Raw genomic sequence first — 72089 nt, 5'->3', positions numbered from 1 at the left:
GACTGTGACCATGAGGGATAAGGGACTGAATAGGGAGGCTGCCAGAGATCAAGTAACATGGAGAGCAACTATTAGATGACCAAGGTTGTATAGACAAAATGATATTAGTGTTATAGATAAGGGTAAGATGGTAGGGAGGTTGCCAGAGATCAAGCAGCTTGGAGAGTTGCCATTAGGTGAGCAGGGCTGTATAAATGAAACTGTATGAGAGTTGTTGATAAGGGTAAAGTGATAGATGAGGGGATAGGTGACTCATAGTTTGATGTGTAGGTGAAAGGAAAATCATGTGAAAATGTTAAGGAAAAGGAGAGTAGACTGGGTGAAGGGGAAAGACTGGCTTGTGCTGTAAAGGCCATTGTGTGAAATAGATGTGGGGATTTGTGGATAAGATATTGTACGGTATATTGAGAGTTTTCCATGCATGATGCTTCTTTTCCACTCTGCTGGATGATTTCTTGCATGTTGTGGGATGGACCAGTCAGCGTTATCAATTTTCCTGCATCAGTTATTCATTATGTGCTCCAACTACCACACCTACACCCACACCAGAAGACTGAGCCATCCCCTGCAACACAAAAGTCAGCATTATCAATTTTCCTGCATCATTTATCCATTTTCTGCTCCTATAACTAGCACACCTGCACCCACACCAACAGACTGAGCCATTCCCAGCAACACAAAAGTTGACATTATCAATTTTCCTGCGTCTATTCATTTTCTGCTGCTACAACTAGCACACCTGCACCCACATCAACAGACTGAGCCATCCCCACAAAAGTAAATCACAACTGGAGTCCTATTTACAGTCAGTTTTCTTGCATCATTTATTCATTTTTCGCTCCTACTATGTCACCTCCACCCACACCAGCAGACTGAGCCATCTTCACAACACAAAAGTGAATCTGAAGTGGAGTGCTATTTACAAACCACTCTGTAAATTTGATAGTGTAAATGTAAATGTTCCTTACCCTCTGGAATAACCCAACCACACAAGACTTGCCATTTGTCAGTAGTCCTTTGAACACATATTGGTATTTGGTAAAACTTGTATGTTATAGTGAAAAAAATTATCCCTTGTTTGGAAATTGAATATTGTTAACCCCTAGGCTGCGGCAGCCCTAAACTTTTCCTGTGTCCGTGGTGTGGGAAAACCAGTTAAGAAAAATTGTATTTTCATCATGTGTTTTGACCCACTTATACCTAACCAGACATGATAACATTTTAGTCAGACAAAGTTTACACTCCACACTGATGGTTCGCCACCCACTCATCAAGCATTAGCATGCAGTAGGCATGAAAAATGACCCAAAACTTCACAATATTTCACGCGGCTCTTCCGAAATGTACAACACATCTACTGATCTGCATTTCCAGGATGCTATATGCAGCCGAGGGGTTGAACTGGTAAAAAACCTTATGCTAGATTTTAGAATATTATTATTATTATTATTATTATTATTATTAATATTATTTATTATTATTATCATTATTATTATTATTAATATTATCATTATTATTATTATTATTATTATAACAATAATTGTTAACATTGTTATTATTATTATTACGCTATATATTAAACTTGAACTGTGAATGTTTATTGTTATATATTTTAGCTGTTTAGTATTTTCATATAGGTATCTGTGCTATATCCATAATCTGTCTGATATGAATTAATAACTCTCTCTCTCTCTCTCTCTTTCTCTCTCTCTCTCTTTCTCTTTCTCTCTCTCTCTCTCTCTCGATCCAGGAGGGAGAGATGGAGGAGCCTACTGGACCCCCTCCCCCTCTTCCTCCTCCCCCTCCCTCCTCCTCCTCCACCCCACAGCCGGCAGAAACTGAAGAGAAGGTGAAAATTGACGGATGCTTCGATAGATAAATGTGCGCTCGATAGATACACTGTACATATGTTTTTTTTATGTACCCAAATAGATGTAACCCGCCTCTGTATGATAGATAAACTGGCTTGTTTGGAATAGGTGTTTTTTTTGTGCTTAGTTGGGCTGAGATAGATAGATAAAATAGACACACTGGCTTGACGATGTTGGCTGAAAGGATAGATAAATATAGATAGATAGATAGGCTGAGTGTGCTTAGATAGATTTGCTTGACTATGGTGTTGTGATAGATAGATAAATAAATAGATGGATAGATAGATAGGCTGAGTGTGCTTAGATAGATTGCTTGACTATGGTGTTGTGATAGATAGATGGATAGATAGATAGGCTAGGTGTGCATAGATAGATTTGCTTGTCTTTGGTGATGTGATAGATAGATGGATAGATAGACAGCTTGCTTGGATATGGTGGTGCAATAGATAAATGGCTGTCAGCTCTTTTGCTATGATTGGGACCAGTGTAGCAAATGTGTTAACAAGCTCACCTCAAAAGCTATACACCTTTAAAGCTTTATATCATAAAAACTTTATACCTCAAAAAGCTCTACACCTCAAAACCTCTACACCTCAAAGGCACTTCCACACCTTAAAAGCTCCACACCTCAAAAGCTCTACACCTCAATAACTCTACACCTCAAAAGCTCTAAATTCCAAAAAGTGTATTTTTCAAAAGCTCTACACCCAAAAAGCTGTACACCTCAAAAGCTCCACACCTCAAAAGCTCTACATCTCAAAAAGCTCTTCTACACCTCAAAAGATCTACACCTCAAAAGCTCTACACCCCAAAAACTCTACACATCAAAAGCTCTAGTACATCCCTGAAGTTCTGCACCTCAAAAGCTTCACGCCTCAAAAGCTCTACACCTCACCACAACCCCTTCAGTGCCAGAGCTCCACCTTGCATCACGATTATAGCAAAACTCACAAGCAAAGTGACTGGGATGACTTGATGGATAAATGAGTGTGTTATAGTATAGTGGTGTTACAATTACAGTAGTGGTATTATATAGTAGTGTTATAATCAGTGGTGTTATAGTAGTGTGATAAATATAGAGATGTGCCTTGTGCTTGGGTGTTTTGGCTTGTGATTGATATTTTGTAATAGATAAATTGCCCAACCCTGAACTCAATGGTGCTTGCGTTGAAGTGATGGATGATAGACTGGTGTGGGGTAGTTGGCTGGAGTTTGTCCTGTTAATAGACTGCCCTGATAGACAAATTATTAGTTGTAGTAGTTAAAAAAGTGATAAAAAGTAGGAATCCAAAGCAGATTAAGATGACTTTTCTGCTGTAGATGTGTAGATGGAAATTGCCTTCTTTTTTTCGTTGTTTTTAAATTCTTTGAACTGGAAGAGATTAGCATTTTTTTTCTTTTTTTACCCTCTGACAAGGATGGCATTTTGTTCAGTTGTTTTTGCTGCTTCTGTATATATTTATTCAGTATATAGGAGGTTTTGCTGTGAGGAGGTTATTGAAGGCTGTATCTAACCACATATGCAACAGATCAACTCTGGAACTGTCATCCTCAGTCTGTTTCCTCCTGCCTATGACCTGCAGTCTTTTAATTGCAGTGGACCTTGAATGGACCTTGAATTTGGCTCTGTTTTTTTTTTTTTTTGCTTTTGTTTTTTCTTGGAGGGAACAATCTTGTGGGCTTCTGGCCTTTGGTTCCTTCTTCCCTGGATTAAAAAAAAAAAAAAAAAAAAAGATAAGTCACTCCTAAACTGAGTAGAATTGTTTTGGTTTTTAAAGATAATAATAATAATCATCATCATCATCATCATCATCATCATCAAAGAGGTAATTAGAGTTGTTGTTGCTATGACTTCAAGCTTATCTGAATGTGAATTGTAGACTGAGGTTGCCCTTGTGCAGTCCACCATCCTCTTTGCAAGGGATTGGGAGGGAGGAGTTGAGGGATATTTATATAACTTAGCCTCAAGAGTCACCCAATTGTTATCATGAAAAGGCATCTCTCTCCCTAATCTTATCATGGTGAAGGAGGTAAAGAGTACTGAAGGAAATGAAAGAATATGTATAAAAAAGCAGGAGTTTCTATGGGGGAAATGATAATTAAGGGAAAACGTACCAAAGGAAATGAAAGAATATGTATAAAAAAGCAGGAGTTTCTATGGGGGAAATGATAATTAAGGGAAAAAGTACCATGAGGAAAATTTGAATTGTATGAAAAGGTTTTGATGGTTAATGGAAGATAAAGAATAAATAGGATTGTTGTATTGAGAACTGTTGATTCCATTGTAAATTATGTACAGTAAAAGAACATATGAGTGTGTGAAAAAAGTGTTTACGGTTTAAGGAAGATAAGACTGCAGTGGAGTAGACAGGGGTGGCTCTTACTATGTCTGAAATAGGTCTGGAGATCATGAATTTCACCTCAAGACCCCCCAAAGAGTTCCATGTAGGCCACATTATAATTAGGCTGGGTCAACATTTCTCTTAATGCCTCAGCCATGCCCCTAATAGGCTACAGGTGTTTGTGGTCTGTAATGTGAGAAACTATTTGCAGTTTAGTGGTTTCATTGGGTTTCCAGTCAATAGAACATTTGTTTTTTCTAGTGGAATGTGGTGAATTAAAACTACATTAGCATTTCCTACTGCCAGTTTGACAGGTCAGAAAATTACGTCACTGATCTTATTGCCAAAAGCCACAGGAAAACTGACTGTGACCAGTTTCTTTCATTCCCTCACATATTGATAGGTAGGAGGTGGCTGGTACTACCATGAGAGTGTTATGGGGCCTAAATCCCAGCAGCAGACCTTGCACAGCACTCCCAGAGGGGGAACTCAACCATATATTCATATCTCTTCAATACATGTACAGTAAATTTTCCTGGGGTAGAGTGAATTCACTAGCCTTGTCTGACAGCTGTCCTAGAAGGAAACTCTTACTGTATTCAAACCCGAGGCTCCTGGTAAAGTTTAGTGATGGCTTGGACACATGACCATTAAAGAACTTAGCCAAGCTCCTAGTTGGTGGCATTGCACTGGTGCCACAACTGTATTGCACTCAATATTGCACATAGCAATATTAAGAGTGGAAAAGACACATTTGTGCTTGCATTGTCATGGTCTTCAGGACCTAAAGATTGTTGTTGTTGTGACCAGACTCATCCAGACATGAACCAGGTAGACTGCAGGCTAAAGCTACTCAACTCCTGCAGTCCACCATTCTCCTTTCAGGGGTTAGGATGTTGAAGGATGTTTGTGTAACTGGGTAGCACCGACACCTGGTTATATTAGTGTCTCCACGTATGTGTAAAAAATGATCATAGACGCTTGTATGTTTGGGTGCTTCCCTCGTCAGTCTGTTATTTTAGAGTTGCAGATTAATTTACTTTGAGACATGGCTGTGATAGATAGACAGAGAGATATATTTTAGAGGTACAGATATATTCTATGGCATCAGGAGTAACAGAGGGAAATTTAGGGGTACAGAGATATGGTATGGCTTGAGAAGTAACTATTATAGGTAAATTAGGTAAACTTTGTCCCACTAGGTAGCTGCAGAATCTTGGTTAGTCAGCGTTGCATGGCCTCACTGTGTCTGGTGAAAGATATAAAGCGCATTTTACAAACCCGCTTCAGGAAATGAGTTCGGCCTTTTTATTTTGCCTTTTATGTTTTTAGTTTTGTATTTTACATCTTTGAAAACCATTTACAGAAGTTTTTTTTTTTAGTATAAATTAAAAGTGGTTATAGATTTTTTATAAGTGATGTGCATGTTAAAATCCCAGAAACACCCAGCATTATTAAAACTGATCAATGGCATGTGTTCCTTTGGCGTATATATAAATGCAGTGCCGTATAAAATGTGAATGTTGAAATAAAGCTGAAAGTTCATTGTAATGTTAAAATGGGGTAAAAATGCCTGATATTTAAACATTGAATTATTTCCAGATGATTTAACTCCGTAGGTCTGGTGATGTATGTTTTATTCTTGTTCCCGTACTCTTTTTACTCTGACTTGGCCTAAACCTGCCACTGCCTCATCTTGCATGCTGAGTTGTGACAATAGATTAACACTAAAATATAAAGCTAGTCATGAATAAATGCTATGGAAAGGATGTAGAACAGTGGCATTGTCTTTTGCTGCCACTGAGCTTTGTGAACTAAATGGCAAAAGGACAAGAATCTGTGTCAGATTAGAGTATAAGCAGTATACCATGTGATTTTATTCAGTTTGAAATTCCCTAATAATGAAGATCTTTACAAAAATTTTATCAGGCCCCTCCAGTTTGTCTAGTGGCTCCTTAACTGAACAAGATTGTTTGAAAATGACATGAATAAAATGCTAAATACATCATTGGACTGAAGGGGTTAATGTCAGTGTTCAGTGGTGGCCTGTTTAAATTAGTCCGTTATCCTTTGAATTTAAAAGGTTGTGGTGAGTGCGTTGCCCTGTGCCGAGTGTTTTTGTCCCCATAGTACTGTTTATGGATTGGGTCAGAAATTATTATCAGAATTATGCCAGTATTTTGCTTAGTAATTTTCACATCAGTACTAAATTAGTGTTAATAGAAACTCATATCAGGATTCTGTATTTGAAATTAGACTATTATTATTAGTTATACTGTCAGATGGAGAAAGTTTGAATACTGAGACTGCTAGAGTGGTATCCTTTTTTTCTTAGATTAATTGATTGGCAGTGATTATGTATATCAACAGGAATACAGTGGTAATGATTATTAAACTTATTAGTTAAACATTTTATTTATCACTGTTACTTTTGTTATCATTATTATTTATTATTATTGTATTACTGTATTATTATTATTATTATTATTTTTATTATTATTGCCATATTATTATTATTATTATTATTATCATTATTATTATTATTATTATTATTATTATTATTATTATTCTATGTTTCACATGGAGTGGGTCCCAGCTCAGATCATATTTTTATTTGTGTTCTTCTCTGCTCCTCAGGGCAAACGTGGCGGACACAAGGCAAGAACGACGACAACGGGACGCACGGCAGGAAAAGCAGATGACGGTGAGCAGTTGACAGATTAACATGCAGTTGTTGGTTTGGCCATGTGGAGGGGCTGGAGGGCGAGAGACTAGTCTGACTTGGAGAGTGTATGTGAATGATGTGGAGGAGGGGAGAGGGGAGGGGGGGAAGACCGAGGATGAGATGGAGGGACAGAGTGGAGAGGTATATGAGAGGGGTGGTTTGACCTGGGGGAGGGCAGTGAAATGGTGTGGGACAGGGCGACATAGAGGCACTTTGTTTGAGGTCACCCCTTACAGGATTAAGGCATGGCTGTAGTTAGATGTATGTTAGTCAGATTGTGTTGTTGGTGTGATCCCAAGAGTATCAGGACATGAACCCAGTGGACTGCAGCCTGAAATTGCCCTTCTGCAGTACACCAGCCTTCTTTCAGAGTATAGGGAGGGAACTGAGGGATGTTGTGTAGCCAAGAGTGGATCTGCCTGGTTATATCGGTGCCACCACATGAAGCTGACCCTCTCCGTACACCTAGACCTTCTGCTAAATATATAAACTTGACTTGGTCTCCCTGTTATCTTGTTTTTTACTTTTTTCTTGGCGGGAACAGTCGTCTGGGCTTCTGGCCTTTAGTTCCTTCTCCCTTGCATTTAAAAAAAATATATGTTTTAGTTGCAGAAAGGACAAGGAAAGATGAGTGTAGGCTTCCCACGATACATTTCCCTCCAGTAAAAGAGAAAAAAAAGTTATCACAGGACATATTAGTTTTCTGTAGGAGCAGCAAGGAAAAGAATAAACAGAATCTTCCTCTGTTTCTGGTTCATCCAAAGAAAATGAATAATGTGTTGTTGAGTGTTTTATTTATATTTTCTAACAGTTTTTTTTTATATTTACTTTTCTTTGGTGGTGGGTGGTGGTGACCTTCATCCACTCACTTGGTGCAGTGTTGCCTACTTCTTCCTTCACTTTCATCATTCTTTTTCTGTGTCTGTCTTCCTCTCTTCCTATTTCTCCCATCATTTCTGTCACTTTTTATTACTCATTTTTCCTTTTTAGGTGGCTTTACATTGAGTGATAAGTCAAATGGTTTCGTGTAAGCCAGGAAACCATTTACAACACTGGGTGGTAAATGTATAACCAATCCATTTATGTTTCTTATGTGTCACAAGGTGGGATGGTGGAGGGTTAGTGCCCCTCCCTGTATAACAGCTAACTCAGAGATAAACAGCCACCTTTTATGGGATTATGGTGTCTGGCTATAGATAGATAGACTTTTCTTTGGGCTGGAGTATGCATTCTGGAGTTTAAATAGAGAGTGAGTGAGTGTGGCCAGTTTTAATGAGTGTGCTGTTGAGTGGCTGTCTCTCTGTTGTGTTTTTTTCTTGCTTTCTGGAGCCTGCCTCACTTGTCCTTGGTTGGGAAAATGAGGTTGAAATGATGGTGAGGTAATTGAAGAGGTTGGAATGATGATGTTATAGAAGAAAACAGGAATGGAATGGAAGAGGTGCTAGGGAGCGTCCTTAACTAATGATGATCCAGTGTTTTGTCTTTGTGACCAAAGTCTTTGCACCTGACAGGTCTTGGTGTGGCGCAAATTGTCATCACAGCCGCGACACCGATGACCGAGGACGCACGAACAGAATCCGAGGACCAGGATGAGGATGACCATCGACCCGAGCTTGACAGAACTGAGTGTGAGGGCGAGGCGTTGGTTCTTGATGATGATGATGATAGGCAGCCTCCTCCTCCACCAGCTCCCGAGGGTCCGATGGAAATGAGGATGGGGATTTCGGGGGCCGAGGGAGGCGGTGCGAGGAGTGGGAGACGGGTCGGGAGCATCGAGGACGAGCGCTCTCCCTCGCCGAAGTCTCCAAGTCCAAGCGACGGTCCGCCTGATTTGGATCTGGAAAAACTAAAGGCTCTGGAGAGGATTAAGGAATCAATTGCTTAACAAGAAGTTGGGCCTTAATGCTGGTCAATTTTGTGAGGTGATTTGCCCCGTTTGCCATAATACCTTTGCTGTAGTTTTGAACCTGCGAGCCCCTCCTGACAGTGTTTATAAAGATACAGAAAGGCTATAATGGGTATAGGAAGTACAGAATGTTTGCAACAGCTGTTTAAAAAGCTACAGAAAGTTTGTAACATTATAAAGCTACAGTAAGTTGTGACACTTATAAGGAAACCACAGAAAGTTTGTGAGTTAAAAAAAAAGTTTCAGAAAGTTTGTAAATTCAAAAAAGCTACAGAAAGTTTGTAAATTCAAAAAAGCTACAGAAAGCTTGTAACAATTAAAAAATTATATTCAGAAAGTATGTGACTTTTGAAAGCTACAGAAAAAAAAGTTTGTTGGAAATATGAATTAATAAGCCAGTATCCCACAGAAACAGTTTTAAGAAATTGTACTAGAAGGTTTATTGCAAGTTTTGAGCTGTTACAACCAAGGGAATCTCAGTTTTAAAACTTTCACCCGAATGTTAACTGAAAATGCACCGGAATGTCAGGACAGAGGGCGATAAAGAAGCTGTGTAAGAAATGTTGTGAAAAATATATACAGTACTTGCTTCAGCCCAAAAAAGTCCCCAGATATTTTTTGTTCAGCTATACCTTGTTTTTTTTTTAATATGGGGAAGTTTCAGCCAATGAACTTAACTGAAACTGTTTGAACAAGTTGTATCAGAAAGTTTGCAGATAAATTGAAGTATTTTGGACCCAGGATGCCCTTCGTGACAGTTAAGAACCTGCAGAAAGTTTGCTAAAAATGTGACTTGGAAGCAAATAGTCCATAGGAGGGGTGTTTAAGAAGCTTCTCCAGAAAGTGTGTTGTAAATAAGAAGTATCGTTAATCCCTTAAATCTTTGAACAGTTTTTAAGAAGCTGCATCACAAGAATCATCGAAAACTTGGAATATACCGTATCTTCAAAAATTTGGAGTTAGTGCTTATCCTAGAAAGACCTTGACAAGTTTTTGAGAATTATATATGAAATTTGAAAATTCTTTGTAGTTCCAGGTTAACTCATTAGTAATTTTTAAGAAGCTGTATCAGAAAGTTTGTTGAGAGTTTATAAAGCTAATCTAGGAAGCCTCAATACATCTTTTAAGAGTATTCTGTGACTCTTCAGAACGCTGGCACTAGTAATATTTCTGGGATTCCCTTTGCTTGGTTTTTTATCTGGATGGTTCAGTATTCCTGCCAAATAATAGGAGAAAATACACTAAGACAGGAGCCTCTCTTCCCACACTTGTTACAACAGACCATCTCTTGTGAAACACACTCTTACTGACCCTTAAACTCTGGCTGGCATTGTTAGACTCATAGTAGTTGGTCTGTGTTCATCTGATGGAACTGTGCCACTCCCACAACTTGAATACTAAGCTGTGGTGGCGCGAGATTCAGTGAGCGCCATGAGGTAGGAATGAGCCAGTGCGCTAGTCATGTCAGCCCTCCAGTCTGACAACACCTGGCCAGTAGTTCAGCTGAAATGGGTTAGGGATCTTTGTCAGGTCTGAACAAATGCATTATAGTTTTCAACCAGATATTTGAATCCTCAGCCTCTGAGTTTCATGCGGACAATTGGATTTCCCAGTTTTTTACCAAGTTCCTTTTTTATTTATTGTGGACTGAATTATGGTACTTCCAGCTATATATTTCATGCAGTTCAGAAAGTCTGGATTTATTGTTGGTTTGGAGAAAATACACGACTGATTGGTGAACATAGTTATATTTCCTAGAATATTTTTACCAGTCAGTTAGTCCAGACTTCTGAAGATTTACTTTAAATATAATAGAAGTAGTCTGCAGCACCAGTGAAACCATTAGGCCCAGGAGTACCTTTTCAGTTTATTCTTGCCATATCCTGGTGATTTTGTTCAGCAAAGGATAGACTTTTCAAACTAGGAGGGTTGACATTGCATTAATAAATCCCTTCATCATGAGAGGCCCTTTCCTAAGCTTAATAAAGTTGTCTGGTTGTAGCTGCAGTAAACCAAATATGGACATCACTTGGTTTCAGGAAGTTAAGTTTTGAAGGCTGTGTTTGCTATAACCTTGGCAGTATAATTTGTACCTGTTGGCTGAGTAAAATTGTCAGATGTTGTTGTTGCTATTGTGGTGGCAGACTCATCTTATTGTGAGCCCAGTGGAGAGCAGGGTGAAGGTATCCTTTTCCTGCAGTCCAACATCCTTCTTTTCAAGGATAAGGAAGAGTTAAGGGATGCTTATAACCGGTCACCACAGCTGCCTGGTTATGTGACTACCACATGAAGAGATCTCTCTCCAGCACCATTAGGAGATGGCAAGACTGAAGTGAATAAGACATGTGTAGGGTCAGTGGGTTAAGTTATATTGCTCAGGCTTCCTCAGCTGAGTGGAATTTAGTTGTCGTGTGGTTAAAAACTATCTTTAACCTTCAGACTGCTGGAAATGGTCCTGGAGAGGGACACCTTCATGTGGTGACACAGGTTTAACCAAGCAGCTCAACTGCCTGGTTATACATACTTTCATCTTAAATGTCAGGACCAGCTTGCCCAGCCTTGGACTCCTATGCTTCTCATGGGGCAGCATAGGATTAGATGATGGATGGATGGACATCCCTCAACTCCTCCTTTGTCCCTCAAAAAAGATGGTGAACTGCAGGAAAAGAGGAAGGTGAAGCCTGCAGCCACCAGGGTCACATTTTAGAGGATCCTGGTGCCACAACAAAACTACAACTGCTAGAAATTCCCTCAGGTAAATAAAATGAATGTGTCCTGAGTAGAACACCTATATTAAGAGCATTCAAGGCAAAAAAGGGTTAACATCATTATCACTAATTTGTAGTGCTTTGGCCCTCACTTGAATCACTGGAATCTGGGCAGTATCATTTCCTACTTTATTACTGTATTGCCATTGCCTGATGGTGTTATTTACAAAAGGCCACTTAAAGGGCAGGGATTTATTTAGGTTGTGTCTAATTACTCCAGCTCAAAAAATGTATCCCAAGCTGAATAAAACCATCTGGTAGCAGCAGTGATAAACTATACTCTTTTGACTCTTAATTTGGCCATCTCTCCATCTTCAGTGCTGAATTGTAACAAGATCAAGATGGTGCTAGTTACAAAGAAATTAAGTCGTGTGGGAGGGATAGAGAGCCATAGCATTGTCTCTTGCCACTGAGATAAGGGATGTAGAGCCAAAGCATTGTCTCTTTTGCCAATGAGATACTGTTCATGAGATAAGGTACAAAAAGACAAATACCTCCACTGAGTTGAGATGGAAGAATCATAAAAATGATGTCACCCAAGAACCACAAAAGCGATGTCGTCTGCAGTCACTGTGGAGCCAGCCAGGTCTCTTACAGGTACAGGTTTGTAGAGGCATAGCTGGTGCTGGATGGTGATACTTTTTACTGGATATGAGCAAATTATTATGTGCAATGAACTTTGAAATGCCTGAAAGACTGTGAAGCTGCGTTATGAAAAAATAGGAGAGGGGAAATGATGTGTTGTTAGAGAAATGTGTATTAATAAAGAAGAGGAAAATTACTTGAGTACAGTAAAAAGATTGCCAAAGCAGAAAATGATGGTTGCTACAAATATTGAGAGTTGAACTAGGAAAAAATTCTAACGTGAAATTTTTGAATACCAAGAGGTTTATTAAGTGCTATACAGTATTTGAAAAGAAAAGAAAAAGAACTATGTTGCTTCAGAAATAATGTACAATATATAAACAATTTAAGAAAACAAATTGCATAAAAGAACATTTTCAAAAAGTTGTGATGCAGTAAATGAATGAGAGATTACTGTAAATAATTTGGGTTAAAGGAGCAGGTTCCAATAATATTCCTACTGGTTGAGGAAGTGTCCAGAAGTTCACCATCTAGTGTTCAGTCTTCTGTGTGAGATACTGGTAATTTTCCTTCATAATTTAAGTATTTTAAAGGTATTTGAGTATAGTTTAAGATATGAAAATGTTATGGTGTGTTAATGTTATGGAATTCATCTTGGTTAAGCCTTCTCGCTATTCTGTCTTTGCCTTTCAGATTATCCTGCATGTATTTGATGATTTTTAGGCCAGAATCCCATCTTCCGTCAAACACTTACTCACAGGGAAGCACATTTTCTGTATTCATCTTTATACTCATCAGTTTTGACTGGTTATTTTATCAGTGTAAGGTTTTTCATGTTTCACTTGTTTTAGTATATTTTATCTGTGTTCTGGTTTGTGCTTATATTTGTCAGAATCTTTATATATTTTTCAGTGTCTCTATATTCAGATGCCACCAACTCATATACATATTGTCTTAATTTTCAGGGTACTGTATTTTAGGCCTACTTTCACTTTATGTAGTTTCTTTGTAATTTTAAACTTTTTTTTTTATTCCTGCATACAAGCAACATATATTTTAACAGTTTTTTCGGCTTCCATTTTCTTTTCTGTGGATGTGCTCTTCACTTTCATATATATATTTTCCCGATATCAGCCAACTTTCCACTGTTTCTGAATACAATAACCTCCCTTTCTTAGATCTATGCAGACATACACTTGGCTGGCTATCTCAGAATTTTGGAAAATCATGTACATAGCCTCAGTTTCCTTTGTATATTCAGTAACTCTTTTGATCTGTATATATCCAAAATTGCCAAACGGCGATGTACATAATGTTACTTTAAGGCCGACTAGTATAAACCTTTTAAAAAAACTTGTCTTGGCTGAAAATGCTGGACTCAGATCCCAAATTACCATCAGATCAGATCTCAGAAAATTTAATGGACTCTGAAATAATAGGGTCACATTTACTTTTTTTTCATTAGATTTCAGGTCTAGTGACAAACCCTCATCCCTTTTCTGTCCAACCCTCCAATGCAAGAGTTAGCTGTTACTTCTAGTCCTTCATGTATGCAACAGGTCAACTCTGGAACTGTCTTCCTCTGTGTGTATTTCCTACTGCATGTGACCTCCAGTCTTTAAAGTGTGGTGTTTCCAGGCATCTCGAAATGAACAGATCTTGAATTTGGCTCTCTGTTATCAAGTTTTTTATTTTCTTGGAGGGAACAAGCTTGCAGGCTTCTTGGCTTTGGTTCCTTCTTTCTTGGATTAAAAAATAAATAAAATAGGGCCACACTTACTTTTTTGGGTTAGATTTTGGCTAACAGATGTGTAAGAAAAGAGTTCAATCTGTAATTATTAGTACAGATGTCACATAATAGGACCTGATGTATTTTATTGGGTCCTGATCTGCAGTATAGTTTTCAGGCTACAGTATCAACAAAATTGTGTGGCAGTAGAACAGTAATTTAGAAATATAAGTTTTTTGAGAGAGGTATGTAAAGTTGAGAAAAGATAGTAGTATAATTGAGAAGGTAAAGGAGTGATGTGATGTTAATATCTATCCTTCTGTCTATAACCAGATGCCATAATCCTGTAAGGGGTGGCCATTTGTCATTGAGTTAGTTGTTTTATGGGGAGGGGCACTAACCTTCTGCCAATCTACTTGTTGACTTGTAGGGAACACATATGGGTTGATTATGGCTACCACCCATCTTTGTAAATGGTTTCCTGGCTTACAGGAAACCATTAGGCATGTCACTCAATGTAAAGCCACCTAAAAGGAAAGAATAGTAGTAAAAAGTGACAGGAAAGATGGGAGAAGTAGGAAGAGACACAGAAAAAGAATGATAAAGATGAAGGAAGAAGTAGGCAGTACCACATCAAGTGAATGGATGATGGTCGCCACCATCCACCGAAAGATGTTACTATGGATGTGCTAAAAAGCAGTAGAAGTGCCTGGGTCTGGCCAAGAGGAGACTGACCAGGAGAATATATATGAATGAACCGGAGAGAAAAATCAGGGATGAGATGGAGGGATGGGATGGAGAGATATATAAGAGAGGAGAGTTTGAGTGAGAGAGAGGGCAGCCTGATGGCAGAGGACAGGGTGACATGGAGGTGATTTGTCTGTAGCCACCCTTATTGGAATTACAGTATCTGGCTATAGGTAGACAGATACTTATACTGAAAGAGTTATTGAAAGCAGTTTAACCTCTGCAATGTGAAAGAGCTCTCTGTTAATCTATCTGTTGCCAGATGCCTTAATCCCATAAGGGGTGGCCACAAATAAATTGCCTCCATATTGTCCTTTCCCCCTTCATTTCGTTGCCCTTCCCCCAGGTCACCACCCCTCTCACACTGAAGAAAAAAAAATGTTTGAGAGAAGCAAGAATTTAATGAACCGGATTGAATGTGTTTAAAACTGTCAGTGGTGATTGAAGGCTTGTTGGTCTTTGTCCCAGTGGTAAGATGGGATTTTGGTTTTTGATGGTGGTTGTGATGGTTGTTATTACTATCATTATTATTATTATTATTGCTTCTTCCATATCTTAGCATATTCTCATCAACAATATTATTAGATACTCATTTTGATCATACAGGTAATTTGTGAGTTGAGCTGAGCATAGAAGCCAAGACAGGTTTTCCTCGCATATTTGATCTCCCATTTCTTGTTGCTAGATTTCCCAATGCTAAGCTGTTCTCACCTGCTAGCCCTTCAGCCCGAGGATGTGAGGTTGATTTGCTTTTGCTGTGCCCAGGCCATTTATTTATTTATTATTTTTTTAATGCAAAGAAGAAGGAACCAATGGACAGACTTGTGGAGCAGAAAGGGTTACACACAGCCTTCATTAACATTTTTTTTCTCTCTCTTTCTCTGTCTCTGTCTTTCTCTCTCTCTCTCTCTCTCTCTCTCTCTCTCTCTCTCTCTCTCTCAAACTGGAAGGATTAGATTCCAGTATTATACAATGAAAATACAGTAATAGGGCTACAGTAACAGTTTGGCCATGTGGAGAGGATGGAGAATGAGAGACTAACAAGAAGAGTGTATGTGAGTGAGGTGGAGGGGGGAGACTGAGGATGAGATGGAGGAATGGCGTAGAGAGGTACATGAGAAGGGGGGGTGTAAGTTGGGGGGAAGACAACGAACTGGCGGGGGACAGGGAGACATGGAGGCAATTTGTTTGTGGCCACCCCTTATGGGATTATGGTGTCTGGCAATAGATAGAAGGATTAATGGGGATGTCAAGCAGTGAAGGGCTAATAATGGCTGTTTATAATCTCTCCAGCATGCTTGAATCTTGATAATGTTGTTTTTAGTGTGCTCTTGCTGCCGCCGATGGTTTTACAGTATATAGCTTGGGGACAGAGCAGCATGGAGGTGATTTGTTTGTGGCCACCCTATATGGGATTAAGGCATCTGGCCATAGACAGATAGAAAGGGTGGAGGTTACTGAAGGCATAGACCAAGGATGAGATGAAGAGATGGCATAGAGAGGTATATGAGAGAGCGGGGTGTAAGTTGGGAGGAGGGCAGCGAAATGGCAGGGAACAGGGAGACATGGAGCTGATCTGTTTGTAGCCACTCCTTATGGGATTAAGGCATCTAGCTATAGATAGATAGGGAAGGGCCTCTGAAACTGTCTGGGGGTATCAAGGCTGCATCAGAACCCACCACTGAAAAATGTCTATCCTAGACTGAATAAAACTGTGTATGAGACGGCAAGAATAATGATAAAAAAAATATATAAATAAATAAATAATATGGTGCAGGAAGAATAATGAAAAAATAAATATGGGGTGACAAGAACAATGATCCAGAAAATAAATAAATAAAAATAAATCCCCAAGTTCAGTGGGTGAATGCAAATGTCTGGATGGCACGAATGAATATAGGAAAGTCTGTAAATAGGGCTCAGTCTGCTGGTGTGGGTGTGGCAGTGGGTGTAGGAAATGAATTAATGATGCAGGCTTGTTGATAAGATAGTATTGTACTGAAGGGGTTAAATGGTAAATGATTATAATTGAAAAAAAGGAAAGATGTATAAAAGTGCTGAAGTTTTTGTTACCTGTATTGCAGAGTTTAACACCCAAGACTGCCTGATAGAAATTGTGCTGGTATGTGAGTGAAGTTATTATTATTATTATCATTATTATTATTATTACTGTTTTATCATTATTATTATTATTATTACTGTTATTGGAGACAAACTTCTGCTTTTGCCAGGATAACATAAAATGTGTACTACAGGTGTATTGTATATGGGAAAACTTCATATAGGGTCATGTTCGAGATGGCATACGAGGCTGGGTAATACCTCTTCCTCGGCAGTTTTTCTACATTTCTCATAATATTCTCAGGCTCCAGCAACCCATTCTCAGCTGAAGATAACCATCAGTCTGTATTTCCCACTACCCATGACCTCCAGTCTCCAAAACGCAGTGTGTCAAGGCATCTCGAAATGAGCGGATCTTGAATTTGTCTCTCTGTTATTTTGATTTTAGTTTTTCTTGGATGGAACAGTCTTGCAGGTGCCTGGCCTTTGGTTCCTTCTTCCTTGCATAAAAAAAAAAAAAAAAGACAAGCTGGAATGAAATACTGTACTGTACTGTATGTCTCCCAATTTCTCCCAGTCATGGGGGAATGTAATGTTGTCAGTATTAACATTCATACACTACACAGACAGATGCTAAATATAATCATCTGACATGAGGTGGAATAAAAATACTAGAGGTGTTGGCAGTAGTGATGTGGTTAGTGCTGCTCATTACAAAGCTGCTTATCTGACAGCATAAGGGTTCAAATCTTGGTGTGGGCAGCTTCTTCTTCCTCTTCTTCTGCTTCTTCCTCTTCTTCTTCTTGCTATTCTCCTTCATTTTTTTTATGCAAGGAAGAAGGAACCAAAGGCCAGAAAGCCAACATGACTCTTCCTTCCAATTTAAAACAAAAACAAGATAACAGAGAGCCAAATCGAGCAGACACCACTGAACTCTTTGTGGGATGGTCGGTAATATGAGTAGCATAACAAGGGTTATAACCTCAGGGATAAGGGGACTGAATAGGGAGGCAGCCAGAGATCGAGCAGTGTGGAGAGCTGCTATTAGATGACCAATACCAATGCATGCAAGCACACTGGAGTCTTTATAAATGATATGATACGATGACACAATCTCCATATTGTTTTATTCAGGGTTAGTTACAGCCTTCATTAACCCCTTCACTGCCTCTGCCTCCTCTAAGCTGAATAATATCAAATAATATCATTCCAGTGACAGTAAGAGTAGATGTAACCTTGATAGCTGCAAGACATCTCCCATAAGCTAAATAGCATCTGTTAGCAGTAAGGATAATGGAAAACAAAGCCTTGGATAAGGGATTAAGAATAAATACAGTACAGCTAAGAAAGAAGTGTTAGGAAGTCTGCTAAGAACACAGACCCCACGGCTGAATCATGATGGAGGGTTGGCTAGATGGGTTAGGTCAATTCTAGGCTAAGGTTATAGACATATTCTTGTTGGTGAAGGACACTCCCTAGCACTTTTACCATGGTGATTTATTTTTGGATATGCCAGGTTAATATAATTTTGCATGTTACTTATGAAGTGTATGGTGATTTTAGAAGGATATGACACAGAGGAAGTTAGTAAGGTGTAATAAGCAAAATAAATTGCTTACAAAGAGGTGTTAGGGGTATGGTGATTTTAGAAATATGTAACACAGAGGAAGTTAGCAAGGTGCAATAAGCAAAATAAATTACTTAGGAAGATGCATTAAGGGTATGGTGGTTTTAGAAAGATTTATGTAACACAGAGAAAGTTAGCAAGGTGTAATGAGCAAAATAAATCACTTAGGAAAAGGTGCTAGGGAGGTTTCTTAACTGACGAGAATATGAGCCATAGACACGTGACTCCTCTTTGACTGTAGTTCTTGATCCCTCTTATTCCACGAGGGCCTCCCTAAAGAAATGGTGGTAGGTAATGCCAGTGTATGTACGTAAATTCTTGACTAGATAAATAGTTGCTGAAAATACTTTATAAGATGTAAGAATCTCTCATGATGTGGTATTTGTGCCATATTTAAATTTAGCTAAAGAAAGATTCCATGGTGTCCTGCAGTCATCCAGCCTTTGTATTATTATTATTATTGTTGGAATATCATGATAAGTTTGTTTCAGTTTAGGAAAGGCCTCTCATATTGATGGGGGTGTATGTCTGTATTACCCCTTTCAGTCCAGTGATGTATAGTATTTATTTACATGTATTGTGTTCTTGCTTCCACCTTATGATCTTGTTCAGTTTTGGACAGATTTATAGTTGTGAAAGGGAAGGCATATCTAACTCTGCCTTTGGAAAAATAACCTCTTAGCTGAGTAAAATCACAAGGACACCAAAAATAAAGAAAAAACATCATTGGACTGAAGGGGTAAAGGCTATAGCTAGTGCCTCCAGTTGAAAGGTCTATTTTAAGCTGAAATAAAGTTATCAAGAGATGGCAGGAATGTACTGCAATGAAAACTGTCACCTGGATGTCAAGGGTTAAGTTTTGGTATAGATAATAAAGTTTTGGCTCATGGAAGATTTGAAGCAAGTTTTGGCTAACAGAAGATTTGAAGCAACAGGTTTGGGTTCTCTCTTCGTGGCGGAAGACTGTGGCCGCCACGATGTGCCTTTGTTTTTGTTTCCGAGAGAACCCGAACAGGATTGTGAAGGAAAATGGAATGGCTGTAGCTGTATTTAACCCCATCTTTCCAATGATATCTCTTCATTTTCTGTTCCTGTGAGTTTCAGAGGCTTTTATGCAGCACAGAAGAGAACAACCTGGAGGAGTTAGACATTGCATAAATTAACACCGCCATTGAATACCATTCTTGTATAAAAATTGCCTGAAATGAGCAAGAATGAAATGAAAAAGATATCACTGGATCCTGTGGGTTAATCTTTTGCCATCCTTGGACACCACCCCTGGGAGGCCCTCGTACCAACATTGTAAAGGTATTCTCTTGCTAGATTATGTAAAGACTCCATTACTCGTACTCGTAGTCTTGTCTAAGCCATTTTATGATCGTTTGAAGTGAAGTAAATAATGGATGTGTCTCATTGTAGAATCAAAACTATTTGGTATTGTGGAGGTATTATACGATGCTTTGATTAATCTTTGAATTATGTAAAGGTGTCTGATTTATAATATGCATGGAAGGAAAAATAGGCGAATCTACTATATATTACGCATGGGAGGAAATAATAGTGAGGAAAAGAGACTGTACACACGCATCGCAGTACGCACAAATTTTTGGAACAGCGCAGCAGGATTTTCAGCCATCTTGACTATCAACGCTCTCTGAAGTTTGCATCTCTTGTTTTTCCTCTGAGGGTTGTATTCTTAATGGCTTTCAGGACCTCCTAACTCCTCTTCCTTAGCAATTTATTCTACACATTATACCTCAGTATCCACCTGTGCTATTGATGCAGGGGAGGGCAGTGAAATGATGGGGGACAGAGCAACATGGAGATGATTTGTTTGTGGCCACCTCATATGGGATTAAGGCATCTGGCAATAGACACATAGATAAATAGTTATTGATGCAGATTTCCTTGATATTAAAATGGAATAAACAGCATACAAGAGAATGTTAAGGTTAATGTGCAAAATAAATCTGTGAGGGAGAGGTGTTATGGCCCCTGTTGTGCCCTATGGAATATGGCCATAAGTAATGTTGGCAAAACTCAAGCGCTTCTCGGTGCAATGAGCTCAAATGTCCGTATTTGTGACAATAAAAATCAGTCTCGTTATTACATGCGAGGCCACTCAGACGGGCAGAATGACTTATACATTTTACTCCATATTTTAATGAATGCTCGGCCTCGCTGTGTGTGTGTATGTATACTGTATATGTGCATTATGAATATTTCTGTGAGTAATTGTGAAATGGTGTTGTGTCCTGTGGTTTCTAAGACAAATATTTGACATGTTGCTTGTCTGTTTTGAAAGTATTACTGGTGTTACTGAAGTGCATAAAACTGTAAACAATAACAGGAGTTCAAGAATATATGAGGCATTCAGTGGAATAACTGGTTTGGCAACACTGTGCCCAGAACTGAGTCAAGTGTATTCCCCAAAGACTGTATTTGATGGGGAAAAATAGTATGGAAAAGCAGATGGCATTTAGTGATACATTCCATGGCACCAAAGTTGGGGGGCTGAACAGAGCTCTGGCTTGATGTTGTTTGGGGCACTTTTTTTTTTTAATTCCATTAATTGCCTCATATAATCATTTGAATGAATTATACATTAGATACTGAAGTGAACTGAATGTGTTATTGGATCTTTAGATACTAATAATGATTTAAAATTCATGGATGTCAAGGATTGAAGTTATGTACTGTAAATTGAATTAGAAGGATGATGAACTTGCTGCATAAATTAAGTCTAACCCAAGCATTAATGAAATCTGAAATAGTAAACAGTGACCAAAACTAGCTGGGTAGTAATTAAACAATGATGGAATGTAAACAGTAACAGTAATTTGAACAGGCAAAACAAACTTACAATTACCTTTTTTTTTTTTTTAATCATGCCAAGAGAGTTTAAAACAGTCTAATGAAACAAAGTATATTATTATGTACAATTATGTATTTCATGTGAGTGGTAGTCATATGTCTCTTTCATTATAAATTAGACCTATTGTTGGCTAAGAAGACTTCATAGCCAATTTTCCTGTCTAGATATGTCAGTGCATTACACCTCACTGTCCTCCTGTGTGTTATTTGTACAGTATCTGTCAATATTAAAACAAATACAGGACAGTGTGAAGGTGTAATAAGGAAAAAAATGAGTAAGGAAGATGTGTTATGAAGTTGCCTACTGTATGCCAATGGAAATACTGTATAATTTTTTATTGTCATCCTCAACTGTACTTGTTTTATTGTTATTTTTATCTTTTTTAGGTTTTGTGAGGGGTGGGTGATGTCATACTGGTTGATATATTAACATGTGGGTGAGCAGAAACATGACTGGACTGAACATGCACAGGTAAAACAATCACACTTAAGCACCCACGTTTTGAAATGCACACATGCCTTGCAGACATCAGATACATGCAGACAGACATGCAGTTTACAAATCATAGTTGTTTAAAGGCAGCAAACACAGTTATAGAATATATATACAGTAATTATATATAGCTATATTTAAATTATATATATATAAAAGTTAACAGGTAGGCCTGTATATGGCAATTTATTGGTACATACATTCCAAAAATGTTAAGTTTATAAAAGACAGTGGGCTTTTACTGAGGTGGATTTTGGAGGCTTTAGTTTCTCTTCCCTAGTGATTTATTGAGCATATTCCTTGTATGCCTTGTTTCCCCTCAGTGCAGATGTGGATTTCAAAGATAACATAGCCTAACAGAGAATATTACTGTGCCACATCACACTTTAATATTCTCTGTATGTTATTTAATGTTCTTAATTATTACTGACAAATAAAACAATAAGGAAGAGATGTTAGAGAACCTCCCAATCCATACAGCCCCCCTATGTATTAAAGCAGTTAGAATACATTATAGTTGTGTTTGGGAAGAGACAGTGCATTGTCCCCTGGTGAACTGGGCAATACATAGCAATATATTTGGTGCTTCAGGGATATATCATACTGCATACATGAATTATATTAAGATGGATTGATGTACAGGAAAAAGCTTGTATTCTGTCTGGCATAGAATATTCCCCGGTGGCATTTCCTCAGTGTGATTTATTTTGGAGATCACACCTTCATATCCTCTAGTATTTTATTGATGCAAACTGTATTGATATGATATAGGTAAAATAAAACAATGGTGAGATGTAATGCACAGAGTAAAGGGTGTTTGGTGAGATTTTTAAGTTCATGAAATTATTCTGGGACAAATTTTGAGAGAGAGAGAGAAAGAACCATCAAGCCAGTCTTCAGCAATTATGGAGAAATCATTACTGATGACTTTGTGGGAGAATATAGCCTCCCTCATAATTAACCCACAAGGTCATCAGTATTTTTAGCTCTAAACAGGTGAACATTGATCCCACGTTGGCATGGTATTTTTTAAAACTCAAAATTAGCCCAAAAATAAATTCATAAAGTTTCTCAAAAGCCTCACAGGACACTATATATATCGCCGGGGAGATGTGCTGTGAAGTTTCTATGTCATTTAGAATACTGCTTTAAGATGAAGTGACTTTGGCCATTGTGGTGCTTCTGTCACCCACTGAGCCAGATTCAGGCAAAATTCAAACTCACAGCTGAATATTTTGAACTTGCAGTGTGCTGTGCGAAGAACGGATGAATATAAAGTGGATTATTTTGCTTGGTGTTAATGTTTTACAGATTGTGTCAGGTTGTTTTTCTTCTCGTTCTTTTAATTATTGTAGTTTTGCATTCTTTGGTATTTCTTGGTCTTGTATTTGGTAAAGTTTCATGTGCCTTAGATGTGGTGGAAGGCGGGAAAAACAGATTTGACCGCTGATGCCTCTGTTTGTCTCATTAGTTTTGTGTGCATTGTTCACTGTTTAAATGTTCTCCTTCATTTTAAATTTATTCCTGACTTGACATTCAATTATTGTATGGTATTGTTTTTCATTTCATTTCAGGCTGGAAGATTTTGTTTTTTTTTCAGAAGTACACCAATTCATTTTTTTGGTTAAAGTGTTTAAGTACTGTCTATAAAGGAACATTTTGGGTATAAATGTCCTTTATTATATGCAGTGGCTTTCAAAACTTAAACAATAATTACTGATCCTTTTATATTCATGTTTTATTTGTTTGCCATGGACTTTGAGTTTATTTCTTTCAGACCATAGATTTTCATCAAGGTAAGTTTTTAATTTTTTTATATACTGTAGTTCTTTTAAACAGTTATACAGGTATTTTATTTGGTTTCTGTCACTTTTATTTCAAGGCTGCAGTATTTTCGTGGTCCCGTATGTATTTATTTATTTATTTCGCTTTTCTGTACATTTATGGTTGCCATTTTCTTCCGTGTATCCCTGAGTGTTTTTTTGACGTGCATGGTGCCATATTGAACATCCCACGACAATATTGCGTGAAGTGTGCGTGTGTGTGAGAGTGTGTGAGTGTTTGTGTGGAGTGACATGACACGCTGGTTACGTCACACTGTGTTGTTGTACAGTGACTGTGTTATAATAAATAGACTTTAGCCCAGATCATCTGTGTTTCTCTTAGACCAGATTTATCAGAGGTCGTCGTTTGGTTGGCTCTGATGTCGAAACACATCTCTCGAGTTCCTTTACTGCATTTTGCATGATGCCTTTAATATTCTCTTGTATGTTACTAATGGAGCAGTTTGGTGAATAAAAAGGTATAGATAACATACAAGATAATGTGAACGAATAATGTGCATTAATATATCGCTTAGCAAAGTTACAGAGCTTCCTCTGTGTGTCCTCGACTTTTTAATGGTCACTGTTCCTCTGAACTGTCTGCTTGCATCCCTCCACCACTATGGCATGCGCATAGCACCCATCTAGCAGCAGACTCATCCCTTTTCTGTCCTTCTCTCTGATGCAAGAGTTAACTGTCACTCCCAGCCCTTTATGTATGGAACAGGTCAACTCTGGAACCTCTTCCTCTGTCTATATTTCCTACGGGCTATGACCTCTAGTCGTTTTAGGGCAGTGTGTACAGGTATCTGGAAATGAACCTTGAATTTGGCTCTCTGTAATCTTGTTTTTATTTTTTCTTGGAACAATCTTGCCGGCATCTAGCCTTTGGTTCCTTGTTCCTTGCATAAAAAATGGTCTTGGAGAGGGTTATCTTCATGTGTTGGAACTAATAAAAGCAAGCAGCACCATGCTTGGCTATACAAGTGTCCTTTACCTCCCTATCTGCTGAAAAGAGTACAGGGGATGGCAGAACGGCAACATTAACCTACAATCCCGGGTACACGTTCAGGAGCTTATTGATGTACTTTTAAGAGGCTCCCCAACACCTCTTCAGTAACCCTTGTTCTGTGGAGACAACTTCAGAGCTATATTTTTGCACCACAAGATGGCTTGATTTTGATTATGAGAAAACTGTAGAATCTGGATACAGCCTTCATTTACACCCTTACTACCAGATATACTCCCCAAGCTAGGTAGTCATCTGCTGCCTACAAAAAAAAAAAAAAAAAAAAAAAAAAAAAAAAAAAAAAATCTCATTTGGCTGAAGGGTTGAGGCCTCCTAGTACCTCGCTTAAATTGTGGGATTTACAGCCTCCCTGGCAATGACTTCCAGGTGCTTAATACCGGTGTCTCTCTCTCGATCTAGTTTATAGCATCGTTTTGGTCTTACGATAGTGAAACGTGGAGTACCATGTCCGCAGTATTTTTCGGCTTTGTCGTTTTATTACGACCAGGCATTTTCCTCAACTAAAAAGAATGCCCTGGTATTGTAGCTTTTAATTAGGGCTGTTATAACTCCTGCAGTATAAAAAAACGGGAAAAAATCGCTACTGAAAAGATTTACATTTTATGCACGTTAGATTTATTTCGAGGTGGTTCAGATATAATAGTGATCTACTCGACTGAGATAGTTGGAAGGATAGATTGGTCGAGAAAAGGAGTATGTGAGACGTGTGGTTGGAAGGAGAGGAAGACCAAGCTGAGGGTGGGTATATCAGAGTGGGGTGGTTTCAAGGAAGAGGCAAAGAAAAAGGTAGCTAGGAATATGGAGGGTGTTTGAGAGTGGAGCGGTGGTTAGAGAGGTAGACTAAGAATGATGTGGGAAGGTATATATGGGAAAATGTGTGATAATTGAAAAGCAAGGCAGACGGAACAAGTGGGAGTATTGGGAATTTGGTATGAGAGGGGAGGTTAAGAGAAAATGGGTATATTAACCCAATAGTTACGAGACTAACGAAGTCATCTTAATAAATCTTTTTTATATCACCATGTCAAACAAAAGGGTTCGGATAAATTTTAACCAGTCCGTAACGTATTCCATTTTTTTTTTCCCCACCGTTTACAGGCAGTTTTACTCGGCTTAAGAAGTAGATTATGAAGGAGTTAATACCTGGTTCCCGTCAGTATATCGGTCTCTCATCTCTGTCTCTTGCCATCTCTCTCAGTTTCTTGTCACTCTCTCTCTAATCCCTGTCTCTTGCCATCTCTCTGTTTCTTGTCACTCTCTAATCCCTGTCTCTTGCCATCTCTCCAATCCTTATCTCTTGCCATCTCTTTCTCTAATCCTTATCTCTTGCCATCTCTCTCTCTAATCCTTATCTCTTGCCATCTCTGTAAAATCCCTAACATTTATTTTCCCTAGGTAGCATTTTACATAACCCTCGGCAGGCCTTGATAATTTACTTAAGGTAAGACATCGGAAAAGGCCAACGTTCCCACCCACGCGCCTCGGCTACTGCCCATGCTCGGGCTATCGAGTCACACAGGTGCCAATTTAGCACTTATGACACCGAGTCTACAAAAATGCCCTTACCACCTAGCTTCAAATTTTGACCGTCAGTATTGATTTCATCCATATTATGCGATTCTCCAGATTTTTTTTTTTGCATTACTCAATACCGATGTGTAGGCTAGAGCTTTGTGCACACGAGGATATTCAGGCGCGCGACTTGCCAACTGTACTATCGACGTGCCGGGCGGGTGCCAGATGTCGCTCTGTTTACATCACTTGCATTCGCTCATTTATCTAAACATTTTTTCCCATATGACATCGAGCATTTACACAATTTTGGTTTACTTTAGGGTAGAATATTGCCTGCGTTTATTATTACGTGACCAGCACTTTGACAGAATTACTGCCATTGACTTGTCGGTATGAATGTGCGTTTCTTTGTAAAATAATAATGAATATAATGACATTTCTTACTTTTAAATGATCCTTTGTAATGATGTCGCTCTAAGGAATTTGGGAGGGAAATACGTTTAAATAAAGGTAAAAACAGGTAATGTTTTGAATACCTGGACGTTTCCCCGCCCTCATATCCCCCCCTTCCCCCCTCCCACCACCCGGTTAACCATCAAAACAACACCACAAATGTCAAGATGGCGGGGGTGAGGGGGCAATACTTGGCGTTGTGGGCCGTGTTTGCGTGTGTGAGCGTTGCGTGTGGCCAACAGAGCACCCATGGGGACGGTACGTGGCAGCCAAGAAGTACGCAAACACCAGACACCGCCCCAAACACCACGCCACACCACAAACATCCGGCCATTACTTTCGGGAACAGAAAGCACCACAAACCACTTGCCACGACGGACGATGGCGTGGATGAACAAGCACAGAGACAAACACAGGGATCAGGCAGCCATTACCAGCACCCTGAAGGCAGCCAAACCCATCCCGAAGGAGAAATGCGCCTGCAAAACGGCCAAGGCAGTCACGAGGCTCGGCCATTGACAAACAAATCGGCAGTTACCAAACACAATACCCCACACCCTGAAGGCACCATTAACGAGCACAAGAAGGGAGTGGCCGTCAGAACTGCCAAGGCACAGGCACACACAGCCACCAAGTCTGTCGCAGCACAGCAGCAGGAGCTGAGGTCGGCCACATCACTAGCAGGAACTTTATTGCTTCTGCTGATTTCTCTGGTGATCGCCGGGTCGCTGTTCGTCATGCTGCTCTGCTTCGTGCACAAGTGGCGCGAAAATATGGGTACAGGGTGAGCAGCAACTGATTCTTTTTCTCGTTATTTAGTTTTTAGTAAGTTGCCTTATTAAGTATGGTACCTTAGTGCTACTTGGGAGGAATTCACAAACATACAATTTCTGTTGTAACTATGAATTTTTTATGCAGAATAAGGAGAGTGTAAAATCTCACAGCATTCTCACATTTCTTTGATGACAAATCATAGTCATGAGAGGGAAAGTGGTATATGTTTTATGTTTTTCTCAAGAAAGACAAGGAAATGAGAGTGCAGAAACTTCCTATGTCAATTTGTTCTTTCCAACATTACAAATCAAAATGTGAGTTACGAGGGGGAGTTGACGATGATGAAGATAATTATTTCCCTCCCTCCTTTTTTCCTGTTACTGAAATGTGGTATGTTGATTCCTAAGACTTTTTGTAATCTTTCTGTTTCTGTACCTTGGAAGTTTTATATAAATATACTTTGTAATTTTCACACTGATGTTAAACGTCAGGACCAACTTGCCTAGCCCTGGGCTCCTTCGCTTCTTGTGGGGCGGCATGGGGTTGGATGATGGATGGATGGATGGTAATTTTTTCAATATTATAGAGGCTCATATTATAAGTGGCGTTTCAGATTGTTATGTTAACACGTCTTCATTATAATTTATTCTGCACCCATCCTGTTGTGTGATATTTGAAATTACCGGTAGGCTATATTGAAAGAAAGTATATTGTATGTTATCTGAAAGAGCATGTTGATGTTAGAATGCTATAACAAACGTATAAGAGATGGTTAAGGTGTAATATGCAAAATTAAGTCACCAAGGAAGAGGGGCTGCCAAAGTTCCAATGCAGCCTAGATTATGACTGAGTTGCAACACCCCTTGTCATATATATACCCTGGTGTACTACCTGTGTGCTGTGTAGGCTAATCAGTGCTGTGTTTGTTATCCAGTTCTGTCTATCTATCTGTCTATAGCCTATCTATTTTCTATAGGCAGATACGACAGTCCCGTAAGAGGTGGCCGTTTATCTTTGAGTTCAGTTTTTATAGCTCTAGGGAACGGCATTAACCCTTTGCCAATGCTCTTGTTGACACGTAGGGAACACGTATGGGTTGGTTGTATGGTTACCACCCAGCACTGTAATTGGTTTCCTGGCTTTCAGGAAACCATTAGGCATGTCACTCGTTGTAAAGCCACCTGAAAAGGAAAGATGAGTAATAAAAAGTGACAGGAAAGCTGGGAGAAACAGGAAGTGAGAAAGGCAGACACAGAAAAAGAATGATAAAAGGTGAAGGAAGAAGTAGGCAATGCTACATCAATGCCAGTTAAGTCTAATAATTGTACACCTCGATAACACAAACACTCCACCATCAGTTACGTCCATTTTCATCTAACTTGGCCTAAAACTGCCTTCTCTCCACCTTGAATGATGCTAGTAATGAAGAAAGCTAAAGAGAATGCTATAGAGCTGTCGTATTATCTGCATATACCATTGAGCTGCATGAAATCAGCAGCAAAAGAAAAATCTGGGCCAAATTAAGGTGACAATAGTATAACTTTTTTCTAGTATTAGTTTGTTTTTGTCTGTCTGTCTGTCTATCTGTATCTACATACAGATAATCCCATAAGGAGTGGCCACAAACAAATTGCCTCCATGTCACCTTGACCCCTACCATTTTGCTGCCCATCCCCCAACGTGCCTCCCCTCTCTCATATACCTCTCCACTCCATGCCTCCATATCATTCTTGGTCTTCCCCTCCCTCTTCCCCCCCCCCCCATTCCACCTCACTCATGCACAATGTCCTCATCAGTTTCTCACTTTTCATCCTCTCCACATGGCCAAACCACCTCAGTGTATTTTTCCTGGCACACTCAATCACATCCACACTAATATCAGTTCAGTTCCATGCAATAAATAGGAAGATAGTGAGCAGTTACTTTCAAAACAGTGATCTGATTTTCAAAACCCAGGCAGCAATTCCAGAGTGTTGTGTATGAGTTTCAAAATTGTTCGACTTAAACTTGCATTCCGGATCACCGTTTTCTCACTCCCTTCTGCCATCCCACAGAAGGTACCCGCGTGTGGTGTATTCGATGCTGCGGCAGAGTGAGGATGAGCCCGAGGATGTGCTGGGAGAAATACTGATCAACATTGGACTGGCCGACCCACAGGACTTCAACCAGCCACCATCGCCATCATCCACGTCCACCACACCATCACCACAGCCAACACACCAGCAGGTAAGAGACACACACACATAGGTGGACAAGCTAGTGAACACACAGAGAGAGTGAGAGACAGAGAAAGCGAGAGAGAGAGAGAACAAACAGATGGAGACTAACAGATAGTCAGAGAGAGAGCGAGAAAGAGATAACAAACAGATAGAGAAAGATCAAAATAGACAAGCATATAGAGAGAGAGAGAGGGGATGACAAAGAGACAGACATAGCAGAAAGAGAGTAGCCAATCAAGACAACTACAAGATACTCTGTTCACACTAACTGCACCTCTCAAGAATATGTCCTGGTATTGAAGGGGTTAATGAAGGCTGTATGTAACCTTCAGGCCTGTAATATTATAAAAGAACGGTCAAAGGTGTGGACAGGCCCCCATTTAATTTCTGAAGCATGAGATGATGTTATAACATGTCTGACCTTTGTGTATGAGTTCTGGCTATACTCTGCTATTTTGGATGTTGGCTAATTATAATTTCTGTCTGTCTGTCTTTAGCCAGATGCCATAATCCCATAAGGGGTGACTGTCTGTCTCAGAGTTTGCTGTTTTACGGGGAGGGACACTATCTCACCGCCAACCCACTTGTTGACATGAAGGGAACACATGGGTTTCCTGGCTTACACTCAGTGTAAAGCCACCTGAAGAAAGAAAAGTAATAAAAAATGACAGGAAAGATGGGAGAAATAGGAAGAAAGGAGGGCAGACACAGAAAATGATAAATATGAAGGAAAAAGTAGGCAGCATTACATCATGTGAGTGGGTGATGGATGCCACCACCTGCTGTTAATGAAGTCTACTAATATTGCTTCCCTACCCCAAGCTGGACCTGGGGCTGGAGGTGTCACGCTTCACCACCATCCCACTGCACAAAGATGAGGCCGCACTCTCACTCCTTCACCCGGAACCAGAAGAATCGGATGAGGTAAGTCATTTGAGTTTTTGTTCCCTGTTTTATATTTTTGTTTGTACACACACACACACACACACACACACACACACACACACACACACACACACACACACACACACACACACACACACACCGCTCGCTGGTGCAGTGGTAACGCTCTCGCTTGCCAACTGGTGGACGGGAGTTCGCGCCTTGCTCAGGTTGTGAAAAGTTTCACTGACGAAGTGGGTGGTTACTGTCCCCCTTGAGCAAGGGGACGGGTGTGTGCGTGTGTGAAGGTCACAGCCTTGCCCTTAGATCGGACTATATGAGCTCTCAGCTCCCTTCCGGGAGGGTAAAAGCTGACGATCATGACCATCAAGTGATCCTGACCGACCCGGTGAATTACACACACACACACACACACACAATAGACTGGTTGAATGTGTAAACAAACTAGAAATGGCTTTCAAAATGAAATTGATGAAATAAAGAAGCAGATGCACTTGCAAAAGGAAGAAATAGAAAAACTAGGAAGGGAGGCCAATAAGAAAGACACAACCATCTGTGAACTAACAGTGGAATTGAGTACACTTAGGAAGAAAGTGAGTGAAATGGCAAGTACAGTAGTCAATCACGAGAATGTTATGGAAGATTTAAAAAATGACACAGAGACAATTAGGCAAGTAAGCAGTCTTATTGACCAGAGCAGTGATATTGAGGAGAAGATAACACAGGTGAATGAAGCTGTGCAAAGCTACAAAAATGATGTGGAAACCACGTATGCTGAAATGGTGAAAGTAAAGAAAGACTTAGAAACAAGGGTGGAGGAAAAAAGCATTAAAAAGGAAGTGAAAAGAATAATCCAAAACAATCCAAAGTTAGTCAGAGATTCAGTAGATATAAACAAATCTATAGTAATCACTGGTATAGAAGAGGAAGAAGTTAAAAACAAGATCACAAGAGACAAAAAGGAGATGGCAAATGTAATGAGCTTACTGAAGGAAGTATCAGAGGAAATCTGTAGTAAAGACATAGAGGAACACAAAAGGTTGGGGAAATATGAGAAAAGCAAGACAAGACCTCTAAAGGTGACTTTCCAGAGTGTAAACACTGTGGAAGAGATACTAGAAAATGCAAAGAATCTTATGGAAAAAGAGGAGTTCAAAAATGTATGGATAAAAAAGATGCCTAACACAAGAGGAACTGGAATTACTGAAAGAGAAAAGGGAGGAAGCAAAAACAAAAAATGAGGGAAGATCAGAAGAGGAGAAGAAGTTTTTTTTTTTTACAAAGTAATAGGATTGCAGGTACGAAAGTGGTACACAAACAGGATGGAAGAAAAAGGAGGAAGGTAGTAGAACCATGTCAGGACAAGTATATAAACAAGATGATAAAGTTGATGTACTCAAATGTGGATGGAATGGTATCTAAATTACTAGAGATGAATGAATATGTCAGAGAAAATGAACCACAAATAATATGCCTAACTGAAACAAAATTAACACCAAGGATATCCAATGACATACTAAACTTAGAGGAATACAATATATGAAGAAGAGACAGAAATTTAAGAAAAGGAGGAGGAATTATAATATTAACTAAGAAAAATCTAAAAGTCAATGAAATAAAACTAGATATACCATCACAAGTAGAACTGATTGCAATAGAGATCAACACATCTGAAGGTAAAGTAATTGTAGCCAATTTGTACATGCCACCCAGATCAAACACGTGGGAAAGAGATGAATATGAGGACCTGGCAGAGAGTACAGTTCAGAGTTTAAGATCATTACTACTTAAAATGGAAGAGAAATCAGAAAGAATTATACTAACTGGGGATTTCAATACAAATATAAATTGGAATACTCTAGATATAATTAGCCAAGAAAGCTGTTGGGACCAAAAGCTCCTGAATCTCGTACAAGAGTTCTTCCTAATGCAACATGTGAGGGAAACCACCAGAAAAAGAGGACTTGATGTACCTTCAGTGCTAGATCTAATATTTACTAGGCAAGAAAATGATATTGACAGTTTAATATATCACCCTCCACTCGGCAAAAGCGATCATGCAGTGCTAAATTATAACTTCAGGATAGCATATGACATAGTAAACAGCAATGACAGTTACAAAAAGAGCCTAAACTATAAAAAGGGATATTATCAAGACCTAAACAAGTATTTCTTTGAAGTTGATTGGGAAAATGAGCTTAGAGGACAAGATTTAAATGCTGTATATAAAATTTTTTGTGAATTTTATGAAATAGGAGTCCAGAAGTACATCCCACAGCACAAAGAAGCAGATAAGAAAATACAGAAGTGGTTCAATACAGAATGTAAAAAATCAAAAGAAAGAAGAGATTTGTTGTGGAATAGATACAGAAGACATAATAGTGAAAGGGCGTATAATAATTACAAACAGGCAAGAAACGATTATACAAGAATAAGGAGGGAAGCCCAAAAAAAGTTTGAGGAGGATATAATAATTAAAAGTAGTGATCAACCAAAGCTGTTTTACAGCTATATCAGAAGCAAAACCAAAGTAAAAGATATAATACAATCCATTACGGACGAGGGAATCACTTATACACAAGAGAAGGATATTTGTGAAGCACTAAATAAGAATTTCCAATTAGTTTTTACAGAAGTAAAAAATTTTTAGAGGGACTATGTGGAACATGCATGTCCACACATACTACCAGATATACAAATAGCAGAAAAAGTAATACAGGAGGAGTTAAGTAGATTAGACAGAGGAAAAGCAAGTGGTCCTGATGAAATTTCATGTTGGGTACTATGAGAATGTGCAAAGGAGTTAAGTAAACCATTATTTTTGATTTTCAAGAAATCCTTGAGTCAAGGTAAACTACCTGATATTTGGAAAAAAGCAAATATTGTCCCCTTATTCAAGAAAGGAAATAGACAAAATCCACTCAGCTACCGACCAGTATCACTGACCAGTGTTGTAAGCAAGGTATTAGAAAAGCTTATAAGAAAAGCTTGGGTAAACCATTTAGAAGAACACAGTATGATAACAGAAAGACAGTTTGGTTTCAGAAAAGGAAAATCATGTGTTACTAATCTGCTGAGGTACTATGACAGAGTAACAAACACAATACAGGAAGGGAAGGATGGGTGGACAGTATCTATTTAGATTTCAAGAAAGCTTTTGACACAGTACCACACCAAAGACTTTTATGGAAACTGTACCATCAAGGAGGAATTCGAGGCAAACTGTTTTGTTGGATGCAAGACTTTCTCATAAAAAGAGAAATGAGAACAGTACTAAGAGGAAACTACTCATCATGGAAAGAAGTGACTAGTGGAGTACCACAGGGTTCAGTGCTGGCACCAATCATGTTTTTAGTGTATATAAATGATATAAACAGTAACACTGGAAATGAGAGCTATCTGAAAATGTTTGCAGATGATGCAAAAATACAAAGGAGAATTACTAACACAGACTCTTGTAAAGAGCTACAAGAAGAATTAAATAAACTTCATGAATGGAGTAGTACATGACAAATAGAATTCAATGTGAACAAGTGTCTTGTAATCAAGTTTGGTAAAAGTGGAGAAAGACCTGATTGGGATTATAAGTTAGGAAATAAAACCATATACACATCAGAAAGAGAGAAAGACCTAGGTGTGATTATCAATAACAGACTATCTCCGGCTGACCACTTCAGCGAGAAGGTATGGAACATGTATACACTGCTTGCAAATATGAGAATAGCATTCGCATACATAAATGAAGACATGCTAAGAAGGATAATAACATCATTCATTAGACCAACCCTGGAATATGCATCAGTAGTCTGGAGTCCTCATCTCAAAAAGCACATAGACAAGATTGAAAAAGTTCAAAGGGCCGCTACAAGATGGATACCAAGCTTAAGGGACCTAAGCTACGAAGAAAGGCTAAATAAACTGAATCTACCAACACTACAGGAGAGAAGGAAAAGAGGTGACATGATAATGCTATATAAGTGCATATCAGGAAAGGAGAAAATAGACATAAATGATTACTTAACACATGGAGAAGCATCAGCAAGAGGACACTGCAAAAAACTGCATAAGAAGAGAGGTGATAAAGACGTAAGGAAATTCAGTTTCCCAAACAGAGCAATTGACCAATGGAATGCACTACCGAATGAAATAGTGTGTGGCAAAACAATTCACAAATTTAAGGATATGTACGATAAATATGGTTTAAGACACGAGACAGTACGAGCTTGACTCATTCCTGTAAAGATACAATTAGGTAAGAACAATTAGGTAAGGTAAGAACACACACACACAAACAGCAACCAAGATGGTCCCCAGTCTGACAGACCTGTCACACAGAGAGAGGCTGGAAAAACTGGATTTGCCTTCGTTAGAGGAAAGGAGAAAGAGGGGAGACATGATTGCGGTGTTCAGGACCATGGTGGGAGTAGATAAAATTGACAAAGAAGATCTGTTTGTATGGGATAAGAGAGCAACAAGAGGACATGGAATGGAATTGAAAAAGTCAAGCTGCTTGAAGGATATCAAGAAATATAGCTTTCCTTACAGAAGTATAGACTTAAGGAATAGCCTGGACAAAGAGATCGTTCAGTCTAAAAACTTAAACGAGTTTAAAGCTAAATTTGACTTATTGAGAAACAGCGACGGAAACCCACGAGCATAGTACATTCCGTGTATATCACAATTAGGTATATTAGGTAAATACTTAAATATTTGGAATGACTTAGACAAAGAGGTGGTGCATGAGAAAAACATTCATGTGTGTAAAGGTAGACTAGATAAATGTGGATATGGAGACAGGACAACACGAGCATTGCTCAATTCCTGTATACTACAAATAGGTAAATACAAATAGGTAAATACACACACACACACACACACACACACACACACACACACACAAATTCCATTTTTTTTTTAACTTTGCAGTTTTGGGAAACAAAGGTATGATGATGATGATGATTATACAGTAATGATGGTGGTGGTAGTGGTAGTAGTGATGGTGGTAATAACAGTAATGACTTTCTTCCACTTTATCATCTCATATACCTCTGTAAAATAGGGTTGTGATGATGATAATGATGATGATGATGACATTCTCTTTCATTTATACCCTTTGTGTCACTGGGATATGGGGATTGATGATGATGATGATGATGGCATTGGCAATAATAATGATAATAATACAATAATAATGATGATAATAGTAAATATAATGATAATGATCATGGCGGCTGAAGAGTCACACTATCGTGACCATGAAATAGGATACAAAAACCCACACTGGCAGACGAAAAAAGATGTATTCCAAACAGTTTCGGCGACAGCTGTCGCCCTCTTCAGTGGATCTACAGACCAAGAGTGGTACATACAAATGCTGAGAAGCTGCTTATATGCAGGGTGAGGACACGTTTTCCCAACCACACCTGATGTGACCTCACCTGACTCTCCTACTCTGTCCACGACCTGAGTGAGGGATTACAAGGGGCGGCAAGGACCTTGCCACTAATCCTCTCATCACTGGATCTAATTTATACATTCCTTCACTATGGTTAAAATTACCATATCTCTCTATACATACAGCTTCCACAATCCTACGTTTCTTATAGTTACTACATTTGTACAATATTTGGCTAGAATTCCAGTCGATTCTATGGTCGTTTTCCGAAAAGTGAACGTACACTGCATTATTTGTGTTGCCCATCTTACAAGCATACTTGTGTTCCTTAATGTGAGTGTCCAAATCCCTTCCCGTTTTTGCATCCAAGATAATGATGATGATAACTTTCTCTTTCTTGCAGGAGTTACTTCAGTAAGGTCTGGGCATTCGTACTTCACAACAACATATCTGAGGCGCAGGTCCCTAGTGAGCCAGGGCATGGTTAGTGAGAGAGAGAGAGAGAGAGAGAGAGAGAGTTGAAGAGAGCGGATAAGTATAATTAATAATCAAGGAGAGAGAGAGAGAGAGAGAATGAAAAAGTTGAGGAAAATGGATATGTAGAATTAAGTACTGTAATAATTTAGAAGAGAAAGAGAGAGAGAGAGAGAGCCGTAATGTTACCTCCAATAATGGTGCTTTTATTAACTTCTGCTGTACCAGTAATAATGTAACCACACCCCATCCTGAGAGAGAGCTTTTTTTTTTTCCAGGCTGTTTCGTTGTGTGTAACTGTGTACTTGAAGTTATGAATGTGTTGGATCCAAGATAAATGTATGTATGGATGTATTTATGTATTTATTTATTTTTGTATCTGGTGGTCTAGGTATAGAATACAGAAAGTCTTTTGTATAAGTCACTTCTTTTATATTCTTTTGTGCTATAAGTCCGCTTACAAAGAAACTAGCTTTACAGTTGCTGTGGTACATATACAACACATTTTGCCAGTTTCTTCAGTTTATGCTCCCAGTTGTGTTGATAACAAGCCAACACATAGTGGCGCTGTGTCCTTGGGTGGAGCAAAGCAGCTGTGGGGGCCACCTGGGGCCAGACCTCCTCATATTTCTCTGCATCTCTCTGTGGGGAAGGACTCTGGTGAATTGCTGTCTACCACAAGTAATTCAGATACTGCATATGTATACTGGATTTCCCACCAAATACTGTACACTTTTTGCCCTGAAAATTTTGCTTTAAAAATCATCCTGCATATTATACACTGAAGGTCTTGGTTTGGGATTGGCCTGTGGGTTGATGTGACAGGTACTTTCACCCCCTGTTTGCCAGGAGGTTTCGTAGATGACCAGAACGAAACCTCTGTCTATCTATATATCCATCTATAGCCAGATGCCTTAATCCCTTAAGGGGTGGCCACAAACAAATCGCCTCCATGTCACCCTGTCCCCTGCCATTTTACTGCCCTCCTCCCAGCTCATACACCCCTCTTTCGTGTACCTCACTACTCCATCCCTACATCTCATCCTTGGTCTCCCCCTCCACATCACTCAGCTACACTTTCCTTGTTTGTCCCTCACTCTCCATCCTCTCACATGGCCAAACCACCTCACTGAAACATATCCATAAATGATTACCACGTAAAAATAATGCAGCATTCAATCCTGTCGCATTAACAGATCCTGCCCAGCCTAGATGAAGTTGTCTGGGCAGTTGCAGCCATGAAATTACAAAGGAGTGCACAGTGATGAGGTAGCAACAGAAATAAGGTAAAGAAAATACACTTGGATGCTGTACAGTATGTTAAATTCATGGGATCTGTATCTCTCTGTATTTTTGCTCTGTAACTTGCTTAGCTTTGAGGAACTAACAACTTACTAATACTTAGCTTTGAGTGACTAACATTTTCTCACTATAATTTTACCGTACCAATAATAGGAAGAAGTTGTGATATTGTAACAGTTTTTATGTAATGTGCTTCAGTGAGTAACACTATCTCACTCATATATATCCATGAGTGATGAACAATTTTGTATTAATAATTTGTCATACCAGTCATGTGGGATAAATTGTGATATTTTGGAAGAGCACCAACATATGCTAAAGATTTGTTATATTCACTGAGTCTGCTCTACACTTGGTGCATATCCGTCACTTTCCTCTGAAATGTCATATCAAAGAGAATTATTAGTGGGCAGAGAAACACACCAAGCCTCTCACAGCTTAGGAATGCCAGCCAGCAGAGGAAAGTGAGAAGTACAAGAGATGGAATATCAGGAAATATTTTGCCCTGACTGCACTGCTTCCTTTGAAACATACCTCTTGCATAGAAGATTTGCTGCTGTATATAATTTCCATATAACTTTTAAATGTCACTGTTCATCATGTATTTTTTCACTTGTACCTGTATCTTTTCCTGTGCCACCTAACTCTCTCATGATGGAGTGTTGGTTGGACTTTGAGTGTGTGTGTGTGTGTGTGTGTGTGTGTGTGTGGTACAAGAACAAGGTAGCCAGCTAATCTTACCTCCTGCATGTTATTGCTTGTGCATTTTTAAGTCAAATCAAATCTAATGTTACCCCAATGTTCCTTGTTAATCCTCACCAGATCTAACCTCATGCAATTAACCTCATATCATAACCTAACCTAATCTGACCTTACATTGTCTAGCTTAGCCTCACCTACCCTACCCCACCCTACCCTATCCTACCCTATCCTATCCTACCTTACCCTACCCTACCCTGATGTATGGTGTTAGTATATAAGGCAGCGTTACGTCTGTCATGTTTGTATACTGTATCTTGCGTCCTCGGTGGAAAATGGGGGAGAGTACGAGAAAAAAACAGACCATTTTTGCTTATACGGTACAGGTGTTTTAGTGGTGTTTTTATGATGCTTAGCCAGATCAACTACCATCACATTTTTTCGCACCAGTTTCACACCTGTTACATACCTGCCACCAATTCAACTTTTTCACCTTTGTACTGTCGTGTATCATTGTTTTTCATTGCTACAGCTGCTGTATTCTGTACCTTTTGACTTTTGTACCCACCATCACGTCTAGCCTTTTCACAGCTACACATACATGCTATCACTTTTCACTATGATGCATTCATAGGTCTATCTATTGCCAGACACCTTAATCCCGTAAGGGGTGGCCATAAACAAAACGTCTCCATGTCACCCTGTCCCCTGCCATTGTGCGGCCCTCCCCTCATCTCACACTGCCCTGTCTTATCACTTCTGTGCATCATACTCACATAGAAATCATCGCATTTCACTACTGTATATACATCCATACATACCACCACATATAGTTGTTTATGACAGTGTAAACATGTGTACACTTACTGTCACATTTCCTTGCTTCACATACGTAACATCACATTTTACTGCTGTGTCATCACCTCACACCCTTCTTTCTACAATACGTACATATCATCATCATCATCATCATCATCATCATAACCCAGTAACACTTTCTGTAAGGAAGTTTACGAGCTTCAGTGAGTTTGTTTTGTTGCATCTGTGCCTAGATTCTTGTTAGTTTAGAAGGATTCATGATACTTCTTCCATTTATATTGTCTCTGTCTGTCTCTCTATAGCCAGACACCATAATCCTGTAAGGGGTGGTTGTTTGAGTTAGTTGTTTTACAGGGAGGGACACTAACCCTCTGTGAACCCACTTGTTGACATTAGGAAACAGGCATGGGTTGGTTATATGGTTACCACCCAACATTGTAAATGGTTTATCTGCTTACCAGAAACCATTTGGCTTGCCACTCAATGTAAAGCCATCTGAAGAGGAAAGAAGAGTAATAAAAGGTGATAGGAAAGAGGGAAGAAATAGGAAAGAGGAGGACAGGTAAGAAATAATTATAAGAAAATGTGTAATCAGACTGAGGAGGTTAATGAATGAGAATACAAGCCGTAGTCTCCTCCCATAGTGCTTACTCTGCCCCATTTTCCTAGCACCAGAACTGTGTATAAATAATTCCATTAGGCTAAGGGCAAACAGGGCCATTGCTGACAGATGCCTCACTTCCCAGTGTCAATTACTCGTGGTGGTGTGTGTGTGTGTGTGTGTGTGTGTGTGTGTGTGTGTGTGTGTGTGTGTGTGTGTGTGTGTGTGTGTGTGTGTGTGTGAGAGAGAGAGAGAGAGAGAGAGAATGCAAGGCAATAAACAACTCATGTATCACACACTTAGCCCCTTAGTATAAGAGGTCTTTCTTTTAAAAAAGTAAAAGATGAAAATAAATGAAAAAAAAAAAAAAGTTGTGGATAAGTCCCAAGGATTCAGAAATAATACTGTGTGATGTGCTGATGCTGAGAGGGATGGAGGAGCTTGTTTGTCCTCCCTTCAGTATGGAATGTGTTTTCTAAGCTACGTAGAATGATCGGAGAGTAACAAGAAAAAACTGAAGACATAATATGAGCAAAGGGGTATAAGAATAACACATGCGGTCTGAGCTTCCCTCTCAATCTTCTATCTGTCTATCAATCTGTCTGTGGCCAGACGCCTTACTCTGGCTATAGATAATAAGATAGAAGATCTTGTGGATTTAATCCAGCACTGTGATAGTGTGGTGGATTCCCAACAGAGGGTTAACATGGTAGTAGTTGCAACCCCACACTCTTCGCAGTGTGAATCTGATGGGCTGCAGGCTGAAGTTGTCCAAATCCTGATGTTCTCCATCCATCTTTTGGAAGTTGGGGAGGGAGCTGAGGACCTCACATAACTGGACAGCTCCACCACCTAGTCTTATTGGTGCCACTACATGAAGGTATCCTCTCCAGCACTGGTTACAACACCCCTAATTGTTCTGGAGAGAGAGGCCTTCCTGTGGTGGCACAAATACAGTTTAGCCAGGCAGCTTCACTGCCTGCTTATACAAATGCCCCTCAGTTCCCTTCCTGCACCCTTGATTAAAAAACTATCTTTACGACCTTCCTTCTTACATTTTGAAACAGAGAATGAAATGTATGAAAATATTCTCTGGTAAATACTCAAAGTTGTCCATGGCCAGTAATTTAGTCAGACCAGCATGAAGAACTTTATGCAACGTACAGTGTGAGTGATTCATACAGAAATATTCACCTAAAGAAGTAACGTGATAAACAACGGCGCTTAATGTGAAACCTTCAGTCACACGTGTAAAGATTGTTTTTGATCAAGTGTAATTGATAGTGATTCAATCGAGTGTAACTGATGACCTTTTTATTAAGTTTACCTGATCGTGTTTTGATTGAATGTACCTTGGGAGGAGGATGGACTGCAGGAGAATGTCACCTTCAGCCTGTAATCTACAAGGGTTTTGACCAGACGAGGCTTTGGCCAAAACAGTAACACCCCACCTTTGCCATTGTTCATGTATTGTTTTCCAAAGTTGACTAATTTCATCTGGAGGTAACACAATAAGTAAAAAATAAAAGAAAAAATTGTATACAAGGGGTTAATATGTTTTTCATTTAGCAATCTTAATAATATATGCTACTCTTGCCGTTGTCCATCCATTTAATATACAAAATAAAGCTGTATATGTGTATTTTGGTGGCTGTGTTCCACCAGAATGTATCGTATTGTACTTGATACAATTATCATGTATTATATGCATTCTGAGACCCCATTAGTAAGTAGAAATGGGGGAACTTGCAGTGTTGTGGTGTAACTAGGTGTGTCTGTCACCTGCTGAGCTTTGTAAACTTTTATCTCTTAAGGTGTGTGTGTGGGGTTTATCTAGCTACATTATGTTTGGATTGTTTTTTTTCCCTTAATGCAAGGAAGAAGGAACCAAAGGCCAGGAGCCCACAAGATTGTTCCCTCCGAGAAAAAACAAAAACAAGATAACAGAGAGCCAAATTCAAGATCACATAAGCTGAGCAGAACCGCCTAGGTATCAAAGGAGTTGTAATTGTCTCTGTGTTCTTTAGTACGAAGGGTCATGGCTGAACTGAATGACACGAGACCAACTGGTGCTGCAGGGTTATAACACATGAATGTCCAAGTAATATTTGGCAGCAACCAGTTGTTTTGTGGTGAAATTCATGTACTTCTTCCTGTATTCTTAAGAGATGGCTGCTGTAATTTTTTGGGTATCATGTATTGCCACTGTAGCATAGACGGGCCATCTAACCTTAATGCCTGTATCCCAGTGAGGTGTTTGCTGAACTGAATAAAATAAAAAGGTATTCCAAAGCTGATGACATTAATCCCTTCACTGCAAGATTTCTAAAGCTGAATAAGGTCATGTGTTAGTGACAAGCATAAAATACCTTACAATACAAATCATTGTAGTAAAGGGATTATATATTTAGCACTAAGATAGGCTAATCTGAGGCTTCTTCATCTCACTGGTATAGTACACGACTGGGTGTTAACAATTTGACTTTCACTCTAGTTGCTGATATTCACAGTGGCTGGGCAGGCAAAGAAGCACCACAATAAGTCCAAGTTGGCCCATCTCTGCTTACCGATGGTCTCGATTTGTGTGCATATCCCAGTAGTGTCCCCCCTCAACCCTCATGCTTTACATACTAACCCACGCTCTTGCTTTCATAGTCTGCACTGCTCAGCTCTGTGTTGAATTACAATTTGAGTCTAGTGGCCACATTGTCATCAGCTTAGTAGGCTTCAAAACATCTCTTTGTTATTGATACATTTTTCATACTGCACTGTACCATTTTCATGCATGTTGTGTATGGCTTTGAAAGATATATATAGATAACATAAATAACATCCATCTATTTGTCAGATGCCAGATGCATTAATCCTGGTGGGGGTAGCTGTAAACATTTCACTTCCATGTCACCCTGTCCTCTGCCCTTCCTCTAACTTACACCACACTCATTCATATACAGTACTTTTTCACTTAATCCCTTCTCGACATCCTCAGTCTCACCTTGCCCATTCCCACTTTGAGAGATTACTGATGTGGCATATGCAGAATTAAGTGGTAAGGGACGTGGTACACAGCCTCCTGATCTGATGAAGGTATGGTCCTCAATGTCCATTTTATGTCAACATCACAGTAGTTCATTATCTATCTGTCCATCTATCTACCTATCTATCCATTGCCAGATGCCTCAATCCCGAAAGGGGTGGCCATAAACAAATCACCTCCATGTTGCCCTATCCCCCACCTTTTCTCTGCCCTGCTCCTAGCTCACACCCCCCTCTCTTGTGTATCTCTCCTCTCCATCCCTCCATCATCCTCAGCCTCCCCCCTCCCTCTCCCCCCTCCATGCACACACTCTCCATCTTATGACAAACTTTATTTCACCTTTGAGTGGCTTTATGTGCCGTGTGGGAAGAGGATGCCCAGTATTGCTTTCCATTGTACGGTACAGTGTCACTTAACCAGTACATGATTATTCCAGAACATCATCACATATTGTACATATATTATCACCTATATTTTGACATTTACCTTTAATTCTGTCAGGGTGCTGCCACTTACCATATATACTGTATTCTATCCATCTGTCTACAGCCAGACACCATAATCCTGTAAGGGGTGGCCATTTGACCTTGAGTTAGTTCTTTTATGGGGAGGGGCACTAACCCTCTGTCAACTCACTTGTTGACATGTGGGGGGAACACATGTGTTGGTTCTGTGGTTACCACCCAGCATTGTAAATAGTTTCCTGGCTTACATATGAGGCACATCTATTAATCATTCTTCAGCATCATCCCACAAGGATGGCTTGAGGTAGGGTTGAGAGAGCAAGAAAAGCCTGATAAAGGGAAATCTATGAATAGCATGCCCTGTTAAATGGGTCTCATTTTCACTCACTACAGTAGCACCCAGAATCCACACTCCACCCCCTAGGCGCAACCATCCACACTTACAAGCTTCACACTACCTATCAGCTGGACTCAGTGTGATGACTGCTGGTATATTATCACCATCTGTTACCAAGAACATCGCAATAAGCTGTGTAAAATTAGGTGATAGAAAATAAATGCAGCACTCATCTCTCTCTCCACATAAACTTGGCCTAAACTTACCATCACTCCATCTTGAATACAAAGCTGTGACAAGAGATTAATGCTGTACTAGAATGTGATGCTGGTCATGATAAAATGCTGTGAAAAGTTTGTAGAGCCATTATATCTTGCCATTCTGCCAAGCTGTGGGAAATAAGCTGCAAAACGATGACTATATCTGCCAAGTTACAGTGGATGAGATACACACATGAGGCCTGTCACTGGGTTTATTACCAGTGCTGTAACTCTGATTTTTTCCCATGCACCAAAATAAAAAAATAGGTAAGGGACTGCTTATGGAGGCTGCCAGAGGTCGAGCAGTGTGGAGATTTGCCATTAAGTGGCTCTGATTTTTTCCATGCACCAAAATAAAAAGAAATGTAAAAAAAAACAGGGACTGAATAGGGAGACTGCCAGAGATTGAGCAGTGCAGAGAATCGTCAATGGGTGACCAAGGCTGACGCACGCATGGACATTGGAGCCTTTATAAACAATATGATACAATGTAAAAAAGTTTGACTCTACAAGTAGGATGTAAGGTATAATATATAGTTCCTGGAACTGTATGGATAATTTGGCATTTTATGCTATTTGACTTGTACAACAGAGATGGACAGACTAATATCGTTCATTTTGTTTTGTTAATAAAGACTCCAATATGCTTGCATGTGTCAGCTTTGGTCACTTAATGGCAGCTCTCCATGCTGCGCAATCTCTGGTAGCTTCCCTATTTAGAGCCTTATCCCTGAGGTCACACTCTGTGACCTTGTCCCAGGTCTTTTTTGGTCTGCCTTTTATCTTTTTTGGTCTGCCTTTCACAACCGTACCTGCAATGTTAATACTGTACTCACTTTCTACACCCAGTTGCCATCCCCCATCCTTTCCACACAGCCAAACCATCTCAATCTATCCCTTCTCAGCAAAATTAGTACCAAGTTTATATGGAGATAATTAGACCTGAATTCAGATTGCCATTATTGTGACGACAGAACTGTTTTGGAGGGTCCAAGTCAAGCCAAAACTGTTGTATTGTTGCTGTTAACACATTCCACAGGTAAAAATAACAGGTCTGGATGATGATGATGAGTGTAGATTATGATGATGTGATTATAATGATGGATGTAGGTTATGATGTGAAGATGATGATGATGATGGGAATAGATTATGATGATGGATATAGATTATGATGATGTGATGATAATGGGTGTAGACTATATATGATGATGATGGTGATGATGTGTCTAGATGATGGTGATGGTTTTAGATTACATATGATGATGATGATGGGTCTAGATGCTGCTGCTGATGATGGGTAATAGATGATGATGATGGTGATGGGTATAAATTTTGATGATGACGATAGGTGTAAATTATTATGATGATGATAGTAGGTTTTATCTTCTTCCACACCATTTTATTTGTATTGTATTTTTATGTCCAGATTCTTTAAGTAGTTGGTATCTTGCAAAGTAAATTATTTTTAGGATCACCATCACACAGCAGTCACGTAATTAAAAAGGAATCCTATCATCCATGAACATTTAAACTGTTCCAGCTGTTTACAATTAATTCCATTGTACAGTATTATAATTATTCCTGTCTATTAATTTATCCTTTCATTGTGATGACATAGCTGTAATTTTATTGTTTTATACTGGTGGTGGAGGGGGATGCCTTCCTGTGGCGCTGATATTGCTGGTTGGATCCATTACCTGATTATACAAACATCTCTTGAGTTCACAGAGATGAGCCTGTGGTTGGAGTTACACTCGTAGTACTTTATATTGTCAGACAGTTTTACACAGCATAGGAAGGGTCCTCTAGTTGCAAAGGAGTTGATGAAGGTTTTATCTCACCTCTCTGGTTAAAAAGGTCCCTCCTAAACAGAATAAACTCACTTATCTATAATGTAACAGAAGGAAAATAGAAGATGTGTCATCAGATCCACCCATCCATCCAATTCCTGTCCTGTGTTGTCAGAGTGTTGTGTATTCTCTTTGGTGAAAATCTAGGAGAGCTCCCACTCATATGACAAGTATTGTATACATTCCTTCATAAAACTTAACACAACTATCAGGGTGCAGTATTAGATTTGAAAAGTTGTGGAAATGAGTTATTATGAAAGTAATACTTTTTAGAAGTTCATCAGTTTTACTTAAAATCTCTCCTGATGGGACCTAAATCTTCATCTTGACTTTGTCTCTCTGTTATCTTGTGTTTATTTTTTCATGGAGGGAACAATTTGTGGACTTACAGCCTTTGGTTTTTTCATCCTTAAAAAAAAAAAAAAAAAAAAAAAAAAAAAAAAAAAAAATGCATTTTAAAAAATCCATATAAGCATCATTTGATTGTCCTACCCATGGTATCATTTTAGTTATTTCTGCAGAGTTTGGTTGTCATAAATGAAACTATAATCCTTGTCATAAACTGTTCATGCATCTGTAAATAGGAGTTCTCTTCAATTTTGTCTTCATTATTTACCCTCATGTACAACATGTCCTTACTGGATAATCTAAATTCTTCCTTACCCCCAGAGCCAGCCATTGCATCATCTACAACAGAAATGTGATCCTCCTGTGAGAGTGAGCAGGTCTGTACATGGTGTATAAAGTATACGTTTTGCTGTATATAAAACAGTTGATTCATACATTGGCCTTTCCCTAATAACCTACATAACGGTACTAGATGTAGACTAATACTAATCTACTGAAGATGACTGTACCCTGTACTTTATAGAAAATATACTGAGTGTTACTACTACTACTACTGCTGCTACAACTGCTACTATTACTGTTCCATTAGTAGACTGTTAAAGTACTAATACCATGCTGCATAAAGAAATACTGTATTGTATTACCATTAATTTTATGGTGTATGGTAGAGTGTTAATTATGAGAGTTAGAGAGGGTACAGAGGGAGTGATTGGTGATGATCAGTGTGGCTTTAGGAGAGGGAGGGGATGCGTTGATCAGGTGTTTGCTTTGAGACAAGTGTGTGAAAAGTATTTAGCGAAAGGCAAGGATGTGTTTTGGGCGTTTATGGATTTAGAGAAAGCATATGATAGAATTGATAGGGAGGCTTTGTGGACTGTTTTAAGATTGTATGGACTTGATGGTAGGTTACTAAAAGGGGTGAAAAGTTTTTATGTAAATAGTAGAGCGTGTGTAAGAGTGGGAAATGCTGTGAGTGATTGGTTTCCCGTGAGAGTGGGGCTGCGACAGGGATGTGTGATGTCGCCTTGGTTGTTTAATATTTACATGGATGGTGTTGTAAGGGAGGTGAATGCAAGAGTTTTACGTGGAGGTCTGAGTCTGATGAATGTTGATGGTGGAGAGTGGAATCTGAAGCAGCTGCTGTTTGCAGATGGTACTGCACTGGTGACTGATTCAGAGGAGAGATTGAGACAGTTGGTAGAGGAGTTTGAAAGGGTGTGTGAAAGGAGGAAATTGAAAGTAAATGAGAATAAGAGTAAAGTGATGAAGTGTACGAGGTTGATAGATGGTAGGGGGATGAATATAGTTTTGAATGGTGAGTTGCTTGAGGAGGTAGATTGTTTTAAATATCTAGGGTCACATGTTGCTGTGGATGGAAGAATAGATGCAGAAGTGAAGTTTAGAATAAATGAAGTAGGAAAGGTGCTGGGAGGAATGAAAAAAGTGTTTAAATGTCGTTCGCTTAGAATGGATGTAAAGAGAAGTCTGTATGAGGGTGTTGTGGCACCGACTATGTTATATGGGGCTGAAACATGGAATATGGGTGTAGCAGAGAGGAAAAGTTTGAATGTAATGGAGATGAGGTGTCTGAGGAGTATGTGTGGAGTGACGCGTATGGATCGGGTGCGAAATGATGAAGTGCGAAGGAGAACTGGAGTTGTTCGGGAGATGGCTGGTGGAGTTGAGCAGAGGGTGTTGCGATGGTTTGGGCATATGGAGAGAATGGATAATGAGCGATTGGTGAAAAAGATTACTAGACCTGATGTGAGAGGTGCAAGGCTGAGAGGAAGACCACGAATAGGATGGATGGACAGTGTGAAGAGAGCGCTGGATGTGAGAGGGATGTCTGTTGAGCAAGGAAGAGTGGCTGTGCGTGACAGAAATAAATGGAGAGAAATTGTGAATGAATAAGTGATGACACAGCCCTGAGGGGATATTCTCCCGCATTTGGTCTGATCAGCTAGTCAGGTCAGGTGCGGGTAAGGGGATGGGTCTGTTATGATGTGGCAGGGGTAAACCAGTTCTGCTGTCGGACCCTGCTGCGAATGTCACTGATTGCATTGCGCAGTTGACCCTTGTTCGGTGTGGTGCGGTGAGGATCTGTCCGTTCTCCCCTTTGGGGCCAAGATGCAAATGAATGTGTTTGAATGGATGAGTAAATGGGGAGTGTGTCGTCCTGTCTTGGCTACCTCCCTTTCCTTGGGGGAAGCAGCCTAGGTATATAGATAGATAGATAGATTAATTTTATACGGTAATAATAGTAGCAAGCATTAAAACTAGTGCAGTACTTGGAGTAGGCAGTATTACACCATAATCCTGTCTCAGTCATAATCCTCATCACAACCATTGTAGTATTGGTCACACATACTTTTTACTCTTATCATACCTTACAATATTATGTATTTTTTACTTTATTGATGCTAGAGCTCTGCAGCCAGGATGTACAAACAAACATCCCTGAGACCTTTCCATGATCCCACAAAAGAGTATGGTGGACTGCAGGTGAATGGCATTTTCACCTTGCAGTCAACTGGGTTTACACTGCAATGAACTTGTTACCACCAGATGACTTCAGCTTATAAGAAGCTTGAAAATGAAAGTAGGAGATGGCTGGTTACCATTGTCCCAGGAGCTACCATACTGCCATGGGAATGGTGTGGAGCCAAGAGCCCAGTAGCTGGCTTTGCACAAGACTCCCAGGCAGGGGAATCACCATATTTATGTAATCAGAGTCTGGGCTGAGAGTATTTCGCAATACACATCTTTTCCTCACAACTAAAGTCTGTTCCTGGGGATGGTCTGCACTTATCACTCTTGGAAGGCAGCTGGACTAGAGGGAAAATTCTCATATCAAATCCAGGGCCATATGTAAGGGATGGTGATAGTAATGGCATATGGCCATTACAAAACTTGTCCAAGCCAGTTGCTGGTGGAACAGCAGTGGTGCTGAAGCTGCACGGCACCTGTAATATTGCTAGTTGCAATTATTGGGTGATAAAAGGCTTACATATTCATGCATAGCCTTCCAAAATGTAAACACGGGGGCTCTCCAAGAATGAATGTTAATGTCTCACTAGAAAGAAACTGTGTTAAATGAATAGTGGTAAACTATCAGAATGGTAAAAAAATCAAGATGTCATTTATCATTAACTTTATTAACTCTTCCACCCTTGGCAATAACTGTATCTATGTCTTGTAGCCCCTTCAGTATGGTGACAACTTTCTGTAGTTTATTCTTGCTACTCCCAGACAATCTTAGCCAGCTTAGGGTGCCTCATGGTATAGTCCATTCACCTTAACCTGGCCCAGATTTTTGTCCATTTGCAACCTATTTCACAGCTTAGTGGGAAAATAAACTAATGTTGACCCTTTACATCCTTTTGACAGCACTTCAAGATGAGCATAATTTTCTAAGGTTTGTGTTTTTATAGCTGAACATTCAAATGAAATGATGGCAATTTTAGGCCAAGTTAAAGTGAAGAGTACAGTATACTGAATGTTGTCTCTAACTCTAGTTCAAAAGTTAACCCAAAGATGAATCAGATTGTCAAGAGATGGCAAGAATTAAATATAAATGGCGTCCTCAGGCTCATGGGGTTAAAGGTACTAATAAAATTACTTTTTTTCAGGTGTATAGGATAAATATTTTCTGGCACACATTGTTTATTTCTATTTTTGGGGGGATGAAAGTATATATACCAATGTAGACAACAAATTAATCCTTCAGTATGATGATTTTTTTTTTTTAATTCATGCTGCTGTCTGTTAATTTTATATAGCATAGGAAGTACTGTAGTAGATGTGTTATAACCCCAGGCTCATCTGAACATGAATTGGACAGACCGTTATCTTGTTTTTGTTTTTTCTTGGAGGGAACAATCATTTGGGCTTTGGCCTTTGGTTCCTTTTTCCTTTTGGGAAGGGGGGCGGGGGAAGACCGCAGGTTGAAGTTGTCCTCCTGCACATTTGTATAACCGGGTGGTGGAGCCAACTGGTTATATTGTTGGCACTAGGAGAAAGCATTTTTCACTGGTGCCTTAGCTTAGGAAATAACCCACAGAGTAAAGGGGTTGTATTCTCCCAAAACCCATTCAGTGTGAGGTGTCTTCTGTATTAAATAACATCATCTCATAGGGAGGGGGAGACAGAGGATGAGATGGCGGGCGGGAGCGGAGAGGTATATGAGAGAGGTGGAGGGGTGAGAGATGGGGGGAGGGCAGTGAAATGGCAAGGGACCGGGTGACACAGAGGTGATTTGTTTGTGGCCACCCTTTATGGGATTAAGGCATGTTGCTATTGACAGATCTGGCAGCAGCAGGAATAAAATGAGATCATCAAACTGAAGTGGTTAGCAGACAAGACTACTGAATGTAGTTTGTCTCAGTCCCAAAACTTAATCACTGTTCTCACACTAGATCACTGGAGATGCCTTGCTGATCATGCCTCAACCTGTAAGAAAGGTGATGCTGTGAGATGCTTGGTGGGGAACAATTCTGATACTTTGTTCTGTCTACCATCAACCCTGGGAAGAACTACAACCATGGGAGGGGATAGTGGAAAGAAGCTTGAGAATAACCACTCAGATATCACTCAGGTAGGAAATATTCAGCCACAAGTACACAGTCAAAGCCAAGACTGTCATAGTATTACAAATTTTACTACACGTGTTGGATTTCCTTCTTCTCAGTTGTATCCAGCTACTGTTGGGAAATGATTAGCTGGTTTGGGTCCTTGGTTTAGCTCCCAGTTTATAGAATACATCAGCTATAACATGGCCAACCTCAGTATGGGATTTACAAGGATGAAAGCTTGATATCAATATGTAAGTATGTATGTTAAGGCAGACATGTCAGCATCGTCATCATCAATCATCATCATCATCAATACACTGCAGTTCTGTGCTGCCAGGATGACTCAGTTTTCAATCCGTATGTAAATGCAGATGTTTTGGATGCTCCATATAATATCCAGTCAAGTAAGCAATCAGTAGAGGTATAAATGTAGGCACTATAGAGCATAGAAATGGCTATAATAAGTAATGATGTAAATTAGACTTTGGTAACATTGACTGAGCCATCCCTGCAACACACACGAATTGGGTTGCATAATATATGGACCACTTGGTATATCTCATTCCCTTACGTTCAATTCTTTCTGTTGGGGTGAGGTTACATCCCAGGAGCCCCCGTCCAGCCCACTGTCTAGGAGTGATAGACAACGCAACACTGCTACCATCTCGAACCACAGTCACCTGCAGAAAAAGAATACTAAGTTAGGCTAGGTACAGTAAGGTAGGGTATAGTAGGTTAGGTACATGAGTTAGGTAGGGTATGGTAAGGTACAGTAGGGTAGGGTAAGGTTGGGTAAAGCAGGGCAGGGCAGGGCAGGGCAGAGCACAGGAGAAGAGAGTACAGTACATAAGGTAGGTTTGGTCAGGTTAGGTGCAGCACAGTATGGTGCAGTAAAATATGACAAATTAGGGTAGGTTAGTTAAATCAGACTGGGTCAAGTGGGTTAAAATGAATGTATAATATGGTTAACTATTACTATTGAGACATTTTATATTTTTATTATGCTAACACCTGACAAATTTATTCAGCTTGGAGGGACTGTGGTGGCGAAGTTACAAATAAACAATCTGTACAATCTCTCCAGTCTGAAAACTCTCTCTGAAGCTGAATAACACAATCTAAAGACACCAGGGGTGAAATATAAAGAGTCACCAACCACAAGGGGTTAATGTACTGTATAGCATATGTGGTTATCAGGAAAAGAAATAACATGAAAGTCAAGGAAGAATATTACATCATACTTCAGATACTGTGACTGACAAAAAGGTACCTGTACAGGTGTATTGCGGGAGTGCTGCACCACCTGGGCAATGTCCCCCATACCTCGGAAGTTGTCACTGGTCACGGAGCCAAACTTGATCACTTGGTCACCCTCACGCAGACCCTGACAACATTATGACTGTTTGAGAACCTGAGGAACTGACTGTACATCCATATGTCAGGAGCACAGGAGCCTGAGGCTAAGTGACTACCTCCAGACATTTCAGGTGGGTAACCAGTCATTCTTCCCCAAGTGAAATGTGAACAATAGGGCATGACCCCCACATACATGAAATCCTTTATGGGCCATATCTGGTTAGAGCACCTTATCCCATCAGACTATCAGACGTCAAGAACTGACACAGAATAAAAGTGGAAGGATGAAGTATGTATGGAGATGCACATGACCACAATTGTTGATGTTACCTCTGGAATGGAAGTCAGATGTGTCCGTGTACAAGATATGTAAAAAAAATTTATCAGTTTTCAGCTAAATCATGTGGATAGATGAGCAGTGGGTCAAGGAAGAGTTTATAACATTTTGAGGTGGATCTAAATTCAGATGCCGGCATAAATAATAAATTTTACTGGTACTGACAGTTAACCTAACACCTAGCACAACAGTAACCTATCCAAACATAACTAAATCTAACACAACACCTATTTACCACACTCTAACTCCCCCTGCCTCCTAATTCACTCACAGCTAGCAGTGCAGGTGAGGCCGGGGCAACACTGTCCACTCTTGCAAATGCCTCTGGTGTGGGTGTTGGTGAGGGGTCGGGGGTGTGGCTGGCATTGGGGTCTGAGTTGGCCAAACCAGAGGGACCCATCACCACTGCCAGGCCCTCCTCGATACGCCGCATCAACGCTGTGTGGTCATTCTGTAAACCTGAGGGAATATTTGGTAAAGGTTAGTGTTACATACAGTACTGGGTAGTAGTAGTACTCAATGTTCCTGAGGGAATATTTGGTAAAGGTTAGTGTTACATACAGTACTGGGTAGTAGTAGTACTCAATGTTCCTGAGGGAATATTTGGTAAAGGTAAGTGTTACATACAGTACTGGGTAGTAGTAGTACTCAATGTTCCTGAGGGAATATTTGGTAAAGGTTAGTGTTACATAATTATAGTACTGGGTAGTAGTACCGTAGTCAATGTTGCTGCTCCAGGCCCATCTGAATGTGTACATGGTGGACTGCAGGGCAAAGCTGTCTTTATTCCACAGTCCATCCTCCTCCTTTTGTGGGACAGGGGCAATTGTTTAACCAAGCAGCTCCACCTGTCTTGTCGGTGTCCTCCACCAACACTAGTATTGGGTTGAACTACATTATCCTACACCATAGCACAAAATAGGCCACAAGGCAGGACATAATAGTAGAGCGAGTCCTTACATCATCATCTTTACATTCCTCTTTCCTAAGTCCACAGTAAAAAATAAATAAATGGAACCAATAAATCCTGTTTTCCAGTTTCAGTTTACAGTAGTGGTAAGAAATGAGTCAGATACTAACCCCTTCAATGCCATGTCATATTTCTCTCTTTTTTTTTCTTTTTTTTTTTTTCCCCTAGACACTTTAATTCAGTTACGAGAGACTTTTGAGCTGCAGGAGTTAGATATTGTCTTAGTTAACCACTTAAACTACTGTACTTTAGTAAAACAAAATCATCTTGAGCAGCGTGATGAAAGTAACCGGATGTAGGCTATACTGGTTCATAGTATACATCCATACAGTCAGGGATAATTTATAGAAGTTATTAACATCCACTTTGTACTAAGCAGACAGTAGAGGCACAATATAATTAATAATACGGTACTGTACTGTATTTGTATTACTGAAAATGCTTTTAACACATATATACTGACTTGACAATGAAACACAGCAGTAACATATATTTCAAACTATAATGAACGTACAGTACTGACGTAACTATCTCAACCCAGTGGTGTAATATAAAAACCAAAGCAAAATATTGAAGAAACTGCTTTCTCTTTCTCTCTCCCTCCCTCCACTCACATTTAATCTGGTGCCTTGCATGGCGCACTTGGTAGACGTCAATATCAGAGCGTGGGAAGCCCTCCTCATCCACTAGTGCTTCACCCATCCCAACATTATTCTGAAAACTCAAAATGTTTAAGTCCTGGGAAGGATATGTAGCCTAACATATGTATTATACTGTATTAGTTTTCATGCCCTTATCCAATCCTTTACCACCCCATCAGGAAATAGGCCACAATTTTCCCTTACGTATATTATCTATATGTGTTGCCAGGTTGCCAGACATGATAATCCTGTAAGGGGTGGCCATTTGTCTTTGAGTTACTTGTTTTATGGGGAGGGGCACTAACCCTCTGCCAACCCATTTGTTGACATGTAGGGACTACGTATAGGTTGGTTATACTGTAATTGTGAATGTAACAATACATTTATTACCTTTTTTGCTTAGGCTAGGACCAAAAAGTGTTATTTTCGTGGTTACCCAGCTCAGCTTAACCTATTTAGATCGAGGATGTCATATGAATTCATGCCAGCTTGCGACTTAACTATTATATTCAACCATGGTGAGACACTGCAAGCTACAGTGGTTAGTTGTGGCCATTACAAACCACTTCATTACCAGTGGGTTCATGTAAGCAGAATAAAATCATCTGGTAGTAGTAAGATTAGGCTAAAAAAATGTCGGTAAATTTTTACAAGTGAACCCTAGTGAAGTGGTTAACAGGCCTATATATTAAAATGCCTCAGTTAATAAGAGTAATTAGTAATAACAGGTAAAATACTGATGGCATGTAGTACTGTACTTACAGATTTAAGGACATCCCAGAGATCTTTGAGAGTTTGTTCAATCTTTTCCTTCTCCTCCACTAGTCTCATGACCGACTCTCTAGTGTAAATCATAGTGGTAATAAAGCAGAGTAAATAAGCAATGTCAACTACGAACGATGACGAAAAAGTTACTGCAAAATCGGTACGAGTTATATTCTGTTACATCGAGTGATCTGTTTTTTATAATTAGCAGAGAGGTAAACTTTTCCACCGTGAAGGCAATTTTCCATAATATGCATTTAATTTTATTATGATTTCGTGTACTTTCAAGTATTTTGAGGAAGATTAATAGTTTATGTAAGCTGTAATTAATTCTTATATCACGAAAAGTCGGAATGTAGTATCTTGAAAAAGGACTAACGATTTTATTGCGTCATTTCAGAATTTAGCAGTAATGTTACCCATTTTATATTCAGTGATTATCATGAAAATACCTCCAGCTTTTGTAACAATCCATGGTATTAGCGAAAATTGCCGATGAATGAAGTTTATGTTACTGCGTAAACAGTGCAATGGTTAATCTTGATTTCGGTTTGTTATTGTGTGACGTGGTAAAGTACGATTATCATATATCAATATGAGAATATATATTGACGCTAGTAAACTACTTTGTAAACTGACACGATTAGGATATTCAAAGGTTTCATTAACGCAGGGAAATCTGACGAAATTTTTGGTATTACTGTGAATATTTTTATCGATAATTGTGTGACCCACCACCTTGTATTGTTGTATTTCATATTTGTCCACCCCACACCGGTGGCTGAAGAAGGGCCTAGGCTTATCTTTCGACTGAGGCCCTGTATACTGACAAGGAAAGGACATAACCCTTTTATACTCAAAAGAATATTGACCAAAACCGCCATAATTAAGGTGGGTATTGAGCATAGAAAATAACATGGGGCTTGTCTGTTTCATTGTAAAAATATAGGCTACCAAATTTTTATACATCCTTTGGATTGATTCAAACTCTTCATAAAGATGTAAAGCTGTGTATTTTTGAGTATGAAGTGGGAAGGGTACCTATTATGGTACCTTACCTAGTATAATGTCATTTTACCTAACTACATAACCAGATGCATAAATCCTGAAGAGGGTGGTCACAGACAGATTGCCTTTGTCACTGTCCTCTGCTGTCAGGCAGCCCTTTCACCAGCTCTTACTCCCCTCACTCATATGCCTCTCCACCTCATCTCCAGTTACCCCCCCTCCCCTTCCAGTATACTCATACACTCCTAGTCAGTCTCTCATTTCTGATTCTCTCTGTAATTTAAGGGAACAAACCATAACCGATACTGTGGCAATGTAACTTTAACATGCAGTGTTTCTTTAATATGCTGAGGACTTCACACCCAAAATGAATGTCAGACGAGGCTACTGTAACTTGTATTTTTTATGTTGGTGATGATGATGATGCTTCCCCCACAGAATACCAGGGGCCAGAATAATGCTATCATCGATCCTTTTCGTGACGGTCTTGTACCTGCTGGGTGCTCTGCTGGTGGTGTTCCCGCCGTCGGAGCTTGTGGCAGCGGGTGTGTGTGTGGAGGGCCTGCTGGATGCGTGGCTGGGCAGCGAGAGTCTTACCTTCATCCAGTACCATACACGCAGGACTGCGGCAACCCTCATTGCTCACTCCCTACTTGTGCCAGGTGAGTTGAGGGTATAGACTAGTACTTTCACCTTAACTTGCCTAGGATTTGGATCTTGTAACCTAAATCATATATAGTAGTTCATTGGTTGAAAGAGAAAAAGCAAAACAAAATAAAAAATGATGTCATTGAACTGAAAGTTAACCATTCAGCCTTAGGATGTAATTCATGTTTTATGCATGTTGTTAAGAGAGTATTTGTATAAACTTACAAGATCACCCTGATAGTGAACAGGCTTGAGTGCAGGCACACTGCACCAGTCAGTGTGCACACTCACACTCCTTATATGTGTTAATCTTTGCTGAGCTGCAGCCTCATATGAGGCACAATGAAAGTCTGGCATGGGCCACACAGCAAGCATCACAATGACGTACCTACTGTACAAGTTACATCTTTATTAAAACAGTGACTCAGGGAAGATAAACTGCCTTACAAAGAATCATTCTGGCAAGAGTTAATCATTACTCCCATTTTTTTTTTTTTTTTTTTTTTTAACTGATCAGTTCTGAAACTGTTACCTGGTACTTGCATTTCCCAGTGCCTGTGACCTCTGGTCTTCTAAACACAATGTGCCCTGGCATCTAGAAATGCATTAGCTGTATTCTTGAATTTGGGTTTCCCCCCCTTTTTTTTTTTTTTTTTTTTTTGCCTCGTATTATTATTGTTTTAAATTATTATTTTCTTTTTTTTTTAAATAAAGGAAATGCTAAACATTTGTGAATAAGGAGTGTGTGTATTACATTGATGTAAGTTCATGGGGCTGTTGCCTGTCTTGACATTGAGAGGGCTTGCCCTCCGTGGTAAGGGATCTTTGTATGCGTCATGTGTTAGGAGTGTAATGCTTTATGGTAGTGAGACCTGGGCAGTAAAGGAAGAGGATATTCGTAGGCTCAGACGTACAGAAATGGCAATGATTAGGTGGATATGCAGTGCATCCTTGAGTGCAAGGCCTGGGGGGGCTAGGTTTACAATGGAAGAGTTGAGAGGTGGGATGGGACTGGAGTACATTGGTGTTGTGATGAGGAGAGGTCGATTGAGATGGTTTGGACATGTGGAAAGGATGGAAGATGATAATTGGGTGCAGAAAGTGAGAAGTGTTAATATTGGGGGTAGGGTAGTGAGAGGCAGACCAAAGAAGACTTGGGACGAGGTCATTGAGTGTGACCTCAGGGATTAAATAGGGAAGCTGCCAGAGATCAAGCAGCATGGAGAGCTGCCATTAGGTGACCATGGCTGATGCATGCAAGCATGTTGGAGCCTTCAAAAACAATAACGAACTTTCTCTAAACTGACAAAGATCCTAACTCCTTTCAGGCCAGTTGATAGCCATGTGTAGTCATCATCAGTTTAGTCAGTAACCAGGGAAAATCATTCTTACCTCACAGTGAAGGCTTTTTGAATATCATACAACTTGACGTAGTGTAAGTTGTGTGAGTGGCTCAGTTGTTTCAGGTGAAAACTACAGTATGTGATATAAGTGTCATGTTTCAGGTTATGTGTATGTGTTGGTGAAGGGTGTGCCAGGTGTGGTGGGGTGGGTGTCCGGGCTGCATCCCACACTGCCGCTTCTCTTGTTTACGCTCTGTCTTATCCCGCCCATCACCATGCTCATCACTGTGGCCGTGTGGCACCGCAATGACTGGGAGCTGCACCCCATCTCTCGCACCCTGGCATCACTCGCACACCCTGGACAGACTTGGAGGAATGTCGCGGCTGAAATCAACACTGAGTTCAGGAGGTGAGGTTAAACTGTAAATTGTTGGATTAGGCCGGATGTAGGTTGTTTAGATTAACATGTTTTCCAAGTATTGTGTTCTTCCATGAGAGTTATTTTGGTTTGGTTCTGTTCATCTTCTTCGTTTCCCTCACATAAAATTAATTTCAGTATTACTGGAAGCCACTGAACTGACAAGTGTTGTTAAAAAACTTAAGCAGTTGGAATTAATTCAGCATATGTGTCAGCTGGTTCTGGAACCAGTTCACCCATGTCATACTGCTTTGTGACAACAGACTTATTGCTGATCCAGCATTATTATATACAGTACTGTACTGTATACTGTATATTATGTTTTGCACTCACTTATCCCTGTCAGGTCAGTGGTGTGTCATACAGTCTTGCCACTATTAGACAGATTTATTCTTTGCTAAACAGAGCTGAACCACCAAGTGGTGTCCAGAATACAACAATAAGTACATTGTCAGAATGAGGGTTTTCTTAAATCATGTACTGTACACCAAGTCCATTTTGTTGGCAGAATTGACAAGTTCACCAGTAGTTCTTCCACGTCATACCGCGTTGTGGCGACGGACTCGTGGCTGATCCACGTGTGTCGGACCCACCTACTTTTCATCCGCCACCGTGATGCCGTGGTGGGCCTCTCTGCTGCCTTTGATGTCCAGTCACCACAGTCACCCACGGGAGCGCAGGTCGTCACCCTCACAGTTATCTCTGTTAGGGGCAATGTTAAGCCTTTCAGTATCAGGTTAGTGTGTGTGTGTGTGTGTGTGTGTGTGTGTATGTGTGCGTGCGTGCATGCATGCACGAAGTATGTTTGTAATACAGGTACTTGTATTTTGATTTGATGGGTTAATGAAGACTAAATGTAATTCCTGCTTAGAAAAGTCTTTCCTAAGTTAAATAAAATAATCATAGACAAGAGTTAAAAAGAATAGGTAATGGAAACAAGTTAAATTATCTTATGGTAATGAGAATTAATTAGTAAATGTAGTAAGACAGGTATTAAGTAAAGGGATTGTCGTCTTGAGGTTTTGAGAACTAATTATTGTTCTTTCATCACATCTCAGTGCTAAACAAGGCAACACAACAGCACTGCATATGTTCCATAGCACACTTTCATTTCTCTGTTCACTTTAACTTGGCCTAAACTTACAATCTGTCTGTCACATATGAAGACTTGTAGCAGTAGATTAACGATAGAATATGGCAATAGTCACAAAGAAGTGATGTGGAGATGATGCAGAGCCACAGCATTTTATTTTATTTTATTTATTTATTTTTTTTTTTGCCATTGAGTTGCATGAAATAAGTTGCAAAAGGACAAAAATTGGGGCCAAGTTGAGGTGAATGAGCTATACCACCATTTTTTAGTGATCATCTACTGTTAAATTTACAACTTGGTGTTCAGGATGGAGAGATGGCAGTTATTTATCTTATTAAATGAACAGAGTATCATATTCCTCATCATATTTACTGTATCTCAGTGGCAGAGTAAGGCAATACAACAGCTCTACATACCTTCCATATCCCCTTTTTCTTTACTAGCACCATTTATTAGCATTCATCTGTATTTACACCTCAGCATTCAAGGTGGAGAGATGGCAGTTATATACAAAGTTAAAGTGAAGATAGTAGAGTAAAAGGAAGGATTTAAATTATCTATGTGCTTGTGTCTAGGGTCAGTTCGTGGAGTACAGTAGAGCAAATTTGAGCCATGCTAAGGTGAACAAACTGTAGCACCATTTTGTAGTGATCATCTTAGCAGTCAAGATGGAGAGATGGCAGCTATATACCAAGTTTAAGTGAAGAGAGTATAGTAAAGGAATGAGGTTGAATTGTCTGTGTGTTTGTGCCCAGGGTCAGTTCGATGGATTACAGCGAGTTTGAGCGCAAGTTACCCTTCCCGGTGGTGAATCCTGACGGCCTCACCGTACAGGCAACACTGGCCGACAGATTCCTCCCAGCCTTCACTGCAGCCGTCACCAACAACCCAACGCTGTCGACATTCCACCAGGTTGGTTTGGGGTATGGTGTGTTTGGGTGGACAGTCAGGTTAGATTGGGTTGGGTTGGAGAGGTTAGGTTGGGTTAGGCTGGGTTGGGGTGGTTATTTATTTTTTTTGTGGGGGGAAGGGGACAGTTTTACCAGTTAAATATAGGAATTGTATCCTGTTATTAATGCAGTTACATGTCCTTGGTTAAGTTGCATTTAAAAGTATTATTATTTCATCCCTTTTTTTTTTTGGGGGGGGGGGACTTTCTAACCTCATCAACCTCATCATCTTCATCATCATTGTCATCATTATTCTGACCTTTTTTTTCCACTTAAAAATAGGGTCCAGGAAGCAGTGAAAGAGAAGGCATGATAGATGGAGAAACACCATTAGAATGCTCAGTAATTCCTTCACTTGTCCTTCTCAGTAACACCCCTGACACCACACTGTTTCCTTTCTTTTCTTCTTCCTCTTTCTTCATTTGCTTTTCCCTCCTCCCCCTCTCTTCATTATTCCTTTCCTTGGCTCCATCACTCTTCCTCTCATTCAGCTCCCTCCCCATCTTCCACCCTGCTCCCTACACTCCTTCTCCTCCTTCCCCCTCCCCTCTCACTCCCTCTGTTTCTTCCTGCTCCTTCCTTTATCCCCTATACCTCCTTATTTTCCCAATTCCCACTTCTTCCATCTCCCCTCCCAGTCCATTCATTTTTTCCTCCTCATCCTCATTCTCCACTGCTTTGCTTTCTCCTTCCTTCCCTTCTTTCTACCTCTTCCATTTTTACTCATCTCATTTCCTACTTCCCATCCCCCCCCCTCACCCTTCTTTCTTCCCTCTCCTTCCTGGCCTCCTGACTGGGTAAAGTGTGTGTGGTTTTTCTATCTACCTAACTCCCACCACTCCCCCACAAACTGGCTATGTGTACCTGAGGTGTGTGGAGTTAGGGGCCAGTGTCTCTCAGGCTGCATCAGGGGTGGCCCAGTGTTTTGGGGGACTGGCAGGGGTTCAGTTAGGTCAAGTTGTACTGGGTATTAGATTATATTTGGTTAGGTTAGCAGAGATTAATTGAGGGTATGGTATATTTGGTTAGTTTATAGTAAATTAGAGTTGGGTATTTTAAAGTTTGTTAGAGTAGGTTAGGTTCTTTTAGGTATGGTTTATGTATCTGTGTAATTGTCCATTATCCCTCCCAGGCTGGCAACATGTGCATAGGGTGTATGGAGGTGGAGGCCAACGTGAAGCTGCAACGGAGATGTGGTGGTGTTTACGGAGACCAAAATGGTCAGGGACAGGGAGGCCGCTGTGTACCCTGTGATTGCCGACCCCTTTGGTGCCTTTCCTGTCTCAGTAGATGGTTAGTGAAGATGAATTAGTAGTAGAGTAATCCCAGTTTGTCTGGCTGAGCAGACCCATTAACTGCAGGCAAGTAGTCACCCCTACAGGGCTGTCCCATGCGGTGGACAGTGTCTTGCCATGTGGGGAAGATTGTGGAGGTTTAGTTCTGCATGAAGGGAGTAACCTCATCAGTCCAATGACAGTTTTCATTTTATTCTTGCTGCCTCAGACAGTTTATTCAGTTAAGGAGACACTTTTCTTTACAGACTCAAGGGGTTAACCAAGCCATCATTAGTCCTGTAAGTACTGCAGAGGTTCCTCATGCTGAATAAAAGGCATTTGAGCCAATAAAAAGAAAATGAAATAGACAGACCACTTCATTAGATACTTACCTAACAGCATCTTATTTTTTGTGGGGACGGCTCTGTCTGTTGGTGCGGGTGGGAGTAAGAAATGAAAAAATGATGCAGAACTGCCATTAGGTGACCAAGGCTGACACATGCCAGCATGTTGGAACCTTTATAAACAATACAGTGATATGATATGATAGACAATGAAAACATTGAGCCTTCCCTACAACACATGAAAAATCAGCCAGCAGAGTGAAGGATGAACTGGCTTATAGCCAGGGAAGGGGGGGGAGGTTGAGAGGGGGGGACAATCCCCCTACCTGCCTGAAGGTTGGCTTTCACATGGTCTGTTTTTTAATATTGTGCAAAAAGAGTCATTCTCTGTTGTTCAGAAGTACTGTGCTGCTTCTCTGTGTCACTAATGCATACACCCAGACCCCCATAGCAAGCATGTAGCTGACCTTTGACCAGCCGGCTGCTATGGAAGTCCAGATTCAGAAGAAACGACTCTCCCTCGAAAAGCCATGTTACGAGCCTGAGGATTGTAATTTACGGATCCCCTGTATGTTATCATAGTAAAGTGGTTAATAATATCACTCGTTGTGGCCAGGTTTGCAGCTCGGCAAGACCAGAATCGTCCAGAGTCCTGGCTGGAATCCCGTGCTCCGTGTCCAACATGCAGGGCACCATTTTGTGTACTGGATGTGTGCCTTACCATGCCTCTCCACCCATAACACCATGCTGGAATAGAGGTGAGAGAGAGAGAGAAAAAAAAAAAGGGTGGTGAAAGTTGTATTTATCAGAGAGAGAGAGAGAGTAGGATGATGAAAACTGTATCCATCAGTCCATATTAGATAACCAGCCATGCTCCAAGTGAGATTAATAGCCATAACTAACCCATCCCCATGCTGGCAGAGTTCAAATGAGGAACGGATGTGGTTTGGGAGAATGATGCATGTGAAAAAAAAATTGTGTTGTAAAGTCTGTGTTGCAAGTGTTGAGTGTCTGTATTTATATGTCATCGATAGAACCAGCACAATGCAAATGTACACAAGCTTATGGAATGGCATTGTTACTTCACTCTTTTCACTTTAACTTAACTTAATACTGTATTACTGTCTGTGCATCTTTAATATTGAGTTATAATTTTTTCTTGGCCTAATGTTACTGTCTCTCCATCTTTAATATTGAGGTATAATTTTACTTGGCCTAATATTACTGTCTCTCCATCTTTAATATTGCGTTAAAATTTTTACTTGGCCTAGTATTACTCTTTCTTCATCTTTAATGCTGAGTTTTAACAATATCTTAATACTGAAATATGATAGTACCTGTAGTCACAAAGAAGTGCTGTGGAAAGGCTTGTGTTAATCAATGACTGAACTGTGTAAAATAAACGGCAAAAGGAAAAAAAGTTGGGTCAAATTGAGGTGAAGAGGAGTACCAGTTCCCACTTTTCCCCATTATGGGTTGTATTCAAACTGTAGACTGGACACACACACACACACACACACACACAAGAACACTGGTGATTGACTGAGGCCCAGCACCTGTAGGGTAGTGACAAGGGTGTAATAAAACCTTGCTGTGTTATGGTAGGGGGAGGAGGTAGAGAAAATGTGTGTGAATAGGATAGGTGATGTTGATGATCCTGATAATCTATTTGTCTGTCTATAGCCGGGTGCCATAATTCTGTAAGGGATGGACATGTTTATGTGGAGCTACAGAACGTGGTGAATGTTTTTGGCGTATCTGATAGAGCCATGATTCTGGGGGCTTGCATGATGAGTGAATGGAAGCATGGCCCATTGGATTGGGCAAATTTGGGTTGTCTGGACATTGCTACTCCTCACCCTGCCATAGGGTGGGAAAGGAGGTCTGGATGATGATGATGATGATTAATATCATTATTATTATTCCAGAGGTTGACAGATGTATGGTGTCCAGATGGTGACAGGAGTACGAGGACAAGTCACACCAACACCTGCAACAAACCACATACTCATTGCCAGGCTGGGCCATATACCACATCCCTGGCCTCGTGTGGTGTGGGGACGGCTCAGTCACCGTTGCCAGTGTATATCCGGCATAATTTTCGATTCCCATAACCCTTTTCAGAATTTATAGTTTCTCTCTCTCTCTCTTTCTCTCTCTCTCTCTCTCTTTTCTCCCATAACCTTTTTCAGGATTTATAGTGTTGTTTTCTTTTTCTTTTTCTTTTTCTTTTTCTTTTTTTTTACATTTCTTGGGTGATTGGTAATTTTTTGAAGGAGCTGAAATGTTTGCACTGCCCACACCAGCAGCCTGAGCAATCCCTGCAACACATTAACTTGCAGGGTGCAATTTTCATACCACCCTGTACAGTGCATCCTTTATCAGTGATGGGTGTATGAGAGGAACAGAGTGGCAATAATATGTGTGGAGTATGTTATCGTCATCATTGTAGTCGTCATCATCATTGTTATCATCGTTATCATCATCATCTCCATCATCGTTGTTGTTGTTATCAGCATCATCGTTGTTGTCGCTCACCGTTATCATCATCGTCATTGTCATAGTTTATCATCATCATTGTTGTTGCCATCATCATTATCATCATTGTTGTTATCATCATCATTATTGTTGTCATCATCATCATCATCATCATCGTCATCGTTGTCGTTCATCATTATCATCATCATCACCATCTTTGTTGTTGTCATCATCACAGTCATCATTGTCGTTCATCATTATCATCATTACCATCATCATCATCGTTCTGACCTCTTTTCTCACATAAGGATGAAGTGAGGTAGGACCCAGAAAGCAAGGGCAGACAGAGTACAAAAGTGATAGAGCAAGATGGACAATGATGCAGGACAGAAAATGGAACAGATAGTGCCCATGTGTATTCAAGGTTAGTACATTCCCCAAGATATTTTGGTACAGTAATGTGTACACTCAATAAAATAGTTTGGCATTGGGTGAAATACATTACTAGAGTTATCTGAGCAGGAGAGGGTTAAGTGAAAAATTCCAGCCAAGCCATTCAAACCATTTCAACAATCTGTACTATTCTGGTACTCTCTCATTGGCCAAACCACACAGGCTGTAGCATTAGTGCCAAAACCTATGTATAGTGCAGTTACCCCTCCTCAGATCTGGGTCATAAGGGGATTTGAGGCTAGGTTACTGTAGTCCACGAATCATAAACGGGAGCCTGGCGAATATATAACTTAGGTAAATACAAGTCAACTCTATCACTTATCATTTTGTTTGTCGTTGTGTAGTCCATGAACCAGGAGCCCAGCAAATATACAGCATAAGTAACCTCTATAACAGTCAGCTTTTTATCATGGATCGTTTTGTGGGTCATATTTTATCACTAAGATACTCACTGATTTGATATGTGAAGTGTTTGGTAGCTGTATAAATGAAGACCAACCCATATACATGTAATCTTATTCATAGCTTAATATTATGAGAGTATACAAGCATGGCTCCAGATCACAGAACCTACATCCCTTGAAGTGTTTACATGGTACGAAAACCTTCAGCCATTTCACGGATTCAGACTGGGAGATAAAGGATGTTTGTATGTGCTGGTCGCAGGAATACAATAAAGAATGCATCATAACCATCATCATACTTGAGGTGCCAAATGTTATCTTGCCATTCTTGATCTACAGCACTAGTTTTGCATCATGCCAACGCCTTCTGTCGTGGCTGTCTTTTGGTCAGTCAGTTTTTATCATCATTGTTGTCTATTGATCATTTTTGTCATAGTCGTCGTTGTCGTCATCATCATCATCATCATCATCATCATCATCATCATCTCTGGCACTGCGTTCCCTCCCAGGTACCCTACCATTGGGATGGGGATGATAACCACCTTCAGGCTGCTACTTAACCTTCTCTTATTTTTTCAATCACTCTTCCTCTTCCTCCTCCTCCTGGTGCTGAAGATGGACCTTTTTATGTGGTAGCACTGATATAACTGGGTGGTGGAACTGTTTGGTTATACAGATGTCCATTATATCCCTCCCTGTCCCCTGAAAAGAGGATGGTGGACTGCAAGAGAAGGGTAGTTTCCATCTGTAATCAGAGTTCATGTCCAGATGAACTTGGGGCTGCAGCTACTGCTACTCTTCCTTCTGTCACACCAGTATATTACTCTGGTTAAAGTAAACCACACTCTAAACTGTTGTACTTTCCTTTTTTGTGGTGTTAACCAGTTAGAGATTTAGTGAACAAATGGTGATATTTTATGCACAGTGTTCGGTACAGGATATGTAGATTTCATACATACACAAAAAATATAGTTATATATTTGTACTGCCTATTATTCTCAATAAATATACAGAGTTTGATAGTGCACAGTGTCTCTTTCCTTTTATTTTCAGAGATATCCCCCAAACTTAGTAAAGCCACCCAACAGTAGCAAGAATGAGACGAGAGAGAGAGGAAAATGAAATAAATGATAGAAATCGATTCATTCGATTGTACCTCAGATTTGGGATAAAGGTAAGCAGGGATGTTGTAGAATCAAAACAGGCAACTCAACCTTGTGGGGAAAAATGGAAAATGAGAGAATAACCAGGACAGTTTGTGAGTGAATGTAAGGGGAGACTGAGGGTGAGGTGGAGAGGAGTGGAAGGGTATATGAGTGACGAGTTGGAGGAAGGGCTGCCTGATATCAGAGAAGGGTGACATGGAGACATTGTTCATGGCCACCCCCTCTGAGATTAAGACATCTTGTCAATAGATAAAAAATACAGTAGATAGATAAACTTTAAGGGTTATGTTTCCACTATATTGTTCAAACCTGAGTCAACACCTTTCAGCTTAGTTGATGGTCATTTGTTGCCAGATTGGAGTTTTATTTGACTAGTAACCAAGGAGACTCATTCCTGCCTCAACTAAGTCATCTAGTTTCAAGCAACCACGTCGGATGTTAAAATATAAAGGTCGTGGGAGTGGCCCAGTTTCGTCAGATAGGAAATAAAAAATAATGTGACTTCCTGCCGTGGTTTTCCAGCAACTTCGCAGATCCATTCAGTGATAGTGAATCTGGGCCACTTTTTGCCCGCGTATCATTAAAGGTTATTACCCAAGGTGATAAAGGTGATGGACACTCGACTCACCGCGACAGCAACGTTATCTGTGTTGAAAATTGATTGGAATGGGAAAGGTATTTCCCCTTTGTGGGTTTAAATAAAAAAGAACCCACGTGTACACCTATAGTGCGAGTACATTGCAACAATGTTATAATTGATTAGTTTTATTTGTCTGTCTTGGAATTTACCTTATTTAGTTAATGGTAAGCTAGTCCGTTTTCCATATTCGGTGAAAAAAGTTATTTAGATACAGTTGGTTGAGCATTACTTGGCTACATTGGAATAATTTAGTTTCTTAGTGAAGAAGGATGTAACTTGGAATATCGTAGTATACCCTATAATCCACGGTGTCGATAGAATTTTGAAGGCTTGCATAATGGATGATATAACATTTCACCGTCTTACAATGTTTTCCTTCTTTGTGTCGTTAATTTCTTATATTTAGATAGTACACGCCCCCAATGAATTAACTGAATAATGGGTTGGGAAATGGTGGTGTTGGAAAACAGTTACCGGCAACCCCTTTCAACGTTTTGTTTACATCACTCAGACGCCAGTGTGTGGGCAGTAACGGTGGGTAGAGGTAATGAAGTTGGCCTCTTCTACATCAGCGGTTTCGGGTCCGGTAAGTACACGTTTCACGACAAATTTGTACGGTTTTTAGCTTAGACATTTGTGTGTTTTACAATTTTACGTTATATGGTCACTAGCCTTGCCGTTGTAGGTCGGTTGATATAATTACAGGCTATACAAGCTGATGCTTCATCTCTGAAGTGCAAATGTCAATAGACACACAGGTGTATGACTTAGGGAATATAGGTTAATGTGGTATGAATACTAGGCTTACAGGTGTGGTGAGGGTTTATTATATTTTGATCAAACCTGAGATTTGCATCCCTTCTTGGCTGATTGCCTGTCATTTCGCGGTAGAAGAAATACTACGTTCATACATCATTTCTCCATAACAATCAAGATATTTTACTACCCATCTCGTTTGGCGCAGCATGCGCAATGGAGAGGTAGTAGTTTTACTTGAACAGATTATAATTATTATGATACAAAAGTTAGAAATGGCAAAATGTTACTCTAACGGATATTTCGCAGAGCCACTTATGGTATTCAAGTAGTTTGAAACGTTTTCTGTTTATATCACCATTTCCTGGCACTTTTGTACCATGATACTTCATTGCAGATTAACTTCTTGCCCACTTTGAGGTCATTCATCCTCCCTGGGGGTCATTAATAGCCCCAGGGGTCATTTACAATGGAAGTGTCATAGAAGAAAAGCGTTATCAAATGAGATATAAACTTCAAATTACTTGAATTCAGCTGTGGTCTCTGTCAAATATTTTCCCATTCACAGTTAGGTTTGGTTTGTGTGAAAAAATTGATGAGATTTAGTAATAACCTCAAAATGCACATTCTCACAATCTTAAACCAGTTGCTTTGATGATAAGGTTACAGGATATTTCTTAAAGGGAAAAGATACAGTTTTGTATTAGAGTAGGTGGAAGTCTGTTAGATTTTTACCAAAACTTTTATGAGAAGGTTGTACAGTTGGGTAGTACAAAATGGTGAACACTCTCTCTCTCTCTCTCTCTCTCTCTCTCTCAGTTGGAAATAATTTAATTTCATAATTTATGAAGGCTCCAACATGCTTGCATTGCCATTGGTCACCTAATGGCGGCTTTCTGTGATGCTTATCTCTGGCAGCCTCCCTATTCAGCCCAGTATCCCTGAAGTCGTGCTCTATGACCTCATCCCAAGTCTTTTCGGTCTGCCTCTTGCAACCCTACCCCCGACATTCACACTTCCCCACTTTCTGCGTCCATTTATCATCCTCCATCCTCTCCTCATGCCCAAACCATCTCATTCTACCCCTCCTCATCACAACGCCAATGCACTCCAATCCCATCCTTTGTCTTAAGTCTTCCTTCATAAAGCTATTCTCCGCATGCCTCGCATTAGGAAAAGTAGTGAAAAGTGCTAGAAGTTAATATAGCAGTTACTGTACTGTACTCAAGCAGATGTTTTATGTTTTTGTTGTTCGTATTAAAAAATCATCACTTCAGCACTGGAAAAAAAAAAAGAGAGAGAGAGAGAGAGAGTTTTAGTAGCTGTGTAGCCAGAGTTAGTCTAGATACATTGAACTTCATTGTAACATGAAAAATTATATTATAGTACTGGAGTATCTTACTCACCAACATAAAAATCAGGTAAATAATGTTATCTTGTAATGTTGGAATTGTTAGCTGAAGTACTGGTATTACAAGTCACACAAAAGAGTGATAGTGAGATAGGAATCCTTGATAAGGCAAGTTGCTCAACCTCACGTGTTGTTGAATAAACTACCGGTAATGAAGCAAAATTAAAATATGATTGTGTTCTTATTCACCATTTTTAGTGGATAAATTTGAGAAAAGGGGAGGCATGGCCCACCTTAGCATACAAGATTTCAGTGTCTTTTGGATTAGGGTAGGTTATGGTCAGACAGATTTTTGCCATCCAGTACTGTGTTGTGGTTACAGTATTGTAGTTTGCAGGTACACTACACTATCGTTATGGCAGCAGAATTACTTTAATTGTGATATCAGTATATTAATAATTTTTTAATTAGTGTGCTTGGTGAATTTGATAATGAAATTACGGTACCACAATTGGATTTGATTTTTTATGGTAGGTGATGGTGACCATCATCCACTCACTTGATGTAGTGCTGCCTGCATCTTCCTTCACCGTTATCATTCCCTTTTTGTGTCTGCCCTCCACTCTTCCTATTTCTACCATCTTTCTTATAACTTTTTATTACTCTTCTTTCCTTTTCAGTAGGCTTTACATTTAGTGACAAGCCTAATGGTTTCCTGTAAGCCAGGAAACCATTTACAATGCTGGGTTGTATCCATAACCATCCCTATTTGACAACAAGTGGGTCGGTGGAGGTTTAGTGTTCCTCCCTGTAAAATAACTAACGCAGAGACAAATGGCCACCCCTTACAGGATTATGGCGTCAGGCTGTAGGTAGACAGATAGGATTTTTTTTTTTTTTTTTTTTTTAATGGATTACAGTTGGGTTAACTTCCTGTAACTCGTGTAATATAATGTTTTTTTTTTTTGGGGGGGGGTCCCCAGAGATATTCCTCAGCTTATGGAAGGCTTCTAGTTGTAAAATGATAGAAAAAAAAAAAAAAATCCCTAACAGCATAGCACATCCTTGTAGTACCTGTACTGTATACATGGGTTTGCAATGCACAGAACACGGTATATAGTGGGGATCAGTAGTTTATGTTTAACCCTGAATACTTGGTATGGCATCTATTATTCATAAAGCACAATCAGACAGTGAAAAGTGGGGCAGATCCAGCATTTTGGCCAAGTAAATAGTGCTTACCCCTATGATGAGGTGTTGGTGGGCACTTCCTCTGTTCTTCTTTTTTTCCCCACCACTTTTTAAAGTAGTGACAGGGCTTATAATATCTAAGCACCCAGGAAGTGCTAACCTTACAGTAAGAGTGCTCTGAACACAAGAAGTACACTTAATTTGGGTCAAAAGTAAAATTCTTTGCCACATAAAACCACTCTTAGAATGGCATCATAACACTGACAGCACTTGGTGTGTTCATCCTTAGTGATTTGTCTGAATATTTGCACAGTAACCTGCTTTTATTAATTTAAGAGGGTAAGAAGGTGAATAGCTACAGTATGGTAAATGAGTGTGAGAAAGCAAAGTAAGGACGTTGGTGAGGGATCTGACTGGGGATCAAGGTGGTTGGAAGAATTGTATGGAGGACTGGAGTGTATGATAGAGGTTTGGCACCGTTTTTACCTGATGACACGATAGTCACCAATTTTACTCTACCTAATATCACATTTACTGCAGCTGATAGGTAACATGAAGTGTGTAAGTGTGGATGGTTATGCCTGTGAGGTGGAGTCAGGATTCTGGGTACTTCATTGGTGAGTGAATGAGAGTGGCCATGCTTTTGAGTTAAAAAACAAAATAGGTGTGGACTAGGGAAAGGGCATCTTGATGACAGAGGACAGTGAAATGGAGGTTATTTGTTTGTGACCTCCCTTTCTGGAATTAAGGCAGCTGGCAGTGTTTAGGTATACAAGTAGACAGATAGACAGGCAGATAGATGAGTAGATAAGGTATAGTTTCTTCCAAATGACTAATTCAGGGGAGGAGTGAATCTGTTTCCCACCGCAGTGTACAGTGTGCAGGAAAATCTGTGGAGATTACTGATAGTTTGTGAATGGTGTGTGGTGAGATAGTGGTGAGTGTAGGGGAGGGGAGGCTTTTATCTCTACTGTACATCTCTCTCTCTCTCTCTAAATACATCAGCAACAATGAAGTGGATACCGCCTTCATTTTACTCTTGAAATATATGCCAGCTCTCCATCGTGAATACTGAGCCACAACAAGAAATTAACAGAATATGATGCTAGTAACGAAGAAGTTCAGTGGAATGGTGTAGGTTGTAGTATCTACTTATCATCTAACCACGCGAAATAGGTAGAAGTACAAAAATTTCCGCCAAATGTGAGTTATTGTTAGATCGTGGTTGATAATGGCTGTGTGAAAAAAGGGAGGGAGGGTGGGGATTATAGTAGGCCCTGTTGTATCAGATTAGCCAGAGGTCAGAGTGTGGTACAGATAAGCTGAAATCTGTGTAAAAGTGAATGGGTATGACCAGTAACAATGGATGGATGTTGCGGAATATTTGTGTTCGTGCGAGATGGCGGTCGAAAATAATCTACCGTATTTCCACAGTCACCCGCAAATGCTTTTTTTTTTTTTTTTTTTTTTTTTTTTTTTTTTTCCCCAGGATGTTATTAAGTCAGTATGATAAACTGTTTGAACTGGGGGAATTAGATACGCAACATTTAGTCACTGTTATTAACACTGAACTTGGGCGAGATACGGGTGAGATAATCCATTTCGACAATTAGTGTAATCCACTCATAAATGCTGTTTTTACTCCTTCAGCCCAAGAACTTTTTTTTTTTATTATTATTATTATGAAGTCATTAGGACAAACTGTTTGAAATGGGGGTATCAGAGAGACAGGATCTCTTAAGTTACATGGTTTAACTTTTTGAATTTGTGGATTGTTAGATACACAGCCCTCTGACTTGGCCTAAAATTGCCATCTCCATCCTGAAATCTGCAGTGTATTATCACAATAATAAGTCACGAATGAGTGGCATGGAAAGGATGTAGAGCCGTAGCAGCGTCTT

The 72089-nt window shown here is 39.8% G+C and overlaps 3 protein-coding genes across 3 annotated transcripts in view; 2 read left to right on the top strand and 1 right to left on the bottom strand.

Annotated features, from left to right (window-relative positions):
- Nucleotides 1-8823, top strand: part of nwk (FCH and double SH3 domains nervous wreck) — a 137345-nt gene extending 128522 nt beyond the window's left edge. The window contains exons 21-22 of the mRNA XM_080269954.1: nucleotides 6851-6917; nucleotides 8450-8823. Of these exons, the coding sequence (XP_080126080.1) occupies nucleotides 6851-6917; nucleotides 8450-8823 (441 nt within the window). The remainder of the gene's footprint in view (nucleotides 1-6850; nucleotides 6918-8449) is intronic.
- Nucleotides 8824-26716: 17893 nt separating this feature from the next.
- On the top strand, nucleotides 26717-63733 carry LOC145396566 (E3 ubiquitin-protein ligase TM129). Its single transcript, XM_080269944.1, has 10 exons — nucleotides 26717-27333; nucleotides 29378-29549; nucleotides 30365-30470; nucleotides 56126-56341; nucleotides 57833-58079; nucleotides 58597-58824; nucleotides 59937-60093; nucleotides 61264-61424; nucleotides 62366-62507; nucleotides 63680-63733. Exons 1-9 carry the CDS (start codon nucleotides 26717-26719, stop codon nucleotides 62487-62489), a joined length of 2028 nt encoding a protein of 675 aa, XP_080126070.1. The 3' UTR covers nucleotides 62490-62507; nucleotides 63680-63733.
- Nucleotides 49202-54815, bottom strand: LOC145395531 (26S proteasome non-ATPase regulatory subunit 9). Its single transcript, XM_080269140.1, has 6 exons — nucleotides 54669-54815; nucleotides 53880-53979; nucleotides 52567-52754; nucleotides 51873-51986; nucleotides 51174-51282; nucleotides 49202-50480 (listed from the first exon to the last, which is right to left on the bottom strand). Exons 1-6 carry the CDS (start codon nucleotides 54759-54761, stop codon nucleotides 50476-50478), a joined length of 609 nt encoding a protein of 202 aa, XP_080125266.1. The 5' UTR covers nucleotides 54762-54815; the 3' UTR covers nucleotides 49202-50475.
- Nucleotides 63734-72089: the final 8356 nt, after the last annotated feature.

The sequence above is a fragment of the Coenobita brevimanus genome, chromosome 4 (assembly GCF_032717465.1).
Source record: "Coenobita brevimanus isolate Jiangsu-jjx chromosome 4, ASM3271746v2, whole genome shotgun sequence".
In the NCBI taxonomy this organism is placed as follows: domain Eukaryota; kingdom Metazoa; phylum Arthropoda; class Malacostraca; order Decapoda; family Coenobitidae; genus Coenobita; species Coenobita brevimanus.
Note: the sequence above shows the minus strand (reverse complement) of the source record. Positions and strands in the feature narration are given on the sequence as shown.

Excerpts from the sequence above, each read along its gene's own strand:
- LOC145396566 (XM_080269944.1), top strand. The coding sequence starts at position 26,717 with ATGGCGGGGGTGAGGGGGCAATACTTGGCGTTGTGGGCCGTGTTTGCG. Across the intron at positions 27,334-29,377 it reads CGCGAAAATATGGGTACAGG|AAGGTACCCGCGTGTGGTGT; the intron begins GTGAGCAGCAAC and ends GCCATCCCACAG. Across the intron at positions 56,342-57,832 it reads TCACTCCCTACTTGTGCCAG|GTTATGTGTATGTGTTGGTG; the intron begins GTGAGTTGAGGG and ends GTCATGTTTCAG.
- LOC145395531 (XM_080269140.1), bottom strand. The coding sequence starts at position 54,761 with ATGATTTACACTAGAGAGTCGGTCATGAGACTAGTGGAGGAGAAGGAA. Across the intron at positions 53,980-54,668 it reads TCTGGGATGTCCTTAAATCT|AATAATGTTGGGATGGGTGA; the intron begins GTAAGTACAGTA and ends TTGAGTTTTCAG. Across the intron at positions 51,987-52,566 it reads CCTCACCTGCACTGCTAGCT|GGTCTGCGTGAGGGTGACCA; the intron begins GTGAGTGAATTA and ends TAATGTTGTCAG.